General features: G+C 41.3%; 1 protein-coding gene and 1 long non-coding RNA gene across 3 annotated transcripts; one reads left to right on the plus strand and one right to left on the minus strand.

Moving 5' to 3' along the window:
* Window positions 1–815: 815 nt before the first annotated feature.
* Window positions 816–40,069, minus strand: GOPC (golgi associated PDZ and coiled-coil motif containing). 2 transcript variants are annotated; one of them, XM_008175876.4, is made up of 9 exons: window positions 39,585–40,024; window positions 22,471–22,635; window positions 19,559–19,582; window positions 13,022–13,197; window positions 11,356–11,521; window positions 7,384–7,479; window positions 5,552–5,716; window positions 4,631–4,811; window positions 816–4,102 (listed from the first exon to the last, which is right to left on the minus strand). In XM_008175876.4, exons 1-9 carry the CDS (start codon window positions 39,876–39,878, stop codon window positions 3,984–3,986), a joined length of 1,386 nt encoding a protein of 461 aa, XP_008174098.1. In that variant the 5' UTR covers window positions 39,879–40,024; the 3' UTR covers window positions 816–3,983. The 2 variants fall into 2 exon arrangements, with proteins under 2 accessions (XP_008174098.1, XP_008174105.1); XM_008175883.4 differs by lacking the exon at window positions 19,559–19,582 and having other exon boundaries at window positions 39,585–40,069.
* Window positions 40,070–55,874: 15,805 nt separating this feature from the next.
* On the plus strand, window positions 55,875–58,377 carry LOC135982325 (uncharacterized). The gene is made up of 2 exons (XR_010599591.1): window positions 55,875–56,946; window positions 57,788–58,377. It is a non-coding gene; the product is annotated as an uncharacterized LOC135982325 (long non-coding RNA).
* Window positions 58,378–64,692: the final 6,315 nt, after the last annotated feature.

Genomic DNA, 64,692 nt, shown 5'->3' on the forward strand with positions numbered 1-64,692 from the left:
CATTACAGTAATAAAACTTAAAACAGTGTAGAGAACACAGAAAAATGCTGTTTCAGGTTCTTGTGGATATCAGCTCTTACAGGGGAAAAAGAAGAGCTTGAACTCAAGGGTAAGTAAAAGGAAATTTTAAGTATTATTTTTATAATAGAACTGTTTTGTAATAAAGCAAATATTAGTTAGGGGCTCTTCAAATGTGAACTGAAAAGCTTTAATACAAATTAATTTTAAGGGATTACTAGAAATTACCAACGTTCCAAGGGATGGCATCTACTGTATGCCCATAGTATAAAAACCAACACACACACACATCCCACCTGTTATTCTTTTACCATATCAAATAGAAAAGGAGGATATATTCATGTTTCCAATGGTGCCCAAAGATTTAATCCTTTGACCGGTTTTCAATGGTCTGGATCTTTGCAGCTCTCTTTGGCTCATGGCTATGAGATGTTTATAGCATTATAACCAAACACTTTGTGTTTATCAGATTGTTCCCCCATCCCCGTATAGAAAAACTGCAACAAGAAACATCTCCCAAATTTAATTATTTTTTTAGAGGTCTCCTACACCTCCATCTCCCTTTTTCTTTAATTTGCTGTTACACCTCACTGACCAAGATTGGATTAGCTTTAATCTTTATGTTAACGGGTTTGATTTTTGTCAATGTCTTTTGTGCTTGATACTCTGTATTTGGATGTAAAACAATAAATTTAGCAGAAGCAGATCACGTATGCTGTTTGCTGCCTATTCACATTTTATCAATAAAACAGAGAAAACCTCAAATGTTAATTGTAAATTAGGATCAGAAACCATTATAATGCATAAGATCCCATCTTTATTTACAGGCTAATAAAAAAATATGAAACTCAGCTTAACTAGGTATAATACAATTGTTGCAAAATGTTACACCTTCCACAGATATGAGACCAACCCAAGATGGAAGGGTGTTTGGACAGATTATACAATAAATAACATCTGAATATTGCTCACCATATCCATTATCAACACATCTGTGGTAAGTTTGAGATACATACAAACCCTCTCCACTGTAGTAAATACACTTCTACCACGGAAATACAAAACACAATTTATGACCCAAGTTACTTTACTGCCATCAAGCTTGTTTCTTAGTAAGCAGTGGTCCCACATCCCTTCAAACTCCATTCACCTTTAAAAAGCCAAGAGATAGCTATTCCACTGAAAAATTTTAAAAATATGGCCAAGGAATTATCCACACAAAGCTGCACTCTATTCTCTTAAGAGCTTTGTTTTATTATCTGAAGTAAAATATATACAAGTAAACAATGTTCTATACTTTTTTTAAAATAAAAAATGAAAATCTTACTTTCCTTGGAAACTCTTCATGACTAACTCAATCAACCCCTGGGAACCAGCGGGTTTGAGTGTTCCAGTTATTGGCAAAACAGAGTAACGTATTTATAGATTGCATTTAGATACTGCAACTTGTAGTTAAACTAGTGTCGCCTTAAAAAAAACCTTCTAATAGTTTCACTATCCCAACAATAAATCTGCAGTGTTATAGCCGGAAGTATGGAGTACAACCACACTATCCTTTCACAGAAAGTCCTAGCAATATTGTCCAACTCAGGGCTTCCCAAACAAAGGTCAGAAAAACTGACAGGGGGGGAATTTTGGCATTAATTTGTCAATGCTGGTCATCTTCCCAGCCAGTACACCACTTCTATCACTGATCTCACCTATAGGATGATCAAAGCAGCAGGCAAACAATTTCAGCAACCATGTCCAACCTCAAACTGGACGTGGCCGAAAGTATTTGAAATGGAAGATTCTAGGTGCTTCAAGGGGGTGAAGGGACTTCCTCTTTCCCACAGATAAATATCCCTATGCAGCTTCCCTAGACATGACAGAAGGCCATGTCTAACATCTTCAAACAGAGAAGGAATACCAGAAAAGTGAAAACTAAACTGCCTTCTCTGACAGAGAAATACAATGAGCTCCATGCTACACTCAGCTTCAGAGTACACCTTACTGGAATGACAGTAGATGTGACACAATGAATGTCTGGATGCAACATTACAGCAATGACTTCATCTGCTAAAATGCACCTGAACAATTCATGTAATACATGGAGCTTCAGAGGTGTAGAAAGATGCCTTCATAAGCAACTGGTGATATGTTTCTTATGAATTCAGCCCTATTATTTAAATATTTTTTTAAATATTAACATATGCTTAGAGGCAATATTCTAGAGTATTTTAATATGCTTTACCACAAAAAAAATTTTCTGTAAATGAAACCGCTTTTTGAGTGAATGGAACCATGCACAAAAATTCATGAAAAGAGCAACAGTTAAAGGTTTTATAAATAGCAAAATCTTTGAATAAAGTATATACATTTTAAAGATATCTCTATAAACATATATATATAGTGCTCCTAAGATGGATGAGTAACTGTGTTCTACATCAAAAGTTTTGAACATTAAACATTAGATTAACTGATATTCCTCTAAAGGCCTTAGAGATTTTTTTCTATTTATGTACATCAATACAGTAACATTTGCAAAGCTGTTATTTCACATTAGTTTCACTCTCAAAATACAAAATCTCATCTTTTCACATTACAGTTTAACAGTCTGCATAGCAGTAAATAGGAGAGCAGGCATTTCGTGCTTTATCCTGGGTTAATAAAAGCTATTACACTTTTTTATAGTTTGCATATGGAGCATATTGTGTTTCACTAAAATTTCTATAGATACAGCATGAGAAACTAGCCAAGAAAACCACCATTAACTTCACCATTTTCCAAACATGCCTTGGGCCTTTAGATGTACATCAATTATCTATTTTAGGATATAACTGCTCTTGGAAGGCAACAATATTTCATTTAAACAGTAACAATTAAAATGCTATAGGCTAACAGAACTGTCATACCATTTAGGACCAGATACTTCATGGCCCTGAGCACCTGCTGCGAGATATGGCATGTCTTCAACTCCCTTTGATTTAAAGATAATTTCAATGGGAATTGAGCGTGTTCAGTACCCATCCAAAAGTACTCAGCATCTCATAGGATCAAGCCCATGATGAACAACTCAATGTATAAAACTACTTCATATCAGTTCTAACAGTATACATTCAATAACGAATACTGACTGTATGATGCTCAGATACAATGCACAAGGGCAGACATAATTCTGAACAAGCATTAAGCTATTTTTACACTAATTTTGCATTTAAAAAACAAACAGAACAGTGCTCTGTTTAAATATTTTTGGAGAATATTTTAAGTGCAGCATTGATTGGCAATAAATTGTTTAAAGAAATTAAATAATGCTGAAAATCTCCTCAGATGTAAAAGGATTGTATTGGGAGATCAGAATTTACAATACTCAACAGTTGTTCTTTCCATTTTTGTTTTCTTAAACTAAAACATTTGCTTTTTGCTATTATGAAAATCTGAGTCATGACATTTTTTGTTCCCCCTTTTCCTCCCCGCCCCCCTTCTTTAATTGTAGTTCAAAAAACCTAAATGGAAAATTCAGGGATGCAGTGGTAAATATTCACTTCTCCCCTTTTTAACAGTTAAAGGTTAGTTTGGATCAAAGTGCTGTTAATTCTTTGCTTTTACTCAGTGGCAAAGGAACAAAATAAAGCTGGCTACAATTTTATTCTACACCCTTCAAGGACATCAATAGGATCCAAAGCTGAATGCATTAAGATTATCTTTTGGAAACCACATGCTTTGGTGCTCACAGTTCAAGGAAAATCCATTTTACATGCAATGTGTTAACTAATGTGTGTCACAGAACAGAGCTTTACACGTTATGAATTGCTCACAAAGAAGCCCTGAGGTAACCGCCATTTTTTTTAGGCAACAGTAATACAGGTTTCCTCTGATTTTTAATAGTCCTTTTACAACCTACTATGGTATATAAAATTTGGAACAGTCTATATACTGATTATCCATCTTTCCTGAAGAAGCGATCAGGCCAGTCGATTTCTTTAGGGCAAGGACTCAGCAGAATCAGCTAGTTTGGGTGCAGTCTCTTCTAAGGGAGTTTGAACTGAATTTCCTAGGTCTCCATTTTCATGTCCATCAACACTTGGTTTCTTATCAAACACTGCAAATTAAAAATACTTTTTTTAAAATAGGTGCTGAGGTGATCTGAGGAATTACAAACCAATGAGCTTTACTTCAGAAACTGGAAAACTCATTAAAATAACTAAAAAATAGAACTATAAAGACTTCTAGATAAATATAATATGATAGGAAAATCTGCACTGCTTCTGTAAAGGAAAATCATGCTTCTCTAATCTAGAAGAAATATTTGAACACATCTACAAAACATTGGACAAAGAAGAACCAATTGTCAATGTATTAAGACTGGACAAGAGTCAGAAAACAAAAAGTAGGAATAGTCAATTTTCGCATGGGAACATGGTTAAGAGAAAGTGAAAATCTGCAGATAATACAGATTTATCTAGGCTAGGCCAAGACGACTGAATGAGGAACTTCAGAGAGACCTAACAAAGCCAGGTGAGTTGGCTGCATGATGGCATATGAAATTCATTAAAAATTCTTAATTCCAGTCAAACAGGTTTGTATAATGAAGTTTCAGCTTTTAACATTTAGGCAAAAGAAGTTTTACCTTCTGATGGTTTGACAGCTGCACTTGCATTTTTCCTATTAGAACCTGAATTTCCACCTTCCTCCAATTCATCAAGATACAAGCGATAGCGATGTCCACTTTCATCCTCATATTCTACATTTTCGTCATCTGAGTCTACCTCTGGAGCAACATACACCACTTCAAATTCAATCTCCCCTCTCTAGAATACAATAAAGATGATCATGTTACTTATTTCACAAAATGGCTAGGGGGTTAAACTGGACTGCTAACAAGTATATTTTGTTGAATATCTGAAATGCTTTGGGAAAATATATGAATTAACCACTTACTCATCGAAGTGCAATAATAGCTCTATAGTTTAGGATGCACTGAAATTTGCATTAAAGTAGGGATTAAACATTTTTTGCTATGAATGAATAATATAGTGTATGATCCCCAAGTCTGCAAAACTTATGCTTAGTGAAGAACAAGTTTACCAAGAATTTAAGTAAATCTATTAATTATTTGGAGAGGAAAGGCAAGTACATCAAGGGAGGCCATGGTGCATCATGGGAGATGTAGTCCAGCCCACAGAGAATGGGGATATGAGAGAACTAATTTACAATTTTCATGAGAAATCATGGCAACGTTTCCAATAAAAGTAATATTTCAGGTTTTGGACAAAATATGGTTTCAATAGTTTAGTACTGACTGAGAGAATAATAATCAATAATGCTTCTTTACACATTTAGATGAAAGGCTCCAATCTAAGTACTGACCCAGCCTATCTTAAGCGCATCAAAGCAATATCTAAGAGCATAAAAACATAGGTGATACAGCTGCAGGAAACACTATCTAAACACAAGTGCTAGGGTTGAAAGAAAATTTAAAAATGCCAAGCAACTCAATAGGTAAGAAGAAAGAAGACATATCCACATAGTGATGGATAATATAAGTTACCTGCTGGGAAAGAATAGTTACTGCTTCTTTATGTTTGGCATCTCTCAGATTCACTCCATTTACTGCTAGAATGGCATCTCCAACATGCAGACCTCCACATCGGTCAGCAGGCTGACCAGGGTGGATTTCAGAGATTAGTATTGGAACGCCGTGCTCCTTCCCACCCTAACACCACAAAAAAGAAAAAGATGGATTTATTTAAATAGCTGTTAGCAGGAAAGCAATATCTTGATAGCTTTTAAAGTATTTGTTTCAGTTCTCACAATAGAAAATTAGTCAGTATACCTTTGGTGAAAAGAATTCATTTAATGATTCCTTTAATTCCCCCTCTCTGCCCCCAGACAAGTGAACAAATCTGAGTTATATACTCAAAGAGTGAATGGCGGTAATTCTGATTATTAACAGAAAACAAAATATTTAAATCAGATATACAAATTGATGAAACAAGATTGTAAAAATAAAAAAATGTTTTTATACATTAGACACTGCGCCAGTTACTTAGCAGTTACTTCCAGGATGCAATAAAATATAGGCACTATGGCCAGAATTTTCAAGCTCACTTGCTTAAAAGTTAGATATCTAAATCAAAGTGACCCGACTTTCAAAGATACTGGGCACCTGCTGCCAGGACCGGCTCAAGGCACCAGCAAAGCAAGCACGTGCTTGGGGAGGCACATTTCCAGAGGCGGCATTCCGGCCATCCTTTTTTTTCGGGGCAGTTGTGCTCTCGGAGCTGCGCCACTTAGACGGGGCGAGGGCACCGCACCCCCAGCTGCAGCGGGATGGGGAAGCCCCAGCCCCGGAATGCTGAGCTGCCAGGGCCCAGCCGCTACCTGGGGAGGAGAGGGCGAATCCTGCTGGGGAGCTGGGGCTGCTCCACCTCATCTACAGACTGGCTGCTGGGCTGCCTTGTGCCACCCCTTATATCGGGGCTTCTCTGTGCGGCAGGGCGGGGGAGGGGGTAAAGCCCCCGCAGGCACTGAGAGAAGATGACATCACTCCCTCCGCTTCCAGCGCCGCCTGCAAACCCAGCCCCACCTGAGCTTGGGGCTGCAAAAAAAACCTAGAGCCAGCCCTGCCTGCTGCATTCACTAAGTTAGCCTTTGAAAATCAGCCCACTATTATTTGGATGTATGAAGTCGACACCGAAATTTGAAGAAGCTGGCCTATGCCAAGATTCGATGAGGCATTTCGATTATAAAACCTCATTTTTCTCTTTGCTTGCCAAGATTATATTCATTGGTTGTCAGAATTCTCCACTAACTAACCTGCATATAAAGCCTAGGCCCAGAAATGGAATATTATTGAGTTTTTTAAATGCATGTTTCTGAAGTGAGAAGTTTAAAAAAAAATTGAGGTTTCAGATTTTTTTCAGCTATCTTGCACATTCTAGAACCCAAAATGATTTGCATTAGTTTATACATGCAGTCTAACGCACATGACATGATGATGATATTAAAAGCAGTAGACTCACTGTTCCTTATATTTTATAAAAATAATCCTGCTAAATTTAATATCTTCACGTTTCAAGTTAATATTTCTGTACATTTCCAACAGCAAGTCTTACATTGAATAAAACCTGAATGGTGATGGTACAAACTACTTTTGTTGTTCATAGACAACAGTGTATAAAAACAATTCTATTTAAGTGTTTTTTCCAGTAGATTACTTACTATTTAACTTGTAATACTCCAATCTGTCCAAATGTCAAAAATTGGCATCACTGCATGCTACAGTATCACCTAAACTATTCTCCCTCAGCTATAGCAATAACCTAAAAGTTAATTGTAAATGAAGACAGAAGGTGGAAAATAGATATAAGTATTTATTACTGTGATTGAAATGCCTAGTCCTTCATGGTCTTCTTTAACAAGGAGAACTTTTCTGATTGGACCAACGCCTTGACTCTTCTTTAAGGAATCTGGTTCCTAGTTTAACATAAAAAAGAATAAATATAAACATATGAACTAAAAGGTACTTTTATGGTTGTTTTTTCACATGCAGAAGGAGAATGTTCACAGCAGCAGATAAGTTACATTAGTACAAGCCAACCCAAACGCAGAATATTCTTTGCCAGACAAACTGTGAAGAAGAACTGATGATGGAAACAAAAAAGAGACCACTCATCTTACACTCCTGATTGGAGGTAGCATTTCTGTGGTAACAAGAAATGGAGGAAACAAAAGTCAGCCCCAGAAAAAAAGAGGCAGACCACACAAAAGTCACTAGTTTGGAAAGCTAGTTGGGTCTACCACTCAATACTAGAAACTATATTTTGACCACAGGTGAAATTAAAAAACATATGAAACCATCCCTTAATTATTACAGTGATCTAGTCAATACATTCAGTATACAATCCCAAGCATTTCTGATAATTTATTCCAGCAAGATATAAGAAACAACAACAAAAATCAATCTCAAAATCTCACAAAAGCAGAATATATCAAGATACTTCTTTTCCTGTTATATTTTGTTAAATTTGTTGTTGCTATCACACATTATGAGAAAAAAAAAAGTAACTGCACCGAAAATCTACAGGGCCGAATATTTTTATAAGCAATGAGTGATTTTAGGTGACTTAGTTGAGATGCTTTTAAGAGGCTTTATTTCAAAGAACCAGGATTCTTTAAGGTTTATACAGTTGGGGCACCCAAAATCACAAGCCACTTTTGAAAATTTTGACCATGAATTTGAGTTCTAATTAAACTCGAATTAAGTTTGTTATTCAGATTTTTTATAAAGATTAGGGCTGTCGATTAATCGCAGTTAACTCATGTGATTAACTCAAAAAAATTAATCGCAATTAAAAAAATAGATCGCAATTAATAGCAGTTTTAATCGCATTGTTAAACAATAGAATACTAATTGAAATTAAATATTTTGGCTGTTTTTTCTACATTTTCAAATATATTGAGTTCAGTTACAACACAGAATACAAAATGTACACTTTATATTATTTTTTATTACAAATATGTGCACTGTAAAAATGATAAACAAAAGAAACAGTATTTTTCAATTCACCTCATACAAGTACTGTTCTGCAATCTCTTTATCGTGAAAGTGCAACTTACAAATGTAGATTTTTTTTGTTACATAACTACACTCAAAAACAAAACAATGCTAAACTTTAGCGCCTACAAGTCCACTCAGTCCTACCTCTCATTCAGCCAATCGCTAAGACAAACAAGTTTGTTTACATTTACGGGAGATAATACTGCCCACTTCTTATTTCTTATGTCACCAGAAAGTGAGAACAGGCATTCGCATGGCACTTTTGTAGCCAGCATTGCAAGGTATTTACATGCCAGATATGCTAAACATTCATATGCCCCTTCATGCTTCGGCCACCATTCCAGAGGACATGCTTCCATGCTGATGATGCTTGTTAAAAAAATACAGTTAACTCCTCACTTAAAGTCGTCCCGGTTAACGTTGTTCCATTGTTGCGTTGCTGATCAATTGGAGAACATGCTCGTTTAAAGTTGCGCAATGCTCCCTTATAACAGTTGTTTGGCAGCCGCCTGCTTTGTCCACTGCTTGCAGAAAGAGCAGCCCGTTGGAGCTAGCTGGTGGGGGCTTAGAACCAGGGTGGATCAGCAGCCCTCCTATCAGCTCCCCGCTCCCCTAAGATCCCTGTGCAGCAGCTGCCCAGCAGGCTATCAATTGCCGGGTAGTTCAGCTGTCTCTCCCCCCACTGCCGTGTGCTGCTCCTGCCCTCTGCCTTGGAGCTGCTCCCAGGAGCCTCCTCCTTGCTGTGCAGAGGTGGGGGGAAGAGGGGTGCTAATGTCAGGGTGTCTCCCTGCCCCCACTCCTGTCCCCCCACTTCTGTTCCTTATCTCCAGAGTGGGAGGGGGGACACGACAGGGCTCAGCACAGAGGGAGCTTGCTGGCTGCAGCTGCTGTCTCAATTTGCTAATCTACTTAAAAAGGCAATGTACTTAGAGTGGGGTCAGCGTACCGGGCAATGCAAGTCTCTCTCTCTCTCACACACACACACACACACACACACACAGTGTGTGTCACTGTCTCACTCTGCTATGCTATCTCCCCTCCCTCCATTCATGCTGCCTTGTGGAGTGTGAAACTACATTTAACAACAATGTGTTAACCCTTGAGGGCTCAGCCAAGTGCTAGTTCATCATTTAGCAGTAAAGCATTCCCTGGGAAATATTCCACCCTCTTACTTCACCACCTCAACCAAGCTTCACAATCATCATTGCTGTGTACAGTATTAAATTGTTTAAAACTTATACTGTCTGTGTGTGTGTGTGTGTGTATTAGTCTTTTGTCTGGCGAAAAAAATTTCACTGGAACCTAACCCCCATCCCCCCATTTACATTAATTCTTACGGGGAAATTGGATTTGCCTAAAGTAGCATTTTTCAGGAACATAACTACAACGTTAAGCAAAGAGTTACTGTAATTAAATTTGTGACTGAATTCCTTGGGGGGAGTATTGTATGTCTCCAGCTCTAATTTACCTGCATTCTGCCACTTATTTCATGTTATAGTAGCCTCGGATGATGACTCAGCACATGAAGTTCATTTTAAGAACACTTTCGCTGAAGATTTGACAAAACGCAAAGAAGGTACCAATGTGAGATTTCTAAAAGATAGCTACAGCACTTGACCCAAGGTTTAAGAATCTGAAGTGCCTTCCAAAATCTGAGAGGGACGAGGTGTGGCGCATGCTTTCAGAAGTCTTAAAAGAGCAACATTCTGATGCGGAAACTACAGAACCCAAACCACCAAAAAAGAAAATCAACCTTCTGCTGTTGGCATCTGCCTCAGATGATGAAAATGAACATGCGTCGGTCCACATTGCTTTGGATTATTTTTGAGCAGAACTCGTCATCAGCATGGATACATGTCCCCTGGAATGGTGGTTGAAGCATGAATCTTTAGCATAACTGGCATGTAAATATCTTGTGACGCCGGCTACAACACTGCCATGTTCTCACTTTCAGGTGACATTGTAAACAAGCATTATCTCCTGCAAATGTAAACAAACTTGTTTGTCTGAGCAATTGGCTGAAGTAGGACTGAGTGGCCTTGTAGGCTCTAAAGTTTTACATTGTTTTATTTTTGAATGCAGTTATTTTTTGTACATTATTCTACATTTGCAAATTGCACTTTATTGATAAAGAGATTGCACTACAGTACTTGTATGACGTGAATTGAAAAATACTATTTCTTTTATCATTTTTACAGCGCAAATATTTGTAATAAAAAGAATATAAAGTGAGCATTGTACACTTTGTATTGTGTTGTAATTGAAATCAATATATTTGAAAATGTAGAAAACAATCAAAAATATTGAAATAAACGATATTCTATTATTAACAGTGCGATTAATCGCGATTAATTTTTTTTAATCGCTTCACAGCCCTAATAAAGATGTTTTGACAGTGAACACTATTAAGTCACCATTTTGAAACCTATGTGCCTGTAGTTAGGCTCCTAAATCCATAAGTTGACACCTAAACAGAAGTATTCTGATTTTCAGAAGGGCTGAGCACCCATCACTGCCAGGGAAATCAATGGAAGCTTCAGGTGCACAACTCAGGCCATTATAGCAGAGTCACTATTCAAGATAGAACCATACTTTAATCCACTGTAATATATCTAACACCATAATGACTCGGGATTATATCATCACATACAAGGGAATACAAACTACAGCACAACAAGCATGAAGAGGGAGGATTATACATATTAGCTCTCCCTGGAAAGCTGTGAAGGAATGGTGGAGAAAATAGGGGAAGGCAGGCTCACTAAGATAAGAAATATCAGAGTTCATCTTACATGCCCTGGTGGTGCTTGCATTGGTCGTTTCAGGTCATTACGACCCCGACATGCTCTAATAACAGTTTTGTGACGATGCAGGTGTATTTCTGCTTCTAGCTGGTTCCAAAGTTTATCATGAGCAGGACCCTTCATATCTCGACCTAGTAACTGAATCTGCTGGACCCTACAAAATGAGGAAGAAGAAAAAGAGTGTGTACAATACATCACAACTGAAAATTGAGGTATTTCGGTACTCACAATGTATCTGCTTTAGTGAACTGCAGTGTTGTAACTTGCACCCATGTGCTCAAACCAGCATAACTGCAACAGTGCTGAGCATGTACACACACAGCACTCATTGAAAGTTTCAGGACTGTGGATCGCTGTATGTACCTACCTCATGGTACCCAGCACAGTTCCTGGGAGCAGGTACATATGACTTGTAAGGTGAGGATTTTTGCTTAAATCAACTGTAACTGCAAGATTTTCCCTATCTAGTGAAATCCTCTCTTTCCATCAAGCCCTCCAACTCTGGACCCTGCCTCAGAGGCCCAAACCCCCACTGGTGGCAACCATTTGGGGTAGAAACCCCCAACCATTTCCCTGGGTGTTGGGCAAGAAACATCGTCTAGCAACAGATGGAGCTGCAGTAATGGCAGAGAAAGAAACTAACTGGGTTCCCCCTCCAATCCAAGAGGCCCAAATTGTTTCTGAGGGCAGCCTTGGAGGACTGTCTCAGTGGATAGTGGGTGAAATCATAATAGAGGGGTACTTTGGCACAGAGGATAATTTAATATCCTTTTTAAAACAAAGAACTGGGGAAATAAAAAACAGACAAGGGGTAAAAAATAAAATGCAAAAAAGAGGACTAAGAATAGCTTTGTAGAGGGGGTAGTAAGGGATAATTTCTAAACATTTTGAAAGATAAAAGGAACTAACATTGTGTCCCTATCATCACTCTCACTACTGTTTATCTGTTCAATCCCCTTCCCACACCTTTCACTGGATTTTTGTCTTTTTAGATTTTAAGCTGTTTGAACTAGGGACACTGTCTCCCTAAATGCTTGCACAGGAGTAAACAAAATGGGGTCCTGTCCCTGAGTGGAGCCTTTAAGTTTTACTACAATATAAATAAGACGTGATTTTACATTTAAATTCCCTTTTTATTTTGGAATAAATATTGGTTCTTTAAACATACCTTTGGAATTAGGCTATTACTGAGGTAGTCACCTTAGGTCATTCATGGAGTTAAGGAAAACAAACTTTTGTTCTATAGGGAGAGATGGAAGGGTTTCTTTTATCTCTCCCTGAAGAACAGACATTTGCTTTTCTTATATGGGGCAGGAACCTGACCTGAAATATTCTGCTCAAGGCTTAGGCAGAAGTATACATATTCCTAAAAGATGCTTCCAAGCGGCTGGTTACAGTTTGCAATGGACATAGTGAAAGCCTGGTTTATTTTCAATAGCAGGAGGAATAGAGGACCTATAAGGTTAAACATATCCTAATCCTTCCATAATTCTGATACTCATATACAATTATTTGTATTATCGTAGCCCCTATGAGTCCCACTCATAGACAAGGACCCCTTTGTACTAGGCACTCTCTAAACAGAGCAAAAAGATGGTATCTGCCCCAAATAGCAAAATTATCATAGTGTGGACCTGAAATTACTTGTACAAACCTTCCAGCTAGTTCTTTATCTAAATATTTGGCTGCCAGTCTTGCCCCATAAACCTCAGCCTGAAGCACAGCTATGTGTCGACGAAGTGCTTCGTTTTCCTTCCTCAGTAACTTCACCTCTGCTTCAAGTTGAGCTTCTTTCACCTTTTCTTTCTTGTTGGCTTCAAGCTCTCTCTCCTAAAAAAAAAATTAAGAAAAAAATTGGTAGTTTTTATTTCAGTTATTTCAGGAACCGTGCTAAACATTTCTGCAAATAAACATGCAATAACTGCAGCATTACATAATGCATTACTCCCTCTAGAAAGTATTGTGGTATTGAAGCTCTAGTTCTTTTATTATAAAGACTCTTAGAAAAGATCCATAAAATTGTCTGACATTGAGATTAACTTTCCTTACATCATAGGATCCTTTTCCTTTAAATAGGTTTTAAAAGGCACAAAGGGCAATTATGTGCTCAACTCTATAGAAAGTCAGTAGAAGCCGGGCACCTAATTCCTATTTGTGCTTTTGAAAAATCTCTCCCCTAAACACCACCAATACTAAAGACTTCTACACAAAACACTATGTAATACAGTCATCAACTTAAAATAAAAAATTAAAAGTGAAATTAGTTATCACTTCATTAACAAATTATGCCTTAACATCAAATTACCTTTATGTTATCAAATGTGTGGTAAATTTAAGAGACAGTCAAACAAGGCCTTTAAAATATATGCCAAACACACATGGGTGATGATATCTATGTGACGGTATCTCTGAAAGGAACTGGTTGTCATGCCTTGCCAGGGTTAAGACCTGCCTAGCTTTGGAAATTATTTGGAGTTTAATTTCCAATGGCAGTAATATGCTACATATTATTTTTCTACTATTTGTTATTTATATTGTTGTAGTACACAAGAGCCCTAGTCATAGATTGGGACCCCACTGTGCTAGCACTCGACAAACACAGAACTAAAATACAGTCACTGTCCCAAGGAGTTTACAATCTAAGTGGAAGACAAGAGACAACAGATGGATTTAGGCAGAGGGGAGAATACAAGGAAACAATGAGACAATATTGGTCAGGGTGACAGGACTGCTGGTGTACAGACGACTGCCTAACTGTTGTCAAGTTTTTTTGTAGGCATCATGGCAAAGAAACTTTGAGGATGTTTACGGGAGCACTTCCGAAGCTTGCGGGGCAGTATGCAAGAAAGCATATAGTGCTTGTTTGAAAATGTAGTAAGTGGATGATGGAGGCTGGCATCATGGGCCAATCGGAGATGGATGTCGACAACTCAATACCTAATGAAAGATGATAGGTAGGGTGGGGATTGACTGTGAAGGGCTTTGAAAGTGAATACATGCAGCTTATGTTTGATGTAATAGAGAAAGGGAGCCAGTGGAGGGATGCAAAGAGGAAAAAGTAACACAGTCAAAGCAACGGCCTAAGAAAATGATATTTGCAACAGTATTCTGAATGGGTGAGTGGGGCAAGATTGCATTGGTCAAGACCAGAGAAAAGGATTTTGCAGTAATTGAGACAAGAGAGGGCGAGAGCTTTGGCAAGAGTTTTAACTGTGTTGATGGATACAAAAGGTCGGATCTTAGAGATGTTATGTAGAAAGAATTGGCAAGGTTTAGATATAGTCTGGATGTGAGGTCTTAGAGAGAGGTCCAACTCGAAGATGACACCCCGGTTATGGGCCTGAATGACAGGCAGGATGTTGATGTAGTCCACAGTGCTCAAGAGAAGAGGTGGCAAGGAGAGTAAAGATTAGCATCTCTGTTTTAGTCGTGTTGAGCTTGAGCTGACTGGGAAACATCCATGAGGAGATGTCAGAGAGACAGGCCAAGATTTTAGCTTGGTCAGAAGGAGACAGTCTGGGGTAGAGACATAGGTAGCTAAGTAATCAGCATAGAGATGGTAGGTGAATTTGTGTTTGCAGATGAGATTACCCAGAGATAAGGTGTAGAGGGAGAAGAGAAGGGGTTCAAGGACAGAACTTTGTCAAACCCCTACAAAAAGTTAGTGAGTGGATAAGGCGGATTCTCCCACAGACATACTGAAGGAGCAATTAGAGAGATAAGAGGAGAACCAGAAGAGGACAGAGCCACAGAAGCCAAGAGAGGACAAGATTTCAAGAACTTGGTCATCTGTGTCAGAGGCAGCTAACGGGTCAAGAAATATGAGGATGGAGTACTAGTTTTGAGCTGTAGCATTAGAGACTTTGTTGAGTGTGGATACAGTGGTGTGCAAGAGGCAGAGCTGGATTGGACAGGGTCTAGGATGGAATTACAAAGAGAAACCCCAGACAGAGTGTAGACTATAAGCTCAATAAGCTCAGTGATAAGCTTAGCGATAAAGAGAGATAGGAGATGTGGTTGTAGTTGGAAAGGAAAGTGTGGATCAAGGGTGGGAGAGACTACAGCATATTTGTATTGTAAGGGGAAAGAGCCAGAGACAAGCAGAGGTTAAGTTGAAGAGTACGGTAGAGGAGATCATGAGATGGGATGTGACAGGGTCACAGAGGCAAGTAGGAAGGTTAGAGGATTATTTTGAAAGCTTGTCTTTCTCACCCACAGAAGTTGGTCCAATGAAAGATATTACCTCACCCATCCTGTCTCTCTAGTATCCTGGGACTGACTCAGCTATAACACTGCACAGAGCTCTGCATTACCTGACATTTTTGTTTAGTTTCTGAACCCTAACTTTATACTAACAGTATTTTTTTGCATAGCATTTCCTTGGGTATTTTTGGTTTGGTTTTACTTGAGAAAAGATTAAGAGCTTCTGGAATGTGTAATTTTCTTGATCCAGAGATTTTGGTTTGGCCTTTGTCAAAGGCTGGAAAATTACATTCTAGAACCAGTTAGTGAGACGAAGTTATAGGCAATTGAAAAAGGTGAGGTTAAAATGAAAGTTGGAACTGAACCTTAAACATACACAGTGCTATCCACTGTCCATTCTTTAAGTGGCACTAAAAGTTCACACACTGCATAAAACAAACGTTTACCATCACAACAGTGAACGATATTTCTTTACTGCTGTAAAAAAAAAAAAAAAAAAAAATCTAACCACACATTACAGCAAATCATTAGAAAATGGCTAATTCTTAACATAAAATGTACTGAGGTAAGATGGAATGACAGGTTAGTCTCTCCGAATATGTAAGAATACCTCAGCCTTTTCCCAAATCAGTTATATTTTGCCTATATAAGCAGATATTGTTTTCTAGTTTTTATATCATGACTAATATTCCTTAAAGGAGAAAAATTATGCTTAATATAGACAACATTAAAAATATGAAGTTCTACTCAAGAATAATAGATCTCAATTACACTGGTCTACAATTTTTGAGAAGTCATCTGCTTCAGAGATAAAATGTGCTATTTATTATGTATTTTGATGTGCTGAATTCAAATATGACAATTAAAACAACTGATTGGCTACTGTTTCTAAGATATTTAAGTTTTTACATTTTATGTCTATGTATATTGTGTAGATAGTAGAGTTTTAATCATAAATTGTAAACCTAGGTCTTTTCATGTGTTTATGGTTGCTTTACATGATAATATTTCACCTGTCCTGTTTATGTAACACTTTAAAAATCAGCAAAAGGGTTATATAAATAAAATTTATTATGAAACAAAAGGCAAAAAACTATTATGTACATAGTTTAGTCCTATTCAGTGTCTACTCGGCGCTTCTTGGCTTGTCTCTTGTATTCATTAAATGGAGCATCTCTTGTCACTGTCCAGCAACAGTCTGCAAGCATTGACGGGCTCCATTTGCCCTGACAGTGTTTCTCCATTGTTGCAATGTCCTGGTGAAATCGCTCGCCGTGCTCGTTGCTCACTGCTCCGCAGTTCGGTGGAAAAAAATCTAGATGAGAGTGCAAAAAATGTATCTTTAGTGACATGTTGTAACCAAGGCTTTTGTATGCCTTGAGGAGGTTTTCCACCAACAACCTGTAGTTGTCTGCCTTGTTGTTTCCGAGAAAATTTATTGCCACTAACTGGAAGGCTTTCCATGCCGTCTTTTCCTTGCCACGCAGTGCATGGTCAAATGCATCATCTCGAAGAAGTTCACGAATCTGAGGACCAACAAAGACACCTTCCTTTATCTTAGCTTCACTTAACCTTGGAAATTTTCCACGGAGGTACTTGAAAGCTGCTTGTGTTTTGTCAATGGCCTTGACAAAGTTCTTCATCAGACCCAGCTTGATGTGTAAGGGTGGTAACAAAATCTTCCTTGATTCAACAAGTGGTGGATGCTGAACACTTTTCCTCCCAGGCTCCAATGACTGTCGGAGTGGCCAATCTTTCTTGATGTAGTGGGAATCTCTTGCACGACTATCCCATTCGCAGAGAAAACAGCAGTACTTTGTGTATCCAGTCTGCAGACCAAGCAAGAGAGCAACAACCTTCAAATCGCCACAAAGCTGCCGCTGATGTTGGTCATAGTTTATGCACCTCAAAAGTAGTTTCATGTTGTCATAGGTTTCCTTCATATGGACTGCATGACCAACTGGAATTGATGGCAAAACATTGCCATTATGTAGTAAAACAGCTTTAAGACTCGTCTTCGATGAATCAATGAACAGTCTCCACTCATCTGGATCATGAACGATGTTGAGGGCTGCCATCACACCATCGATGTTGTTGCAGGCTACAAGATCACCTTCCATGAAGAAGAATGGGACAAGATCTTTTTGACGGTCACGGAACATGGAAACCCTAACATCACCTGCCAGGAGATTCCACTGCTGTAGTCTGGAGCTCAACAGCTCTGCCTTACTCTTGGGTAGTTCCAAATCCCTGACAAGGTCATTCAGTTCACCTTGTGTTATGAGGTGTGGTTCAGAGGAGGAGGATGGGAGAAAATGTGGGTCCTGTGACATTGATGGTTCAGGACCAGAAGTTTGATCCTCTTCCTCGTCTGACTCAAGTGAGAATGATTCTGGTGCATCAGGAACCGGCAGTCCTTCTCCGTGGGGTACTGGGCATATAGCTGATGGAATGTTTGGATAATGCACAGTCCACTTTTTCTTCTTTGACACACCTTTCCCAACTGGAGGCACCATGCAGAAGTAACAATTGCTGGTATGATCTGTTGGCTCTCTCCAAATCATTGGCACTGCAAAAGGCATAGATTTCCTTTTCCTGTTCAACCACTGGCGAAGATTTGTTGCACAAGTGTTGCAGCATATGTGTGGAGCCCACCTCTTGTCCTGATCTCCAATTTTGCAGCCAAAATAAAGGTGATAGGCTTTCTTAACCATAGTGGTTATACTGCGCTTTTGTGATGCAAAAGTCACTTCACCACAAACATAGCAGAAGTTATCTGCACTGTTCACACAAGTAAGAGGCATCTCTGCTCACTTTGGCTAAACAGAAATGTGTCCCTTTGCAAAAATCAAACACTGACAAATAAGAGAGCACGACACTGTATGATTTCTAGAGCTGATATAGGGCAATTTGTTCAGCAGAGTGATGTAAGCTTCGTTCTGATTGCATCATCCATGACTTCTAGGAAAACATGATGCAATTCATATCATGTATAATGCAATACCAGCTTCAGATTGCATCATTCATTGTTTTGCCTAAAAAGCAAGAACTGTCCAAACCCAGTCATAGATTTATTCATAGATCCAGTCAAAGATGTATTTTAGTCATTTCTGGTTTAAACTGAGATCCCTTCCCTTTATAACTCACTTATCCTCCGCCATTCCCAAGTCAAGGGTCGTATATACTGACTCAATAGCATATCTTGAAAACTAGAGCCAATCAACAATTTTAAGCATCATTTTCGTTCTCAGTGACCCAGAATTAGTAAAGTTTGACTACATTTATTTCAGAAGCCTTTTGGCTGTAGAGCAGTGTTACTTAATGATTTTTCAATAGATAAAAACAAAATTTTAATAGTAGCTATAAGGTCCATAATTCTATGAAAATAGTGACATTATTTAAAAATCTTTAAGTCTATCGCTTACAAAGTTTAAGAGGTGAAAGTCTCAAGTCTGAACCACTACCAAACACGCCTCCTTATAAGTACACTACTAAGCTTACATATTTTAGGCACCATAGGACTGTTAACAAATAGGAAAGTTACATTAAAAACAACACGCTCACAAAAAGGGAATTGAGGAGAGGGGGGAATGTATGAAAACTGACATTTTACAAGAGAAAATTAATATACAAAAATTATTGTTCATAACATGCTGGATATTGTTATTTTTAAATAAATACTTTAAACAGTTTCAGATTTTGTTTCTAGGTAACAAGATCAGACAACCTTCAGAATTTCATAAGTTACCAGACCATATCATCCCCAAATAGTTGCAGCAACCAGAAACATAAACAAATACAGACATGCACAGGCTTGGGAAAAAAGGCACCAAAACTAAAAATTGTCAACAATATCAGATATGTGGCCAACCAGGGGGGAAGAAAGCCAGCCAGATCTGTTTTTCTAGTTTCAGAGGCCAATATGTATACTGCCACACAAAATAAAAGCACTGACTTAAATACAGATGAAGGCAACTAGCATACTTACCAACTCATCCACAGAAAGGATAGACTTAAGAAAGAAGAAAACAGTTCCACAATCAGAAAAACTGGCAAACAGTGGCAAAGTGAACTTCTAGAAAATGCCATAAAATAAATGCTAATATCAGTCTTATTCTGTCAGAACACTATTAAGGAACTGTACTAGGTTTATTGAAGGACACAAAAATAAGTATGGTATTAAACAAAAAAGTTTATTTTGTAGCAATTTCTGCATCAAAGTATGTATTGTAAGGAATAAATCATTAAAATTATTTGTTAGAAAATTACATACATTCATTTCCTTATGAAACATAAGTATTGGGAAGATCTACAAAAGCTTGAACTACAGTAAGATTGATATAAAGCTTTCCACATTTTGTTGGGGAAAAGATAATTGCTTTTCAAAGAACAACAAAATACAGGTTTGCTGCTAAGCCTTTCTGAACCTAAACTAAGGGTTTTACCTGATAGTTAAATTATAATTCAGATTTACATAACATTATAAAATACTTTTCAAGCTATATATTACACATCTGGTATTCAGCCACTTATGGGACGTACGTACGTAAGTAGCAAAAGTATATATATAATGCACTGCAAAACAGGAGGAGGAGATACAATTTTGACCAAAGTCACTTTGGCCAAACTCTTATAAAAACTCTTACAAAAAATACCAAAAGAGCTTTCATGTCCATGCAGCACAGACAGGATGTTAAAAAAGAGATCGTATCTGAAAGATGCTTGTAGAGTAAACTGCATGTAGTCAACTGTTGAGCAACCTTGAATGTTTAAATAGGTTTTCATTCACCAACGTTTTGCATAATTTGGAGTTTGTCAAATATGAATTCATAGTACGCTGCATATCAACTTTCTCCCATGCTCTAGTAAAAGAAGTTGTATACTCGGCACAGAGGGAGGGAGGTTAACATATGCAGCATTATATTTTCCAGTGACACATTTTGTTGACACGGTCTCCCTTCAAAATGCTCCCCTGGGCAGATTGAGACTGATAGAAGGTCACCACTAAAGCTCTTTTTAACCTAAAACTCCGATTTTCAATTTTCGTTGTCATCTAAGTAGCTCCAATTTTGCTTGCTCAAGCTCTTCAGCGTTTGTAGTTTCTATATCTAAAACAGTTTAAAGGACAGTTTCTCTCCACTAAAATTCTATGAAATCCCAGAAGACAGAGTAAAGCAAATTCAAAAGATAAGCCTCATGGTTTATAAGAAAGGGGATGAGGCAAGGCACCATACTGAATTAAGGTCAAAATGTCAGCCTAGATTTTTAATGAGTACATTCAACATAGACAAGCTTCAGGATTTATCTATTTAAAAAAAAACTACCTGAACCAAATGGAAAAATATTATAGTTGTGTGCTAAAGCCACAAAAATGTCTGTGTTCATAGTCAAAACTAAGGAGTAAACTTTCCCCATATTCTTTAGGGATTTATATATGTTGAAACTGTACTCATTAAAAATCTAGGCTTATCTTTTGAGTTTGCTTTACTCTGCCTTTGGGATTTCTGTATTTTAATACACATTAAGGTAACAGGAAAACATTCCATGTATGTTGAGGTTTCACAACTTGAACTTGTTAGAGAAACAATTTACAACATGGTCATAGACAAACATGGCTTAAGTGTTTAAGAGTTATAAAGTGTGTAAACAATGTTCCGAAATCAGGTCAGAGTCCTTCAGCTCATGTAGCCTATATAGAATGATTTTTATTTTGTTTATTAAAATTCTGTTCATGCTGGATCCTGAAACCATGCTATCTGTGATTAGTAATGAGAAAGAATGTTTCTTGTTTAGATCACCAGTTAAAATCTAGAGTAGGCTAACAGTAAAAAAAAAAAAAAAAAAAAAAAAAAAAAAAAAAAAAATTTGGCTGTTTGGTGGCATTTGTCAAATAGTTCCTCAAAATATGTTTCACAAATCACCAGTGGTGTATGGAGTCTTTCCTGATGATCTGTTGAATTAAACAAGAAGACTGAGATGGGAGGTGGCCCAGTTTGTAAATATGAAAAAAGGAGGTCCACTGAAAAAGTTTCAGTCTTATGTATAGTAGTTACCCTCACCACAAAAAAAAAAAAAAAAAACCCACACTCTCCTAGGATGGAGTGGAGAGGGAGGAGAAGGAATGGGTGTCTCCTCTTTTTGGCTTCTTTACAATGCAAAAAGAAGTTCTGGTTATTTTTTGTAAGATATGATTACTTTTCACATTAGAAGTTCAAAGATCTTTTCTACCCCAGGAAAACTGAACCACCAAAGATAATTTTTACTTCCAAGGAACTTAAACTTGATTGAGAAGAAAAGTGATTTTTACACTGACACTCATTCACATGCTGACTTGATTTAAAATTCTGTTTTTGTTAACACCTAATAAAAAGCTGAAAAAAGCTATTTAAAAAACCCCACAAGATTCAAACCCCCTTCACCTCTTCAATTAAGAAAACTACCTATCAACTTCTCTGCATTCTCCAAAGAAAACCTGCAACAAAAAATTTATATTTCCAATATTTCAAAAGTTAAAACACCAACTCTCAGAGCTTGTTTATATTATAAAAACAAAAAAGCACAATCTTAATTTTTCCCCACTGCAGAACTTTAATACAATTTCTTTGAAATTATTACATATATATTTCAAAGCAAACAGCCTGCAACCCTGAATGTTGATAGACATCTGGTTGGGACTTCTCCTTTTCTCTCTACTGTACTTTTCCAACTATAGTTGGTTACTAGCTCATCATTTTAGCAGTCTTCACAAGAAATAGTATAAGAAACCTAGGTAACATATACTTGTTTATTTTAAAGCTGGTGTTCAAATAAGTTTGTGCCAGCAACATTAACATTTCACCACTTACACAGTCAAAAAAAAAGGTATAGTTTAAACTTTTTCCTTTAATCTAGGATACTCACCAATTTTGCTTTAATTGCCCCGGAATCAACACACTGGCCTGTCTTGGCATGCAACTGAAGTTGAATGGCATGGAGTTGCAAAAGCTGATCATGCACCTCTTCTTCCAATACTACTTTCTCAGCCTGAGTTTCTGTCAGTTCAGATTTCAGATCCACCAGCTGCGCCTGGAAGATACCATGAGTCCAACAATGAGTGCAATTATTCAAATTTTGTTTTTCATTATTATAATATGGAGTCACATTCTACACTATAAAGGTTTCAGACATACAGGTAAAATAAAGATGGAATTGGATTCTTTCCATGGGTCTCTCATAGCCCTCTAAGGATTCCTCTATTTACAACACATTTTCTTCTCCAACTCTCAGCACAAACACAAAACCACTCTTCTGAAGACTGGATGGAACTTCCTTCATAATCCATTACAGGTTAACAACAAAGAAAATGAAGCCTCTGCACAAATTCCTGTATAGACTCCCATGAATTAAAAGCATATATCCACAGAGATCTTAGTAAGACTACACAGATTTCTTCTAATACTGAAAATTTCAAATTATAGGACGAATCACAGCCTCCCTGCCTTCAACAGAAAATATTTGTTGATAAGGCAAGCCAGGATTTGCCCTAAATGCCAAGAAAACCCGAGTAATTTTAAATAACTTGTTCTAGGATGAATAGGATTCTACAAAAGAAATCTACTGCTACAATGAAGTGGTTTTTAAAATCCTTTTCTAAATAAAAAGTTTGTGATTTATTTGCAAAACCATATCACCCTGTCTAATAAATAGGCATTCTTGATGTCTCTGTTGTGGATATTCTACTCTCAAACAGAAAAAATAATAGTTGAACAAGATGTTTAAAAGACAGCATCAGTGGGCAGATTATTTCTTTTTTAAGGTCTTAACATCAAAGAGCACAATATAGCTGCCCTCACAATTTTGCCATAGACCTAGAGAAGCAGAGTTGGGCTTTACCTCTGTGACATTTGCCTACATCATGCTCCTAACTACTAATGTAATAAAATTTATTTTTAAAATATTCTTTTGCATTTTAACTCTAAGACTGAAGTCCTATTTATTCAAAAACAGGTAAATCATAGGTAGTGAAAGCTTCATATACTGCTCTACAAATGTCCAGCCACAAATGTTGCACTTGACCTATAAAATACAATTCTAACAGCAGGAGGTTAGTTCATACAATCAATCTATTAAATCCTTGTCTTCTCTGTTCAGATTGCCAATCGGTAAGAATTGTGGCTATTGGTTCCATGATGTGGACCCAAGTCCTTTGGGAACCATACTGAGACCAAACTCATTCACATACGCCAAACACACAAACTATTTTTTAAAGTATAAAAACAAATAAATAAATGGCCAGCACATCCCTCGGCCAGCACCACTTCCCGCAGCCCCCATTGGCCTGGAACGGCGAACCGCGGCAAGTGGGAGCTGCAATCGGCCAAACCTGCGGATGCTGCAGGTAAACAAACCATCCGGCCCGCCAGCGGATTTCACTGACGGGCCACATGCCAAAGGATGCCGATCCCTGCATTATATATTAGTCTTAGTAGCTAGTGCCCTTTATCCATAGCATTGCCAACTCCTACAATATTACGAGACTACTACAGAAAAACCCATGAGGAAATTAATAATTCTGTATTCAGGGCAGAGTTTGGATGAAGGGCAGTAAATAAGGGTGGACAGTAAATAATGAATATGAATAAAAAATATTAAATAGCTATTGATTTAGTGAGCACTGTTCATTCCAATGAGGTTCTGGGAGAAAACAGTATTTGATCATTGTGATAAATAATTCAGTTTCCCACAATATCTTTGAGAAACTTTATAGAAGTCTATTGCATTGAATGCAAAGTTTATGTATTATTGCAGGATTGGAGGTAACTTCTCGGGAGGTTCGGGGCTGTGTGTGAGATGGAGACACGGTCAATACAAACCTTGGGAAGAGTTATCAGCTTCAAAGGACTATTTTAAACAATGTGCCCAACAAGAAGGAACTTCTGGGACAAAGTTAAGTGGGTTTCCTATTCAATACCTAGAGGGAGGTGATTTCAAATTCCTACCTCCAGACCCAACCTTTTGATGCTACGTCCTGAGGAGGGAACCTGTTCCTAGCATCTGAATATCAAAGGCTGAAACTGTATAAAGAAGAAACTGACTTATTCATGTGTGTTCTTGTTATGAACTTGTAATAGAAAAACCTGTGTGGGATCTGAAGGCCTGAATGCCCTTGTTGGAGCGGGGGTGATCTCTGATAAGCTAATCATCATTCGTGTAGGTTCTTTTATTTTTTTTAATATGTTTTCTCTGTAATGCTTTTACTTTAAGAATAAATGTGCTTGCTTAGAAAGAGTTGTGAGTAAACTACGGTGGACAATAACACTGTTTATAGCCCCAGTGCAGACACTGGCTGTTTAGGCAATCTGGCTTGCTGGGAATAACACAGTATAAGCAGGGAACTGTGCAGCCTAGAAAAACCCTGGTGAAGAGGGAGAGAGAGACATGGGTCTCCGCCCGAGAGAGGTGACAGCAGGGGAGCCAGAAACTTTTAAGTGGCTGCCCTGGGTGGACCACAGAGGGGGAATACAAGTGCAGTTACTCTGAAATTGCAACGATCTTGCAATTAAAGGCTGTATCAGAATACATATACTCAAAGGGGCTGAGTTAAGCTTACATGCACAACCTTACCAATCTTTTAATACAGTTTTTTTTTAAATATATATATTACAAATTACATGTCAAAGGAAAAGTGTCATATCATGTTATGAAAGGCACCCATGACTGTCATGGAATTTTCAGAGGAACCAATCAGGAGTAGCAGCAACAAAAACACAACATGTACTGGATGACAAACAGAATGTTTAATTTTAAGATCAAAACAGTTTGGGAGAAGCCATTTGAACAACTGTAATGGTAAAACAGCAGGTTTGGTCCTGAAGTCACAATGAAGGGGTTACTTTATATATTTATTAATCATATCAAATCCTTTATGTAATCTGCTGATTCAGCCATAGAAGGATGCAGGAAAGAGCTCTAAATGATTGGGAATTCCACTGCCAAATCTTTATTTTCCTTAAATTGCAAATGTACTGCAAGTATAGTGTATTTTTGTGCATCGAGAAATCTCATTAACTTCCTTGGTGCACAATGCAGTTAATGATAAGTATCTGTATTTTGATATATTAACAAATATCCTGCTGCGTATTTTCTAACAGGTTTATTCCTGTAAATACTGCAATCTTCTGTTTGTTAAACTTCTTTTAGCTTGTCACAGTAGGAACTGTTGTGGTTTCCTCCCTCTGAAGTAAACTTGTGTACTCTCAACTAAACTGAGGAATGTATAAAGGAAACCAATGAAGTACACTGTGGCACAAAATGGGCATATCACAGCCTTAAAAAAATTCAAGACAATTTACTAGCAATATTTTGCCTGGTATCGGTTTCTCTTTCATAGCAATGGGAGCTCAGGAATATGGCGAGCACACCTCTTAAAGCAAACAAGTATGGCTAAGCAATTTTTCACTTGGTATCATTTTCACCCTTGACAAACATGCTGCCTAAAAATATATAACCTATTGGACAGAAAAATCAAACATTTTTAAAGGATACTAAAACTTTCCACTATTTTAACCTTAATAAAGGCAACATAATATGAGTATCATAGCAAGGTATTATCAAGGTAGTCAGGCAGCCTAGGTTCCAACAACAATTGTTAGTTAAAAAAAACAAATATATTCATATTACAATGAAATAAACCAACTGGAAGAAATATTTAGAGATCTAATATTGCTGATCCAGCTGAGAAACAAATATGTGTAGTGCTGCAATCCATCAATACTAGAGGCAGTCAATAAAAAATAAAATGGCAACAATATTATTAAGGGCTAACATGCCATGCAAGTGATGGGAGGCGCCACTCGGAATACTATTTACACTAAGAAATTGACTCACTTCTTCAGCAGTGGTTCATGCTTGATTGGAGCAATACAAAGTCTGACAGCTATTGTAAACAGGACACAACCCATGTTTAGCACCATTACAGAAAGCACAGAAGGAAGACGGTGGGGTTATTGGATTGGGCACTGGACATCCAGTATTGGGCTAACTTCATTTCCAGTGAAGTCAATGGTAGTTTTACCACTGCCTTCAATGGGAGCAAGTTAGGCCAAATGCTGAGCTCTTTAGAGAAAAACAAAAACAAAACCACTTTTCGGGTCTATTCTCAGCTCTGCTATTGACTCACTGTATAAACTTGGATAGAATACTTTGGCTAAGGCCCTAACTTCACTGAAATAAATCCAAATGTCTCATTTATCCACTGAAGTAATGCATGAGGCCGTTAACCTCTCCGTGCCTCAGTTTCCCCAACTCCAAAATGGAAATGATACTACAAGTATTTTGAGTATCCATGGGTAGAAAGGGCTAAGTATACTGTTATTAGTGTTGACAGAGATTTAATGATGTTTCAGGGCTCAGGGAAGAAATCTGCCATTAGCAGACAATGGAAATTTCTGAACTATAAATATTGTATGTGTTTCAGTTTGATGATCACCTCTAAAAGAAAATATTTTGAAGTTATAACTATCTATGGAATAGACTAAGAAGAAAGGAAGACATACCAACAAAAGGACCTCTTTTTCCAATGTTCGTTTGCTCCATCAAGTGAGGCTCTCCAACTTTTTATCACATATATTCATTTTTCTTCATCTCCTTTTACTCCCAAGTATAATCCTTTACACATTCTCTTTAACTGCTATCCCAAAAAACTTATACCTCTGCAAGGTTACAGCTTTCTAAAGCATCTGTGAGCAACATTCTGTTTCAGAATGAGTTACTGCTTTAATCACTGTCATGACTTTGACCTACATCAAGCTACTTTTTAACTCTGAAATGCAAGTATCCTATTTTAGTTGAACTGCAGGTCCACATCATCAGCATCATCAACAATGGAATGGTCTAAATGACTCTGCAATAAGGCAATGACCCAGAAGAAGAAAAATTTTAGTTAGTTTCTGGTAAGTCTACTTTTTTTGTTTTGTTTTGTTTTCTTCTGGAGCGGGAGGCATACTTTTACTATTTGCCAGAAATTAAGTAGCACTTCTTAAAAAGGCACTTACAGCTACAAGCTATAAATGAAAATTTATCCCATTGAAAATATTCTTAAAGTTTTAAACATGACAATTTTGCCTATTATGCATAGGGAACAAAATCATCTCAGAATTAAAAGTCTAGTGTTTAAATACATTCTGAACTATTTTGCAAAGGATTCAAAAACATTGTTGGAAAATTTCGAAGCCTGCTTCTCTAGACAACACAATTCAGACAGAAATTGTTCTATTTTTTATTAAATGGGTTTCTTTAGTTACTGTTTTCAAACATTTATAAGATAACATCAACAAATCATCTTAGTATAAATGCATTTTCTGAAGTGGAAAAAGAGTCAAACTGCCAATGTTCTAATTAATTATTTTAATTTCTGTGATGATTATATTTCAAATTGTTGTATAGTTCCATAAGCATTTTACCAGGAAAGGAGGTGGGGCTTTATAAAAATGCTAGCATTATTCAGTCAACTCTGCAGTTCTTTTTTGATTTATTATTGGATATCCTGTGTCAACTCCTCATATCTAGACCTCTCCGGAGATCAATTTAGGAGCACCCAGTCCACTTATTCATTTTTTCCTAGCAAGGTAAGTGTCAAAAAATGAAACTTGATTGAAAATTATTACTTATTTGTATTACCATAGCACATAGGAGCCCTAGTTATGGACAAATCCGCATTGTATTTTGTACAGCATTTAGCACAAAGAGAGAACTTACAGTCTAAGGTCTTGTCTACACTGACACTTTACAGTACTGCAACTTTCTCACTCAGGGGGGTGAAAAAACACCCCGCCTTAGCCCAGCAAGTTTCAGCGCTGTAAAGTGCCAGTGTAGTCAGTGCACCAGCGCTGGGAGCTGTACGCCCCTCGTGGAGGTGGTTTTTTTAGAGCCCTGGGAGAGCTGCCATGACTACACAAGCCACATTAAGCGCTGCCATGGCAGTGTTTTAACGTTGCCAGTGTAGACTAGCCCTAAAACTATGTCTACACTTAAATTGCTACAGCAGCAGTTGCGCCACTGTAGCACTTCAGAGTAGACACTCACTACAGCAATAGGAAGAATTCTTCCATCAACCTAGTGCTGTATACACCAGGAGTTATGTTGGCTTAGCTGCGTAGCTCAGGGGTGTAGATTCTTCACACCCCTAAACAATGTAGCTGGGTCACCTAACTTGTCAGTGTAGACCTGGCCTTAAAATTAGATAAGAGACAACAGATGGATGCAGACAAGTACAAGAAAACAATGAAACAATATTGGTCAGCATAATACGCAGTGGTCTCAGTACACAAGCAGCCTAACTGTTGTCAAGTTTTTTGTAGGCATCACAGCAAAGGAATTTTAAGGAGGGATTTGAAGGAGGATAGATAGCTTTAAGGATATTAATGGGGAATGCCTCACAAGTGTGAGGGGAAGGATGGAAGAAAGCACACATTAACAAGTTAGCAATGGAGGTGACATCATGGGTACATTGGAGGTGGGAGTCAACAGCTCAATACCAAATGAGATAATAGATAGGGTGGGGATTAACTGTGATGGGCCTTGAAAGTGTTTATAAACAGCTTATTTTTGATGTGACAGAGAAGAGGAAGCTAGTGGAGAGATGCAAAGGGGTGTCACAATCAAGGCAATGGGCTAGGAAAATGATCTTTGCAGCACCATTCTGAATGGATATGAGCAGGGCAAGATTGCACTGGTCAAGCCCAGAGAGAAGAAAGTTGCAGTAATCGAGACACAAGATGATGAGAGCTTGACAAGAGTGTTAGCAGTATAGATGGATAAGAAAAGTCATATCTTATAGCTGTTATGCAGAAATAATCTGCAAGATTTAGATATAACCTGGATTTGAGGACCTAGAGAGGTCAAATATGACACCCAGGTTATGGGCCTGAGCGATAGGCAGGATGGTGATGTTGTCCATAGTGATCAAGAAAGGAGGAAACAAGGAGGGCTTTGGGGAAGATTAGGAGCTCTCTTTTAAACACACTGAACTTCAGTTGATGGTAAGACATCCATGAGGAGAGTCAAAGACACAGGCCAAGAGGAGACAAGTCTGGAGAAGAGAGGTAGATCTGAGTGTTGTCATCATAGAGATGGTAGTTGAATTCAGGCTTGTGGATGACACTACCCAGAGATAGGATGTAGAGGGAGAAGGGAACAAAAGGACAGAGCTCTATGGAACCCCACAGAAAGTTGGGAGGGGAATGCTGGAAGGCTTCCAAAGACACAGGGAAGTTGGCTTTGTTCTACCTTGACCATTTATGCCATACACTAATTCCTAGTCTCACACCAAACTTCTAAACATAAACACGAACTATATCAAAGTGACTAAGATGCACTACTTAACGCTTTTGTGAAGTTTGTAACCACTGAGCTCTCGAATCATTGTAAGGGTAACTCATGTTAAGATATTTAATTTATTATAGAAGTACTGTGAATTTCACCAAAACAAACATATATTAAAAAAAAGTGAAACTTTTATTGGATAAAGGAGACCATGGTCAGACAAAAGGTTTTTTTTTTTTTTTTTTTACAGTTTATTAAACATCAATAGTGTGCTTGACTGTTAAAAAAAGGCACCGTACATTACTTCAATAATGCTTCATGCAGATGCAGGAGTCCACATATGTGGACTTCTTTGCAGGATCAGGACACAAACCTGTTGGAATGTAGTTAAACACTTAAGATGTGTGTGAGTGGGGGTTACTGTTTTTCATAGTAGCCTCTCCTCATGTAACTTATATCAAGTCTCAATTAACTCCATTAAGTAATATGTAGTTTACAAATCCACACCTGATTTTGGCTATTAGTCTTCTGGCCTGCAGACTACTGACACTACTTGTATCTTACTAAAAAGAAGTGTTTCTATAATATAAGCATGGCTTATCAAATCCTCTATTCCACATCCCAACAGCAAGAACTAAACTTTTCCCAGAAATTGGAGGGTGGGGACTCACCCACCAATTTCTGCAAAAACTAAATTTTCATTTAAGAACATTTCTAGTCTTGCAATTAGAAAATACACCCTCCAAACATGAACCAAGTGTAAACTAATATATAATACTGTCTTCCTGAGTGTGAAAAAAGAAATCTTAAAGCCATGTCTAGAGCTTCTGTTTTTGGGGGGTTATTTATTTCATTTATCACAATCTATTTTTAGCAATTGTTGAGTTCTATGTAACGTCCAGGACTTTCTATAATCTCTTTATAATGTTCCCTAGTGCACTTTAACATAGTTGTGATGGGATGTATAAACCCTGCGCTCAGAGGGAAAGGGTTACGGAGGCTCTGTGTGCTAAGGTAGGTTGGCAGGGAGGAGGACTTTAAAAGGAGGAAGCTGCAGTTGGCAAAGGGGAATCCCCAGGGCAAGCCTGGTAAGGACAGACTGACTTGGCTACCATGCTATGAGTCCAGTAAAGCTGTTACCCAGGTACCCCTCAAGTAAGGTGATGCCACTGACCTTTTTGCTTACCCCAGGGAGGGTCTTGTTCTCTTTTGTCTAAACAGGGCCGGCTCCAGGGTTTTTCCCGCCCCAAGCGGCGAAGAAAAAAAAAAAAAGCCGCGATCATGATCGGCGGCAGCTCCTCCACCGCACCGCTTTCTTCTTTGGCGGTAATTCAGTGGCAGGTCCTTCCCACCAAGAGGGACAGGGACCCTCCGCCCAATTGCCGCCGAAGAGCCCGACGTGCCTCCCCTTCCCCTTGGCCGCCCCAAGCACCTGCTTGCTCAGCTGGTGCCTGGAGCTGGCCCTGCCCACCTGTAAACAAAGGAAATAGACCCACAAGGGTGGGGCTCACTGCAGGGACTAAGAGGCTGGGGCCTGGATTGAGCCAACCCTGTGGTGGTAACTGGGTATCACAAGGAGCCTCAACCCAGCTAGACAGGTGCCACACAGACTCCTTTTACAGTAGTACTGTTTCAAACGCAACTACATTAAAGTGCATTAGGGAACCTTTAGTACACACCAGCAGAGTCTAAACAGACCAATTAAAGTACATGTTAGTGCGCTTTAGAAATCACACCCTTGTAGTCCGCATTACTGCTCTGTATAGACAAGCCCTTAGACACAAGGTGTTTCCAGTGTTTACTGGATAAACCCCTTTTCAAAATTTTTGTACTTGGCTGGGTTTTATCAGTGTTTATAGGTTAAAGCTGAAAAATCAGAAGCCCTAGCCATGTTTTATGTTTCGAAAATCTCATGCTTCAGCTGATCACCTGTAGACACCAGGAAGGGAATTCCCTCCCACCCCCCCACACACGATGTATTCTGGGTTTTTCGTAGTCTTCCTCCTCTGAAGCACTGGCTGAAGAAGAGACACTGGAGGGAGTGGGCTAGTGCTCTGAGGTGGTACTGAGAATTCTCTCTCTGCTTTGCAGGTGGGTCTTGCTCATAGCTCAGGGTTTAATGGATTGCCATATTTAGGTCAGAAAGGAATTTTCCCACAGGTCAGATTGGCAGGATGTAGGGGAATTTTTGTCTTCCTCTGTAGCATGGAGCATTGGTCACTTACTAGGATCATCTGGGTGTATCTCATTAAATCAACTCCTTGCCAGTACAAGAGCCTGAGGCACTGGTGCACCTCAGTCCTTTCGGTTCTCTGCTTGTAGCACACAATTGTTTAGGCTCCTGAGGTCTGTAATACTTCGATCTAATTTTGGTTGTTGGGCATGACATAGGGGTGACTGGGTGCTGTGTAGTGGCCTGTGATGTACAGGAGGTCAGCACAGATGATCTGGTGATATCTTCTGATCTTAAACTCTGAAAAGAGATATGAATTGCATAAGGCCCAAATCCTGACCCCATTATGCAGATCAAGCAGCAATGTAGTAAACTGGGGAGTTCCTCCAGGGAATGAATCCTTCCCTTCCCCATTCCAGTGCACACTACAATAGTGGAACTGTTCTGTACCTTCTATTGCAATGTTATACAGGGCTTGCACAAAACAAGGCAATACAAATTGTATAGCCTCCACATCCCTACATTTTTGTTTTTGTCACACATTTTGTTATGGTTGGGATTTTTTGAAGGGAGGAGTGCTGGTTAACCTATTTTTTTCTTCAAATAAACTACTATACTTCAGAAACAATACGGTTATCAGTATGGGCTCAACTTGGAGACATACATTCAACATATATCAGGACTTGAAAAAAATATACTTTCTATTAGTCTGAGGCCTACACTTACTTACCAAAGGCAGATACAAGAAACGAGTGTGGTCAGGCTCCACTAAACAACACCCTGAGGCAATGTGTTCAGGAGAAGCATACCCCAAAGATACTGGGATTTTTAGTGTACCTAGTCTGTTTGAGGATTTCATCTTTGGATCAGCTTCTGACTAATAGTTACCTGATACATTTCAAAGTGTCACCTTCCTCTACCTGCTGGAAGAGAAAACTCTTTTGTCTCTATATTCTTCCTGCAGAGTCACTTAGGATCTAAGAGGGATCTCCACTACTCTACCCTTCTCTCAAGTCTGCCACAAAAAAAGCAACAATGGAAGCTACTCTATTCCTTTCTTAGCCTCAATTATTTGAGTCCTCTTTCCCAGTGAATACCTCCAATACCTACCTCTGTTTGCTACCTTCTCAGGAAGTACAATATCAAAATGACATGATTTGCTCTAAAAAACTGACCAGAGTCTTGTTAATTGCACTCTGTTCCTAGCAGAGATAGATGCAGCAGAAGCTGTCTGTAGCCTCAGAAAGATAAACACTACACCTTTAAAACAATAACCGTTAAAAAAAATTTTTTTTAAAGAAACCTTAGGCTCCCCAACTTTCCAGAGAATGCTTTCCATTTTGCACAGGTGAATGGATTTTTTTCAAGCCCCGATTTACACAATATTATGACATTTATAAATAACATTTGTGTCCTGATTATCATAACCACATAAAAGAATAGGAAAACTTTATTTTACTATGGTGTTTCAGTGATTTCAAACTGTTAAAACATTCAGTTAAAGTTTAACACAGAAGCTCCACCATTCTTGTAACCCTGAGAAGAAAATAAAGAACATGCTATGCCTATACAAACAGCTGTATTAAATACAAATATTTTAGACCACTGTGGCTAAATATTAAGGACCTAAATTAATGCTATAATCCAAACAAAAACAAAGATAAAGTTGAACTGAATTGTCCCTTAACTTTAATAACATTTAAGTATTTCATACAAATACAACAGATGGTAGTGAACATACCCTTAACTTCTGACTCACTTTGGCCCAATTTAAATATATTTCCATATACAATGAAAAATGGTATGTGACAACTAGTACTGATTTGCTTGTTCCTCAGGTCCAGTAGAAAGTCCTGATGAAACATTGGCTGGAGGACTAAAGGAACAGACAGCATCAGCTTTGTCTGTTTTGCTGAAACCTATTCTAGACACATGACTTTTTGCAAGTTTTCACTCTTTTTCCCTTGTAGAACACTAATAACAAACAAGATAACAATAAATATAAACATCACAAGGATTGTTTTGGTTTGATATAAGTTTAGATATCATTTAATATTCATATTTATAAAAATATTTTCCATCTCTACTGTTAGAATGGAAATACCTGTTCCTGCTGCAAGCTATTATCGTTGTGTTTTTATTTTGTTTTATGTACTGATTGCTGCCATTGTTTTGTACATAATTGTAGTTTTACTCTGGACTTGACTGTATCATATTATTTGTACTTATTTATAAAAATACAGTTCAGAATTCCTTTTTAATCAACTAACTCTTGTTGGAAATTTCAATATTATGTCTGTATCACAGGAGTATTTTTTCAAGTTGCTTATTCTTTTTAATTGTATTCCAAGAATACCCATACCTTCTAAAAATAGTTATGCTCCTTATTATTGATGTCATTATTTTAAGAGAGTGTTATTAACTATACAAATGTTACAATTCAGTGAATAAAATTTAAAAGTAAAACAGTAGCACCCTAGCATTTACTCTTTGGAAGTTCAACTTTTCTTTTCTTGTCTTGTCTTTTACACACACTGATTTCTGAAGCACAAGTCAGGTAATCAAAACTTCTTAGACAAAACTCTAGGATTTCAGAAGCATAATACGGATTAAGTGTAGCCAATTCCTCCCTACAAGCCATGAAGATGGGTGAGAAACTTATAAATTAAACATGAATACTGCTGATGACCCTTATGAACCTGGATTAATATTGATGATATTTAAGAATTCAGACATATCTTCACCTCCACTTCCCACATCACAAAATAAGGTCACATCCCTGGATATAAAGTTAACTGGACCAAATCTGATTCAGGTGATGTTTCAAAAGACTAGATCACATTCAGTACCAACACTTCCATCCCAACATACACAAAGATCTAGGAGTAAAGCTGAGTGCTGATTTATTTAAAATGGTCTCTTTAAATAATGAGAAAACTCAGAACCACATTTCAAAAGAATGTATGCTGGCAACATTTTTAGAGCTCTTTATTAGGCTGCACTGAAAATACAAAGATAAATATTACAGACATGGTTCCTCGATTTACCGTTAGCTGAGTAAGACCCCAAACCTGTAATTTAATCTTAATCTGGACTCCGCATTTGTATAGAAACCAATGGGACTCTGTATGGATACAGGGTTCCACCTGCTTGTTTGTTCTGGGTTTTTTTTCTGGTAAGACAGAAACCTTACTGTTACCTATATATGATTACTTAATACTCCTGGCTGACTGAGTTAACAAGTTATTTGTATATGAGTATTTAAGATGCTGAGCAGTTATCATAATGGGCCTTATTCAGCAAAGTACTTAAAGAAAGCATAGGAGGCTATTCATGTGTTTAAAGTTAAGCACGCACGTGTTTTTGCTGAATTGGGGCCTCTGTTACTTTAAGTACAATTGATTATCAGGGCACCTTAGAGGTTTTGCTATGGCCTTTTTAAATATAGTTTATGGAAGTGCAAGTCACAGTCTCATAGTTAAGGATGAGTTCAGTTTTGTACTGGAAGCGCAGGTATTCAAACACTTTGTTACATACAAAGAATAGTGTAGCCTCCAAAATCGCAACATATACTCTGAGTACAGAATCAATTTTAAGAATTTATAAATAAATCCATTAGCCTAATTAAACAAAGATCCTTTAATAAATGTAACACCCTATCTCAGACCACTTTTCATCCAGAATGATCTTAACAGTGGAACAACACTTGAAACTTCCTATAAGCTAAAATTCACTGAAATTTCAAGCATGGACTACAGTAAAAGATTGGTTTTTGTTTTTTTAATTATTAATGGTCATTTCCCCCCGTTATTTTTCATAATAATTTCTTCTTCAGAAGAAACTGATAAATAATGTACTACAGGGAATTTCTTGAACTATTTCAAAATGGCTGCCATCTCCTATTGTTCTCAATGGGCCGGAGGCCACACACATTCACAGTCAAGATACCCTCTTTCAAAATCACAACCATTGTCCATTTTTCCCAATAAAAGTGAAGCCAAGATGACTTCTGAAAAGATGGTAGCCATAGGAAGTTTACTTAATCTGCTTAACCTGAACTCTACCCTGTACTAACATGAAGAAAAACAATGAAAATAAATCTAATATGCCTTTACAAATCAGATTAAACTAATGTGGGACTACAGACACTATTATGGATTAATCATAATTGTATACCTATTGCATGTTGTCAGTACAGGGCAGAGTTAAGGTTGTCTGGGTGTCTTAAGTGTGCATCTTCATTTGGATTTCTTTTGAATGTAATCATAACCTGAATTTCCTGGGTTTGTAATACCTATTTTACTACAGCATCCCTGGAATGTTTTTTACCCTTAAATTACTGACTACCTTCAAGTTTTATATTGCTGCCGTTCATTGTAGTAATATCTAAGTGTTTTAAGTACCAAACTCCTTAGAGCAGCAGTGTCCAATTCCTGGCCCCCAAGGCACTAAACTGTGGCCCTCAAGGGCAACTTCATTAACAAGAAAAAACAAACCAAGATCTTACACTCAACTCAACAGCACTTCTGTTTGCCTGTCTGCAACACAATAACATGACCTCTAAAGGGGATTTCTGTTTTAAAACAAACAAACAAAAAATGAAACAAAATAACATGACACAGGCATTATTTATTTATTTGCTTATACTCTTCAAAATAGTATGTAAATAGACTACTGACGTGTTTAAGATGCAATACTAAAATACTGACATTTCAAGAGAATTGTAAAAAATAAATAAATTTAGAAATGCTTTGAAATGGAGCAGGAGGAAGAGAAGTAGCACTTTGGCACCACTACTAGCACCTTCCACCTTAACAGAGCAACCCTTTCTATACATACAGTTGGCCCACAGTCCTGAAAATACTTTTGCACATATATACCATTATACAGATACTATGGTGATGGGCACAGACAAAAATATGAATAAACAGTCTCATCACACTCAATAAGACAACTCACATACAAATATCTACAAAATTGAGGGGCCTTAGTTTCAAGGTAATCAGTAGTACTTCAATGTCAAAATATTACTCCTATCCAGATAAAAACAGAATTCATGATTTGTGTTCTGTTACTGCTAACAGAACTTTTACATCTTATGTAAAAATTAAGATGATAGTTGAAACAAGTGATCTGAGTAAATGTCATAGGCAATGTTGCTGTAGCCGTGTTGGTCCCAGGATATTAGAGAGACACAATGGGTGAGATAATATCTTTTACCGGACCAACTTCTGTTGGTGAGAGAGACAAGCCTTCGAACTTTCAAAACAGCTCTGCCTGCAAGCTCGGAAGCTTGTCTCTCTGACCAACTTTGGTCCAATAAAAAAATTATCTCACCCACCTTGTCCCTCTGAATAAATGTTGGTACCCCCACCAAACAGTGTTTCACTACAGTTTAATGACCCCAATGAACGCTTCAAACTAAAATATCCAGGTGCTTTTAAATCTTGATAGCCAGCTACTAGGTAATGGTTATCATTTTAATTACTACATAAAACAGAGTAACATGAATTTTAAACTGTAGTGAGTCTATTGATCATGTTCCAAGTACCAATATTGACCCAGGTGAGTTGTTTCAAAATTTGAAACTGTATCCTTCATGTTGAGCACCAGGTCTTTTGATTAAAGGTCTGTAATAAAGACAAAGACATTTATTCTCATCATAGCTTGTAACTGTATCATCAGTTCCTTCAAATAAGCAGTTTCCATTTCAAATATAGGTCTCAAACTTAAGGTTTCCCAAAACTGATATCATGAAAACTACAGTGCACAAGATAAATCATTTTAATGGCTATTTTTAAAAGATAAAGACCAAAAAAACCCACAACTGTATATATCAAAGATGTATTAAAGGTAATTGCTCAATGGAAAATTATTTCACTAACATGAAGAAGCTTATCCTCACTTTTCAAGCACTCACTCCCAGAGATGAGGTGTGTGTATGTGGAGATGCAGGATCACGGTGCACACCCAGATTTCTGTCAGGGTTTATATGCCCTGCCACGAACCCCACTGTATACCACCAGAACCTTTAAATCAGAGGTTTTCAAACTGAGTGCCGTGGAGGAACATTCGGGGGAAGGGAAAGAGGGAGAGATGAGCAGCATTGTCTGGTAGCTCGGGCGTTTGGGAGGGAGCACTACCTCCACCCCTTGACTCACCTCCTTTGTCTGGATTCAGGGGGGTGCAACCAAAAATTGTAACTTAAGTTGGGGGAGGAGGCTCAGCTCAAAAAGTTTGAAAACCGTTGCTTTAAATTGTGCCCCCACTATCAAGAGCATTGTCTCTACTCACTCCACAACTCCAATATCACCTTCAGTCTTCATTGCTTCTTATACCCTGTCTCAGTACCACCTCATATGCTGCACTGAAGCACCTCTCTTAATGTTCCCTTTTTCTCTTCCCTCATTCAAGATTTAATGATTGTTTTCCCCAGTAATTATACGTGGAACAGCTTTCCAAATCAATATTTGCCATACATCTTCCTTCCTCTTCAAATTGCTCATAAAACACACCTGTTTCACGGGGTATAATAAAACTGAATAGTACTTCCATCACATGCTATCCATGTTGATTTTGTCTATTGTAACTCCTCAGTAGACCACCATATAATGGCTATATACTTTACATTTGTCAAGCAGGAAGCTTGTCATATCTAATGTACAGCAACACACACATAAATAATACCATAAACATCAGTCTGGAAAGCACTCCTGTAAGATACAAGACAACTTCGCTCATTACAAATGAACGCGATCTACTGAATTAATTTGTACTCTACTTTGAAATATTTTCCATCTTGGCTACTGCGTTATTAATACCCAAGGGATATTTTGCACACCAATATCTTGCTGCCAGGAAGAAACGGGATTAAAACCAAGGCCAAGGTGCTGTCTTCCTACAGTCAACTATTTCTGCAACAGACCACACTGTAGCTTAATCGTAAGGGGATAATCACATAAAAGGCAATTTAAGTTACTTATGAATCATACAGAGGAATGAGAGAGCTAGAGTTGGTGGTCAATCTAACTACCCATCCAGGTTCTTACACAGTGTACATCACCATAATATCTGAGTGCCTCGAGTTTTTAAAACATTCTCCTTGGCTTCCTTCTATAGGGAACAGTGCTTTTTTGGTTATAGATTCTTAAACGTGTTCATTTAGCTAGGTGGCTTTTTGTTTTTTGAGTTGTGAAAAAAATATTCTAAGAAAGCTACGCTGAAGTCGTGTGTTTTTGTACTAGTCTATGGATTAATTAGTCTAGCAATCCATAGCTGCCATGGGAAGCCAAGCTACAGCAGAGGAGAGCAAGAGGTGTCCCAGATAGCTAGGGACAAGTGCAGGGAAGACTTTGAACAGCAGAACAGACATCTTGAATCCCAGTCTATTTAATGGGAGGCTGGTGCAGCAATCAGGGCACTGGGGATCAGTCGGTCAAGTCCTTTTCCTTCCCACTTCCCCTGACAACTCAACCCCCGGCCACCCAGCTCCATCTCCTTCATGCCCAGTCCTTTCCCGTCCCTAACCCCTCCCCCTCACCTCCAGCTTGTGGTTGATCTGGGACACGGTCTGCGCCTTGTGGCAGAGCTGGGCGAAGCAGGAGCTGAGGCTGGTCATTTTCTGCCGCCCCTCGTAGGTGATGTCCGCTTGGTCGGGGTCTATCTCCCCCAGCAGCAAGTCCACGTCCACGAAGGCCTTATCGAACTCCTTCTCCAGCACCTCCAGCCAGCGGAACATCGACACCCCCCCGCCCGGGGAGGAGGCGACGGCGGCGACCCCCCCGCCACAGGCCCCGGAGCCCGAGCCGCACGAACCAGTCCCCATACCGGACATGTTGACACCCCTCGCGGCCTGCGAGGCACCCCCTGCGCGCGCGCCCCTTCTCCTCAACGCCCGCGCGGCACCCAGCACGCGCACCCGCCCCCCTCAACGCCCGCAGGTCGCGGCGGCAGTAGCCTCCTCTCAGGTCTGGTGACAGTGGCTGAGAGAGGCGCGACGCGTCCCTACGGCGCATGCGCTCGGATGCCGAAATAGGTTGCGAGGCGGCGCTCTGTGGGTGGACTGAGATCGTCTATTGACTTGTGCTGTCTGCCACAACTGAGACCGCAGCTCAGGGAGCATGGCCGATCCCCACATCAGCGATCTCAGCGTCCTTGCACCACTCGCACTGCGCAGGCGCTACCTGCTAGGCGCACTGCTAAGATTGCGTTGGGGGTCGCTGCAGTTCCTGGCAGCGCTCGTCGCCCCTGCCCCTTCTCCAGCCCTTCACTGCAGGGAGGGAGCCGGCCGGCTCAGAGCTCACCCACTGCGGAGCAGCGGCGTTAGGGGGCTTCCCCGGAGCCTGCAGGCCCTGAGTCGTTGGGGTCGATCAGAGGCCGGGTTGGTGCTTAGACAACGGCCCGGGAGCCGCGGCTGATCCGCACTAACGGCCTCTGCCTGTGGCCAGGCTGCCGCGCGCCTGCGTCTCTCGGAGCCTCGCGCTCGCGGGATGTCAGCGCCTGGGCGGCCGGGCTTGCTGCTGACACACACCCCGGCGCTGTGGCCACCAGCAGCTGTTGTAGCATCTGCTGGGGCCAGTAGCCAAGTGGCCAGTCGCATTGTGCCCCCTGCGGGGCCCGCGCAGGGATAGCAGCCGGGGGGGGAGGGGCAGTACGGGTCCTAAGCTCCCCTCCCTCCAGCCCCACCCCCAGCGAGCGAACCCCTCAAACATTTGAATCCAGTCAGTCCGCACAGCTCGTCTTCCCAGTCCTTACAACCCCAGCCGGCCACGTCTTCCCCCACAACGTCCTTCCTGGCCACCTCCAGTTTTGCGCAGATCGTGACCCCAGCCTTTCCCCTCGAGGCCCGGCAGAAAACTAGCTGGCCCTAGCTTCCCAAAGCTATCCATCTGTCCCCAGAAACCCCCCCAAATCCAACTTCCCTTAGATACTCCTCTCATTGTTCCCACCATCTCCACTCCCACAGTTCGCAGACACCCCCATCTTCTACACAATCCCAGCTTCCTCCCCACACAGCCCCCACCCTTCAGCATGCAACCATCTGTCACCGCTGACAAATTTTGTGCAGCTCCATGTCCTGCCCCACCACTGTCTTTTTTTTTTGGGGGGGGGGGGGGGGGAAGAGTGCATTGACTTTAAGATGAAGCCAAGGCTATGGTCATATACAAATTGTAAATGTATAACTTACTAAATGAGCCATGCCATATATTTGTAAGTTGAATAAAATGTCACACATGGAATACAATTGCCAGTTATGCCTTTTCTGTGCCTCAGTTTCCACATCTGTAAAATGTTCTGATTAATTACCTCATAGGAGGAATTAATTTGTAAAGTGAGCTCCTTTGTAAAATGCTGCTGAAGAAGAGCAAATGCTTAGTATTATAATGTTGTTATTGCTGTCTGATAATTACCAATTGCCAACAACCAGGCAATTCAAAGACCTAATTCTGCAATCCACATTCAGGCAAAACTTGATTTCAATAGGGAGATTTTTTGCTGAATGCAGACTCCACGATCAGGTCCCTGATCTAAAGGGAGAATTTTGTTTGTGGAAGGACTGAAGATCCAGTCCCAGATGAGGACTTTGATATTCAAGTGCTGCCATCTGTTGGTGGCCAGAAGTAAAGGCATGTATTGCAACTATTTTCAGAACTGAGATTTAAGATCTAGACTTGCATCTGAAGAAGTGAGGTTCTTACCCACGAAAGCTTATGCTCCCAATACTTCTGTTAGTCTCAAAGGTGCCACAGGACCCTCTGTTGCTTTTTACAGATTCAGACTAACACGGCTATCCCTCTGACACTTAAGATCTAGTCAGTCTCTGAACTGTAATTAAAGTAAATGGGGGGGGGGCAATTATTCCATGGATTCAAAAATCGATACCTTTTCGATTGATACCCATTGCTAGTGTAATGGTGAGAATTCCCACTGTTGTTCTTTTTGTAAACAATTGGACAACAGAGAATTTTTAAGAAATAATTGACTTCTGGTGCACCCTAGCCAAACACAGATTTCTGCCCAGAAAATTGACTTATCATTACATTTGATTCTTGTGCTACTTCTCATTTTTAGAATTCCTCCAAATCTTATTTTTTTCAGAATGAGATGTGTATTGGTGAGAAATTTGATTTTGAAAAAGTGTAGTATTTACTGTGAATCTTCATCCATAAATAAACCTGAGTACATGATCTGAGGGGAAATGCCTGAGATGCCCAGTTAGATCTGTTTTTTATTAATAGAACATGTTTTAAAGGGGAGGATGCTTCTCTTCTCTCTCCCAGACAGTTTTGATTAAGACCACAGTTCTGTCTTAATCCCAACAATCAAGGATGAAAATAATTATTAGATTCCCCAGTGAGTCAGATTTATGGTGTAGTGAAAATTCCACTCTGAGCCAAAAGCTTTCCTACTGTAAATTGCATTCATAACAGCACTTTGCCACGGTAACCCAAAGACTGTTCTAGTTCCACTAAACTGTTCACTTGAATAATGGTTAGATTAATTAATTTTGACATTTTCTCTTCTAACAGCAGACAGAGGATGACTATATAGAGAATATGCGGTGTAGTTGTAGCCGTGTTGGTCCCAGGATATTAGAGAGACACGGTGGGTGAGGTAAAATCTTTTATTGGATCTTTTATTTGTAAGCGAGAGAGAGAAGCTTTCGAGCTACACCAAGACATGAAGAAGAGCTCTGTGTATCTTGGAAGCTTGTCTCTCTCACCAACAGAAGTTTGTTCAATAAGAGATATTACCTCACCCACCTTGTATCTTCTGTCAAGCCTCACAAAGTTGGCTGACTCATGAAAACAGAGATCTTTTTCTTTTTTTAAGTTTAGATGAAACTGAGCCCCGTGAACTGAGGAATTCCTGCCTAGGAGGAAGGAAGGAAGGGAAAAAAAAATCAGCCTATATACTGCTCATCCATTTGATGAATTGAACAGTTCAGTTGATGAATTGGACAGTATGTGTTCAGTGTAAAACCAGTTGCATCAAATGGACATTCCCAGTTATAGGCTTCCCAAATCCACAGCATATTTTTGTGGCAACCATACAACACACTCTCATAACTTCATATGCATTAATGATATACATATTTAGATAGAACAGTGACTTTCAGCCAATCATAACCTTTTCCCTGATACCTCACATGGCATGCTTTATATACAATATCACAGTTATATACAAATGAGGAACATGGGAGTTACAAGACGCTCCCCCAGGGTATAGTATGTAACAATCTGCTCAATGTGCAATGGCAGTCAGAAAAGCTAACAGAATGTTAGGAACCATTAGGAAAGGGATAGATAATATGACAGAAAATATCATAATGCCACTATATACATTCATGGTACGCACACAACTTGAATACTATGTACAGTTCTGGTTGCCCCATCTCAAAAAAGATCCTGGAATTGGAAAAGTCACTAAGAAGAGCAAAAAACATGATTAAGGGTATGGAACAATTTCCGTATGAGGAGAGATTTAAAAAATCGGAGACTATTCAGCTTGAAAAAGAGATGACTAAGGATGGGATATGATAGAGGTCTATAAAATTATTGATGGTGTGGTGAATAAGGAAATCTTATTTACCCCTTCAGATAACATAAGAACCAGGGGTCACCCAATGAAATTAATAGGCAGCAAAATAGGCATACAGCAATATTTCTTCACACAACACACAAGTCAACCTGTGGAGCTTGTTGCTAGGGGATGCTGTGAAGGACTAAAGCAGGGGTCGGCAACCTTTCAGAAGTGGTGTGCCAAGTCTTCGTTTATTCACTCTAATTTAAGGTTTCGCATGCCAGTAATACATTTTAATGTTTTTAGAAGGTCTCTTTCTATAAGTCTATAATATAAAACTAAACTATTGTTGTATGTAAAGTAAATAAGGTTTTTAAAATGTTTAAGAAGCTTCATTTAAAATTAAATTAAAATGCAGAGCCTCCCGGACTGGTGGCCAGGACCCGTGTAGTGTGAGTGCCACTGAAAATCAGCTCGCGTGCCATAGGTTACTTACCCCTGGACTAAAGTATAAGTGGGTTAAAAAAAGCATTAGACAAGGTGCCGCAGTCCTTCCCCCAGGGCTGACAAATTCCATAATACATTTTTCAATGATTTTCAAGACTTACCTACCCCTAGTAACACTGAACAAACATGCAAATTAAGGACCCAATCACTCTCTATTGCTTTATGCAATGTATGGACAACCCCTTCTGATATCACAAAGTTAGCAAGAGGCCTGCAAGACTGTTACTGCAAACCACTGGAAGGTACACAATTCAGGTAACTTGCTGTTTATTATTCAAATTAACTGCATCTTAATTTAGTGTAGAAGGGCAATCCACAGCAGACCTCCTGCTACTAAGCCCTATCCATACTTGGAGCAAAAACTGAAATCTGCAAGCACTTTCTAAGCAATACTATACTTGACAACTGTTTTTAACTCAGAGCCAACACTGTTTTAGCATGGTTTCAGCTTATAACACTATACAAGGTTCTAAGACAAAGCTCAGCCTTAACACAAATTACTTTTAAAACAAGACCTCCCAGCAGCATTAAAATAATCATTCAGACAGCAACTCTGCCAACCGGACATCAACAAAAAAGTTCATTTTCACGTCTTCATTTTGAGCAGTATGCTCTCAGTCCTCCCCCCCAAAACAATACAACTACTGTGTTCACCAAAACTTTGTTGACTGAGCTGCCTCCACCACTGATGCTGTCAGCAGGGTTCTACCACAGTATTTAAATAGAGTTGCAACACTACTTAGAGTGGCTACAAACTGTTCTACAACTCTATTTGACTGAAGCCAAACTGGTTTGAAATGCTCCTGTATGCCCTTGTGGGAACTGAGCCTAACTGACCTCATGTATGAGCTCCATCCAAATAACTGCATGAGGCATATAATGCTGGCTGCAATTTCTGCAGGGGAAAGTCTGATGGAGAATCAAAACATTTAATTGTGTCCAACTAGTGAAATGTCATTATGTTAACTTTGGTCAGTTACATGATAACATTAGTCTATCCATTTGAATTAGGATTTAAATTTTTTTCTTAGCCTTGATTTAAAATAGATTTCAGTAAGTGTCAGAGTGGAGAAATATATGAGGAATTACATTCCTTTCTGCTGCCTCAGTTTAAAGAAAAAAGGCTAAAATAATTCCTCCTACCTAGGCATTAGAACTTCATGCTAACATATCTTCATCTTGCATTTAAAGATATCAGCTTATCTTGACAACTGGTAAGGAGGTTTCTCAAACTTACTATGTAAAATACCTATAGTAAACATTGCCTTTAAACTCACACAACTTGGTATAACTACTGGCCTACCTGTCCCTTTATAGAGTATCACCTGTTCTCGAATTTGGATGATCTTTTTCCCTTTGCTGGGGGTTTGGCTTGGCTTTATCTTACTACTGCATTATCTGCAATGGTGTCAGAATTTACCAGTCATTAATTTTACTTCTTTCATCCCTTGTCAGTGCTACATTTATTTCTCATGTCATCAGACTTCACAGGTCAAACAAGGTTTCCCTTTTGCTCCTCCCGCTCCCAAAGCACTCTCACATATTAGTTCTTCACGTAGGAAGTTAAATGTGTTTGTATTAGTATCAGACTGTGGTATTAAACCATAGGTATGTGCTTTGCTGAATTGAAAATAATTGGGATAGGGTGGGATCTACAAAGGTACTTAGGTACCTAAACCCTGGCTTTAGGCACCTAAGTCTTGGGTTCTGGCTCATAAATCCCAGTTTTGGCTCCACTGCAACCCACAAAACTCCCACTGAACCATGTAGGTGCCTAAACTCACTCAGTGCCCAAGTTTTCAGGGTAAATGTTCCCCTGGCACCTACGTTTCTGCCTCTGAGCATGCACACTGCTGCCTCCTTCTAGACATCTGGACACCTATCTCCCACCTACACTCCAGAGAGAATCATGAAACAGAAGATAGGTGTTCGGCTGCTTATCTTGTGTGTGGGGTCCAATCCCTTTGAGCACACCCACTGGATTGGGTCCCATTCAAAATCTGGCCAGAGGTGGTGGCCCACCTTATAACTTGTAGCTCAGTGGTTAGAGCATTTGCCTGGAATGTGCAGACTCAGGTTTAATTCTCTCTGGTAGAGAGAGAGAAAAGATTTGAGCAGGGGTCTCCCACATCTCAGGAGAGTGCTTTAATCACTGAGCTCTAGGATAGTCTCATGTGAATCACATCACCCTCAGTCTCTCTGTTGAAGCTGTTCCACTGTGGATAAATAATGAAAGAGTGATTGGAGCAGGGGGATTGGACCCAGGGTCTCCCATCTGCCATGTGGGTGCCCTAACAACTGAACTATAGAATCATTGTCTCTCTCTCTCTCTTTCCTTTTTGTACTTTGTGTTAGATGGAATCCTGTGCGTAAGAGAGAATGGGTTATCAAATGGAGATGAAGAACTTGTACCTTTCATTAACGGTGGGATTGGCAGCGTAAGGGTGTGAGTGTTAACATGATAAATTGGGGCATTGCTGAAAGAGGGCAGAATTAAGGTTGCATGGCATGGGCAGTGTGCGAGTCGCTCATTCGAGGAGGCTAGCCCCACTCCGCCCTTCTGCCTGAGGCCCTGCCACCCTTCCGCCCCTCCTCCCCTGCTGGAGCCCCAAACCCGCCATACCCTCCCGCGGCTGCTGGCCTCACCACCCCAGCCCCCCCAAGCACAGGGCACTGTGGCCCCAGCCCCGGAGTGCTGGGCAGCCCCAATGCTGGATGACCTAAGCACTGGGCAGGCGGCCCCAGAGCTCCCAGCCCTGAAGCACCGGGTGGCACATTCCCAGTGCCTGGGGGGCCCCCAGTGCTGGGCAGCCCCCAGTGCTGGGCAGCCCCAAGTCCTGGCCGCAGGCTGGCCTGCCCTAGCCCCAGCCCACTTCCGGGAAGAGGATCAGCCTGCCTGGGTTGAGGCCAAGAGGGAAGCAGCAAGCAGGAAGGGGCCTTGGAGTGGAGCGTGGGCGGGGCCATGTGGGTCTGTTTGGGGAGGCTTAGGGCCTGCAATACCTGCCTCCAATGTTGCATGGACAAACAACTGCATTTCTTGGTTTTCAGGCGTTTGAGTTTTACTCAACTCAGCATTCTGCAAGAGGGCGACATACCTAGGGTTACCATATTTTGTGCCTCCAAATGGAGGACACTCCACGGGCCCCGGCCCCGCCCCCAGCCCCGCCCATGCCCACGCCCCAACTCCGCCCCTTCCCCAAAGTCTCCGCCCCCTCCCCTGCTTCCCGCGAATATTTAATTCGCGGGAAGCCTGTAGCAGGTAAGGGGGAGTGTGGGGGGAGGAGGCACGGCCCAGTCTGGCCCCCCGGCGGCTCCAGCCTGGGTCGGCTCGGGCCCTGGGGTGCCGGCCCCGGCCCCCGGCCGACCACCCCCGGCCCGCCCAGAACTGCCGGCCCCCCGGCTCCCGGCCCCGCGGACCCCCCGGCTCCCGGCCCCGCGGACCTCCCGGCCCCGACCCCGCGGGCCCAGCGGACCCTCCCGGCCCCGCGGACCCCCCGGCCCAGCGGACCCCCCGGCTCCCGCCCCGCGGGCCCGGCCCGGCTCCCGCCCCGCGGACCCCCCGGCCCAGCGGACCCCCCGGCTCCCGGCCCCGCGGCCCAGCGGACCCCCCCGGCCCAGCGGACCCCCCCGACTCCCGGCCCCGCGGGCCCGGCCCGGCTTCCGGCCCCGGCCCCGCGGACCCCCCCGGCTCCCGGCCCCGCGGGCCCGGACCGGCTCCCGGCCCAGCGGACCCCCCGGCCCGGCTCCCGGCCCAGTGGACCCCCCGGCCCCGCGGACCCCCCGGCTCCCGGCCCCGCGGACCCCCCCGGCCCCGCGGACCAGCGGACCCCCCCGGCTCCCGGCCCCGCGGGCCCGGCCCGGCTCCCGGCCCCGCGGACCCCCCCGGCTCCCGGCCCCGCGGGCCCGGCCCGGCTCCCGGCCCAGCGGACCCCCCGGCTCCGCGGGCCCGGCCCGGCTCCCGGCCCCGCGGGCCCGGCCCGCCTCCCGGCCCAGCGGACCCCCCGGCCCAGCGGACCCCCTGGCTCCCGGCCCCGCACCGGCCCCGGCCAAAGAGGCCCCGGCCGAGCCCTCCCGATTTTCCCGGACATGCCCGGCTTTTGGGGATTTCCCAAACCCTAGACATACCACCAAGCAACCTTAACTCTGTGTTAGTTTAGATTTTTTTTGTACATACCATGTCCCACAATTTGCATTCTGAGCCATCTCACACACCAGCCATACACCAGCTTTGCCTTACCAGCCCTGATTCTGCACTCGTCCCCAGCCGTGCCCCTGACCCATTCACTGAGTTCCCCCTCCACCTGGCCCCCCTCTTTACTACTTTATCCAGCCTCCACCATCCCCAGCAAGCAGGGAATATATCTCCCTGAACGCTTCACTCCTTGGTATACAAACATTCTATTGCTGTTACTTCCCCTTCCACCTGACCGTCCCTCCCCATAACCTGACTGACATGCAGTACCTGGAGCAAAGCCCAATTATGTTACAGTGGAATGGTGTTCCTGGTCATGTTTTAGAATGGTTGGGAGGGTGGAGTGTGTAGCAGAAATCACAGATAGGGTTTCTGTTCAAAAATATTGAGTGTTTTATGTTCGACAGAAAGATCCTCTGCCCCCTGTCCAATAGATATACCCTATCTCCAAGAAACAGTGAGGCGTCAGAGTTTATAATGTTTCTATGGCATACAGTACACACTTTCTGGTCAGCCATGAACCTCCAGTTTCTCAATAAATGTTCTTCCAACACATATGAATAACTTTTATATTGTTGCTGTAGTAATTATTCAGATGCTCAGCCAAATCAGAGAAAACTAAAATAGCTCCTGGAGAGAAATCTCTGATGCTGTTCAACTCTGACCTCATAGATTATATGAGATATGCATCAGGAATTAGGCCCAGATCACTTCTGCCTGAGTGAATCACCACAGTGTCTAACATCACAAACCTCTTAAGTCACCAGTTAGATGCTGCAGAGTGGGCAAAACATGATGCCAATGCAGGCCACCTGTCTTCACTCAAATCAACCCGTAATCAGCAGCCTCCATATCATAGAATCATAGAATATCAGGGTTGGAAGGGACCTCAGGAGGTCATCTAGTCCAACCCCCTGCTCAAAGCAGGACCAATTCCCAACTAAATCATCCCAGCCAGGGCTTTGTCAAGCCTGACCTTAAAAACCTCTAAGGAAGGAGATTCCACCACCTCCCTAGGTAACCCATTCCAGTGCTTCACCACCCTCCTAGTGAAAAAGCTTTTCCTAATATCCAACCTAAACCTCCCCAACTGCAACTTGAGACCATTACTCCTTGTTCTGTCATCTGGTACCACTGAGAGCAGTCTAGATCCATCCTCTTTGGAACCCCCTTTCAGGTAGTTGAAAGCAGCTATCAAATCCCCCCTCATTCTTCTCTTCTGCAGACTAAACAATCCCAGTTTCTTCATAAGTCATGTGCTCCAGCCCCCTAATAATTTTTGTTGCCCTCTTCTGTACTCTTTCCAATTTTTCCACATCCTTCATGTAGGTGTGGGGCCCAAAACTGGACACAGTACTCCAGATGAGGCCTCACCAATGTCGAATAGAGGGGAACGATCACGTCCCTCGATCTGCTGGCAAAGCCCCTGCTTATACAGCCCAGAATGCCGTTATCCTTCTTGGCAACAAGGGCACACTGTTGACTCATATCCAGCTTCTCATCCACTGTAACCCCTAGGTCCTTTTCTGCAGAACTGCTTCCTAGCCATTCGGTCCCTAGTCTGTAACAGTGCTGGGATTCTTCCGTCCTAAGTGCAGGACTCTGCACTTGTCCTTGTTGAACCTCATCAGGTTTCTTTTGGCCCAATCCTCTAATTTGTCTAGGTCCCTCTGTATCCTGTCCCTACCCTCCAGCATATCTACCACTCCTCCCAGTTTAGTGTCATCTGCAAACTTGCTGAGAGAGCAGTCCACGCCATCCTCCAGATCATTAATGAAGATATTGAACAAAACTGGCCCCAGGACCGACCCCTGGGGCACTCCACTTGAAACCGGCTGCCAACTAGACATGGAGCCGTTGATCACTGCCCATTGAGCCCGACGATCTAGCCAGCTTTCTATCCACCTTATAGTCCATTCATCCAGCCCATACTTCTTTAACTTGCTGGCAAGAATACTGTGGGAGACTGTATCAAGAGCTTTTCCAAAATCAAGGAATAACACATCCACTGCTTTCCCCTCATCCACAGACTCAGTTATCTCCTCATAGAAGGCAATTAGGTTAGTCAGGCATGACTTGCCCTTGGTGAATCCATGCTGACTGTTCCTGATCACTTTCCTCTCCTCTAAGTGCTTCAGAATTGATTCCTTGAGGACCTGCTCCATGATTTTTCCAGGGACTGAGGTGAGGCTGACTGGCCTGTAGTTCCCCGGATCCTTCTTCTTCCCTTTTTTAAAGATGGGCACTACATTAGCCTTTTTCCAGTCATCCGGGACCTCCCCTGATCGCCATGAGTTTTCAAAGAGAATGGCCAATGGCTCTGCAATCACATCCGCCAACTCCTTTAGCACCCTCGGATGCAACCGCATCTGGCCCCATGGACTTGTGCTCGTCCAGTTTTTCTAAATAGTCCCGAACCACTTTCTCCACAGAGGGCTGGTCACCTTCTCCCCATACTGTGCTGCCCAGTGCAGCAGTCTGGGAGCTGACCTTGTTCGTGAAGACAGAGGCAAAAAAATCATTGAGTACATTAGCTTTTTCCACATCCTCTGTTACTAGGTTGTCTCCCTCATTCAGTAAGGGACCCATACTTTCCTTGACTTTCTTCTTGTTGCTAACATACCTGAAGAAACCCTTCTTGTTACTCTTAATATCTCTTGCTAGTTGCAACTCCAAGTATGATTTGGCCTTCCTGATTTCACTCCTGCATTCCTGAGCAATATTTTTATACTCCTCCCTGGTCATTTGTCCAATCTTCCACTTCTTGTAAGCTTCTTTTTTGCGTTTAAGGTCAGCAAGGATTTCACTGTTAAGCCAAGCTGGTTGCCTGCAATATTTACTGTTCTTTCTACACATTGGGATGTTTTTTTCCAGCAACCTCAATAAGGATTCTTTAAAATACAGCCAGCTCTCCTGGACTCCTTTCCCTCTCATGTTATTCTCCCAGGGGATCCTGCCCATCACTTCCCTGAGGGAGTCAAAGTCTGCTTTTCTGAAGTCCAGGGTCCGTATTCTGCTGCTCTCCTTTCTAACTTGTGTCAGGATCCTGAACTCGACCATCTCATGGTCACTGCCTCCCAGGTTCCCATCCACTTTTGCTTCCCCTACTAATTCTTCCCAGTTTGTGAGCCGCAGGTCTAGAAGAGCTCTGTCCCTAGTTGGTTCCTCCAGCACTTGCACCAGGAAATTGTCCCCTACACTGGCATTATCAACATGGGAGAAACCTTGAGAAGATAAAACAAGAATCTCATACCATAAAAATGTAATTAGGCTGAGTGACGAAAATGTGCTTTTGTGAAGCACTTTATGGGAAAAAATGCCTCCATCCACACTGACATTTATGAGGACATATATTTTAAGGTGTAGCTATCGAAAACTTCTGTTGCAAAAGTGAGACTTAGTGGATTTTCACATTTTAAATGTTTGTCAATCTATGGACTCAATGAGAATTCTTTATTTGAGTCCCTTTTATTGACTTGCTAAACTTGGATGGTTCCTTGGATGTAACAATACACTTATTTCTTCTATGAAGAAATGTTTAATACTTTTGAGTCTCTTTTTACACAGAAATAATTCCATAATTTCATAGTCATAGGATAGGACCACCTTTTTTCTCTTAAAAATGTTTCCTACGGTACATTTCTAGACTCAAGGCCAGCCCACAACATTTTGGCACTTGAGGTGGGGAGCTCAAATGACGCCCCCATGTCCCCTCGCTTGGGCCAAAAGTTTGAAAGGTCTCAATTCTGCCTTCTTCCTGTTCTACTCTTCTCATGGTACTGCTCTGCTACCTACCCCAATAAAGGAGAACTAACAACTTAAAATGCCTTGTTCAAAAATTTTAAGTAACACTTAACTTTCAAATGCCTGAACAGCAAATGTAACTTTTCTTGTCTGCATAGTATACACTGGCATTTTTATCTGTTTGAATAATCAAAGTGGTGCTTTCCGTGCCTTCTTGGTTGCAAAGATTTGAACTGCTTCCTGAAGGTCCACAGTCTGGGCCAGCTCATGCTCTATTGCGATGGTTGCAAGGCCGACTAGCCTCTCCAGTGTCATTGTGGAGCGTAGATGTGTTTTCACTGGCAACTGTTACAGGAAGTGTTAGAAGTATGCACAGACCAATAAAAGCATTTGGAAAGAGGGTGGTCATCTTATTTGTGCACATATATTCTAGAACAGCCTTTGGTGTTGATCCTCCTGAAATGTATCTTGAAAGGGCTTTCAGTTCATCACCTAAATCACTCGCATCAATATCGTGCATGCCATCATGTGTCAACACTGTCTCTAGTGCCCTGCATTGCTGGTGTAGGTCTTCTTCAGGTATACTGAGGAGTTCTGGAATATCATACAACATCCCAAATATACTGCTGGGTTCCTTGAGCTGCATGAAATGTTCTTCAACTGACTGTATTGCACATTCTAGCACCTGGTTAAAGAATTCAACTTTGAATTGTTGTTTGGGGTCTCTTATGGGATTATCCCATGCCTCGTAATCAAAATGTCTTCTTCTTCTTCGGTGACTCTTGTATTCATGAATGGGTGGGAAAATAGCTTCAGTGTGAAGTTCCTCTGCCAACTTCTGCACACTCTTCAGAATGTTTTGAAATCCCTCATCTGCCGGTAAGACTGTAGGTATGACTTTGCTTTGTCCAGTTGTTCCATTGCTCCAGCTATATCAAGGTCAACACCTTGGAGTCTCTTGCTTACAACATTTATTTCAAACAGTATGTCATGCCACAACACTAAGCCACACAGAAATTTGAAGTTATGTATGTTTCTGGGATTCCATTTCCCTCTGCCATCGATGAGTTGATGCAGAGAAAAATACATAGATGCTTTGAATTACATTAAAAAAATTCAGCAGCCTCACTAGAAGCTGATGCTGCATCACTGACCACCAAGTTCAACGAATAAAAACTGCATGGGACAAGAAAAGCTCAAGGGTTTAACTCTCAGATCCGTGTCTGCACTTCTCTGTTCTTTCCTCTCGTGTTGGCACCTTTATCACAATTCCCGTATCTTCCAGCTTTTTAAGAAGCACATTTGTCATACCAGCTCCTGTAGTATCATCAATGTCAATAAATTCTAGAAAATGCTCTCTGACAGTCACCATTGCAGGACATTTTCACTAGGTTCTGTTGTTACGAAATGCACCATTAATGTCATTTGTTTCATATGGCTGATGTCAGGTGTGCAGTCCAGAACAGCAGAGTAATATCTTGCTGAGTTCAGATCTGCCACAATCTTCTGTTTTACTTTTGTTGCCAGTAACTGTATGATCTCATTTTGAATTGTTTTTTCCAAGGTAGTGGTGTGTGTATATTTCTTGGGTGGTGACTCTTCTTAGATGTTCCTGGAATACAGCATCAAACTCAGACATCAGCTCCACAATTTTAAGGACGTTTCCATTGGTTGGCACATACAGCTGATCTGAAGTGCCACGCAGTGCTAGGTTTTGGGTAGCAAGCATTCTCACAATGGCAATGAGCCTTTTCAGAACATTTTGCCAGTAAAGAGACCCTGATGCAATCTTCTCTTGATGCTGATCATCTATGGTGGCCTTTAACCTTAGTTTCATCTCAAGCTCTTTCCACCTATGGAATGCTCTCTGGTGATTTGCTGCCTTCTCATGGCATGCCAGATTTCTAGCCAGATTTTTCCAGTCCTTTGTTCCTGTAGAACTCAATGTGGCTGGAACATTAGACTGGAAGAGCTTGCAACAAAAACAGTATGCAGCATTGTGGGTTTTTGAGTACACAAACCATGGCCTCTCCACTTTGTCACCATTGGGGATTTCACGCCAGTAATGTGTTGGATGGAAACTTCTATTTTCATTGTCTTTTGGTAACATGAAGTTTTTCACTTGCTGTGGCCCATGCAGTACAAGCAGTACAAGGCAATCCCTCAGGCTACTGCTCAAGTGGATCCACCGTCCTGGATCATCTAGACTTAAGGAACTAAACTCAGCAGCAGCTGTTTCTTGCGCCTCCATCACACTCTTCTCTGATCTACACTTTTCTTCAGGAATGTGCATGGTTACATCCATTTGAGATGGAGATATGGATGCTGCAGTAGTTGCCAGGTCACCTGCACTCTGACTAACTGGAAGATCAGGCATCTCCTCACCACTCACATCCTCACTGGGGGCGGAAGGCTCACCGTGAACTTTTGTGTCTATGTATCTCAGGAGAGCTCCTTCCTGCTTAGATAGAAAAGCTTCCTTTGCTTTCTTTCTTTATCTGAATGTTGCCCCAGAGGGGCATTTTCATCTTTCGCTCATGACTGCTATTCTGTGCCAGCTATAGTGGCTCTCAACACTCAATTGAAGGGGACAAATAAGCAGGCTTGGTAGCAGGACCTGAGTGAGGGAAGATATCAGCGTTTTAAGGGCCTAACTGGCTCCTACTACTTCATTTGACTGCCTGTTCTCCTCAGGTGGGTTCAGGGAAGCAGCAGGAAACAGGAATCTCCCTGAGAAGCTGGTGTTAATCAGTCCAGGCTCCTGGGGGTGCTAGAGAGGTACATAAGAAGCTCCTCCTCCTCCTCTCTCTCCCTGCAGCTCCTGCTGCTTTCTGTTATTCCCTCTCACTTTCTCTCCTGCCTGCCAGTGCTTCTATATCCTGGGAAATTTCCCAAAATCTGGGAATTTTTGAGTAAAATGTTTCAACTTGGGAAATTGGGAATTTTCATTCAAAACCTAAATAATCCTGGGAAAATTTCATAAAAAGTAAAATATTTGCACATCTTTTAAATTTCCCTCAAAATTCGTTCTTCGATTGGTGAATATTTGTCACGTGATTTTCATAATTGGGCTGTGCTGCTCTCTTATTGGTGGTGCTTCAACATACTATATCATGATGGCACAAGTGAAGTGACAAGTGCGCACATGCACTCACAACAAACCAACCTCAGCAACAGCTGGCTGGCGGGTCATGAGGAGATGGTTATCAAATTTATCTTCTAGGTAAGGTTTCTTCCAATAATTAAATATATTGCAATACTTACTGATTATGATTAGTTTCTTGATCTGTCATTAAATTTCTAAAATTTTGTATTTTGTGCTTGCAGTTGCACAGAGAATGTGGACCAGAGCGTTCGGCTGTTCATAAATTTGTAACAGCACCTTCCTCCAGGCAAATATTAAATATCTTCGCCTACTGTGTTAGGTAATATATAATATGTTCCCTTCTTCGATTTAAATATAAATTGAAATATACATTATACTAATTATCGCATTCCATTATTTCAGAGATCTCTTTTCATTTTTTATCTAACATAAAAAATGAATAAAGAGACCGGTTAGGCTGGTGAGAAGAGGAAGGGGACTGCACGGGTAGACAAAGATCCGTCCACGTCGAAACAAAAACAATGGGATAGCACCCCCGACAGAGTATTGAAGACTCGGGGTGAACTTCCACCAAAAGAGAAGCCATCTACTTTCAAAAAAACCTTTCAAGACTTATGGCTTCAAGAAGGTAAATACAAAGACTGGCTGCAGAAAGTAGAAAACAATCGCTTTTTAGCTTATTGCAAATGTTGTGATGTAAAAATCCAGGCAGGTACTAGTGAGTTAGATAAGCACGCTAATGGTAAAAAAACATAAGCAAAAGGTTGAGACAGTATCTAATACAAAGAAAATTGATTACATGTTTAATAAACAAGTTTGTGAAATTAAAAAAGCACAAAAATTTGAAGAGCATGTTAAAAAGGCAGAGATTAGAATGGCCTGTTACTTTGCCGAACACAATGTCAGTATTCAATCTGTAGAACATTTGACTGAAGTAGTTAAAAAATGTTTCCCTGATTCCAAAATTGCTGAGGCTGTAACATTAAAGAAAGATAATCTACTGCTATAATTAGCAATGTTTTGGCGCAAACTGAGACTGAGGAACTTGTAGAAAAATTGGAAGTTAATGAATTTAGATTATTCAGGTCAATTCATGTTTGCAAATATATCTGAACTGGCTAAAAAGGTTTTCACATTTCTGCATTCAAATGCAGCATGTGAAATAATTTTTTCCTTGGTAACTGACATAAAAAACAAAAAAAGAAACTGTATGACAACCAAAACACTCAATTCTAGTGTAGTTATAAGGTCAGCTTTGAATGCAAAGCAAGAGAAATGTTCTAATTTTGTAATTACTATTGTGAAAGTTACTAGTGACCCCCCCTTAACAGAGCAGCCTTTATGTCAACCAGTGGCCATTAGGGGGAAGCAGACACTTCAAGTACACAGTAGCCTGAACTTTTCAACTGTCTTCCCTTCAAGGCCTTAAGGTAGTTGGAGCTGGTCCCAAGCCAGTTTTCACTGACCAGATAGCAAAAGCATGGGTCTGACAACCACCAATCAAGTGTTAACACTGCAAGGACCTTTGTCTGAATGTGTATAAAGGATCTGTAAAATGTGTGTAAGACAGAGTTTTTTGTACTAAGGTGCAAAGCTCTCCTTTCTTCTGCAGAATAAAGCAACTCCTCCTTATCCCTGTCTGGCTGTTATATTGGCTCTCAGCTAGGTGGACCCAATATTTCGGGCACAGTTTCTGGCAACTCCGCCGGGACTCTCCTAGCTCGGACATTGGACTCCGGACGGCTGCGGCGAATTGGGAACAGCGCCAACGGGGTGTTTCGCCCCTTTTCTCTGCTTCACTGCAGCCCCTGGGGTTTGTGCTCCGATAAGGTGAGTCCTAATAGGATAAGGAGACACTATCTGGTTCTGGTCTGGTTAACCGGTTAATGAATTTCTGTCTTATACATTTGGGCGTTAGGTGTGTGGATGGAACTGAGCCTCTCATTCGTAATTCCTCAGAGTGGAAGCCATCGCGTGCGATGAAGCTCTGAGGTTGAATTGGGATCCTTCTGTCCCGTCCCCTGTAGCCGTCAGTATTAGTAGAAATTCCTGTAATAGGATCCTATTAGGCCATAATTCCCTCTGTTCTCTGTGTAATTCTCTGTTAGAGTGTCAGCAGGCAGATGGGTGGGTCTCTGGTCTCTGGTAAAACCCTCTGAGGATAGCCCTTTAGATTATATGTTAAGTAAATGGTCTTTACCCGGTGTTTAAAAAGAAATAGTTACACCTTGTGTAGAAATTGATGTGGCTAGTGTTGTGGAAATTGAATTGTGGAGAGGATGTGCATTTTCCCCAGAACATGTGCAGTGTATATTGTAGCAGAGGTAAAAGAAATGCAAACCTACCAATATAGGTTGTGTTGTCTTTTTCAGATCACTGGGTGTTTGAAAGCAGGAGTTAGAAGTAAAAGGCAATCAAAAGTCTGGGAAAGTTAATTGTGTCCCTTTTTTTTTAAGTAAGAATCTTTAAGCTGTGGATAGCTTTGGATCTGGAAGCAAGCCAGAAAGCATCCGTATTAATGCAATTTTCTAACTAATAAGGTAGAAGCCACTGAAACCTGGGCTGCCTATGAAATAAATACAAGGAAATATGGGGTAATTCTGTTTTGCCTAAAATCTACAAGAGTATGTGTATATAAAGGAAATATTTTAAGCAATGACTGACTACCCAGAAGGGGTAGACCTCTGTTCTTTTGTCTTTCAGATCATCAGGGAAAACGGATGCCAGCTGAATAGCATTCAACGTACCATGCATTTACTGGCACAATAGGAATTATTTTTGTGTTCTATGGCCAAAATTGTTGTTAAAATTTGCATACCAACAGTCTTTGGAAGCAAGGACATGGAAGGTTAACCCATTCCCCATATTGCCCATGGGATCCTTCTGGCTACCTCAGATTTCTAGCCAGAGGGCTGGGGAGGGAGGAAAGCTATTGGACACAAGAGGTTGTACCGAGTGGACTCCTCAAAGGTGGGTGTGCTTGTCCTGGTTTGTTGCTCCAAAGCTCTGTAATAAAGTTATTTTACTGGAAGGGTGTATATGGCATACATTGAGTAATAAGACTAATGTACTGTATAATGGCAATGTGTATGTGTTCATTGTTGGGAAAAGGTGTATGAGTGAAGAGTGGAAGTTTCCTTTGTAGGTTAAAAGAAGCCAAGAAGGGAAGAAGGAAAAAGAACAGAACGAGTTAACTGGAAAAAAAAATAGCTAGCAAGCTCAGTCCAAAGATAAGATGCTGGCCCAATCCAAGGACACTGCCCACAGCTAAGACTGGCTGATAGCCAAGAAAAGGGGGGGCTGAATGTGCCCAAGCAACTATGAGATCTGCAAAACACTGCCAGGCATTAATGAAATGTGTTAGGTTTCTTTTCTCACAGATAAAAGAAGTGCTACCCAAAGACCCTAGCAGCCCTGCCATTCATTGAAACAAGGAGACTGAGTCTATGTAAAGTCTATCAATGAAAGACTGCTTTGGCTCCCCACTGGAAAGGCCCTTTCCAAGTGCTGTTAACAACCAACACCGCTGTGAAGTGCCAAGGACTACCTGCCTGGACCCATGCTTCTCACTGTAAAAAGACCCCTCAACCTCGGGAGGACTCTCTGACTGATAAGCCTATTTCTCCTTCTAGCTCTGCTGTGCCTTCTGGACAGCAGGAAAAAGGAAAAAAGACAAGGTGAAATGCTAGTAACCTCTCCCTTGTCCACTGACAGACCTACTGTGCCTTTGGATTTTTCTAGAAGAAGCAAAACCATTACAGGGTGATGTGCTAGTAACCTCTCCCCTGTATGATGCTAAACCACACTGTTTCAGGAAAAGAGAAGAAGGAACACTTGCTTCATTGAAACCACAAAGTCCAGGGATTCCTGACTACAAGAGACATTAAGAACTGACCCTGGTGAAGAAACAAAGAATTAATACACTGGCAGGAAGAAACTTGTGGGACCCATGCTTGGGAATGTGGTATAGTACTACACCAAAAAGAAATGTATTAGGATATCAATGAACTGTGATTAACACTACACTAGGTACTGTTAAATTTTCATTACCCTTATTCGGTTTCCAGATCACCTCTACATACCCAAATTGCTCACAGGGGGCTGCCATTAGATTAGCACAACAGAGGACTTGGGTTATTTCCTCTAGAAAGAAAAGTGACTTGACCGGATCCCTATGGGATGGGGCCAGTAGTGCAGCAGCAGTTTGGAATATTTTTAAGAACCAAAACATGATGAGAAATTGGGGCACCGCTAACCCAGGTACAGGCTGGAATTGGTGAGTTACATGTTATCTCCGCCCTTAGTTCTATGACCCAGAAGTTGCTGACAGAGATGGTATTGAATATCACTGATGCTGGGAAGGCATTGCAGTGGGATCTAGCATGTTCAGAAATTGGGGTTCAGAAATTCAGGATTTCCTGAATGACCAGCTAATGGCCATTCGGAATGATCTAGAGCATCAGGCTTGGCCCACTGCCCTTACAGACACATCAGGAGTACCATCTGATCTGTGGCCATGGTAGGGTGACCAGATCACCCAAGACAAATATCGGGACGCGGGGGGAGGGAGGGGGTGACACGGGGGGGGCGTGGCAGGGGGGGGCCAAAAAAAAAAAAAAAAAACCTTCCTCCGCAAGCGCTGGAGGGAGGCCCGGGAGACTCAGGGGAAGCGCGGGGCCGGGGTGAGTAACAGTCCGGCCTGGTCCCTTGCAGGCAGGACTCAGTTGGGTGGTAGGGCGAGGAGTGGGGCGGCCCGCGGGGCCAGGCGGCGGCTGTTCTCACCCCCGGCCAGCGGGACTCGGGAGCAGCCGCTGTTGCAGCTCCCACTGCCGCGGGGGCAGGAAGCGGCCATGGCGCTCCGCGGCTGCAGCTCTGGCGCCCCCGAGCCCCCCGAGCCGGGGCCTGCTGCGGGGACCCAGCAGCGCGCACGCTGGGCCCAGCCCCTGGCCAGTCGCGTCTGGGCTGCTGCCCAGCTGGTGCTATCCCGCGGCGGCCCCGGAGTGGGGGCAGCAGGCCCCAGCCCCCCCGTCCCGCAGGGGAACGAATGGGGCTGGGCTGCCGATGCCTCCGCCCCGGGGCCGCCACGGGATAGCACCAGCTGGGCAACAGCCCAGACGCGACTGGCCAGGGGCTGGGCCCAGCGTACGCGCTGCTGGGTCCCTGCAGCAGGCCCCGGCTCGGGGGGGTTCGGAGGCGCCGCAGCCACGGAGCGCCATGGCCGCTTCCTCCCCCCGCGGCAGTGGGGAGCTGCAGCAGCGGCTGCTCCCGAGTCCCGCTGCCCGGGGGGGACAACAACAGTCGCCGCCTGGCCCTGCGGGCCGCCCCCCTCCTCTCCCAACCACCCAACTGAGTCCTGCCTGCTCGGGGCCAGGCCGGACTCTTACTCACCCCGGCCCCGCGCTCCCCCTGCGTCTCCCGGGCCTCCCTCCAGCGCTTGCGGAGGGAGGAGGAATGGTGAGCCCGGGAAGAGGCGGGGATTCGGGGAGGGAGCCAATCGGGGGAGGAGGGGGTGGAGTTGGGGCGGGGGGGGGGGGTGCGAGCACTTCCGGGCTCCAGGCTCCGGGGCATTTCCTTGTTTGTCCAGTGTCCCGACCGCATGTCGGTCGGGACGCGGGACAAACAAGGAAATATCGGGACAGTCCCGATAAAATCGGGACGTCTGGTCACCCTAGGCCATGGAGACATACTTGGAAACTTTCTGGGTAGAAGTACAAACATTCTCAATGCTCCTTCCAAGCATATGAACCAATTAGGGGGGGACTTGTGCTCGCATCGGGGAAAATGTTTCTATGTTAATCATTCTGGCTTAATTGAGCAGGATTTACAAGCCATTAAGAATGCTGCTGTTGTTTCCGTGCTTTATCTCTTGATCACACCTTTAGTTTTGAGGACCTCCTTCCAGACCTTGGGTCATGGTTTACGTGGCTCTTTCAAACAATTGTTAAATGGATTCTTTTCTTTCTATGTGTTATGTGGACAATGATACAATGTGCCAAATGCCTGCGTAATGCTATGACCAAAAGCTCTGCTGTCCATAAGAAAACCCAGTATCTGTCCCTCCAGCTTGATTGCAAATTGCATAACGGGCCTGACAATTTTTGAATTTGTCAGGCCCGAAGGGGGGACTGTGAAAGTTACTAGTGCCCCCCCCTTAACAGAGCAGCCTTTATGTCAACCAGTGGCCATTAGGGGGAAGCAGACACTTCAAGTACACAGTAGCCTGAACTTTTCAACTGTCTTCCCTTCAAGGCCTTAAGGTAGTTGGAGCTGGTCGCAAGCCGGTTTTCACTGACCAGATAGCAAAAGCAAGGGTCTGACAACCACCAATCAAGTGTTAACACTGCAAGGACCTTTGTCTGAATGTGTATAAAGGATCTGTAAAATGTGTGTAAGACAGAGTTTTTGTACTAAGGTGCAAAGCTCTCCTTTCTTCTGCAGAATAAAGCAACTCCTCCTTATCCCTGTCTGGCTGTTATTGGCTCTCAGCTAGGTGGACCCGATATAAGCACTTGTATTTACATTGTAAAAATATGTACAGTAAAAATGACAGTGATAAAACTAATAAAAATATTAATGATGGTAATGATGTTCCTGGTGACGACTCAGACCATGAGTCAGAAAATGGATAAAACTCAGAGATTATAATAAGGAAAATTATATAAAAGAGTGTCATTTGTTCTATTTGTTTTTTTATCTTATTTTATAATCATATGTTTACTTTTTATTTTTTCAAAGTAATTTTGATGCACAGTACACTGCAGGGCACATGCTGTACTTATTAATACTTTTGTTTTTAAAATAGTGAAATTTGTGTAAAATACATTGTTTTCTATAATTTCAATCCTACTCCTCAAGTGTTAAATATTTTATTTACTGTATAAGTAACATGTTTAAAATTGAAAAACATGTCTATATGTATAAAAATTATAATAAATGTGAAATATCTCAAACGAATAAGAATAATTTGGATATAATTTATATTATATAGTTATTAAAAGCACACATATTACATTCCTTTGAGATTCTGAAATAAAAATTTTTATCTGGGAATTTTTCAAGTTGGCATCACGATATGGAAGCACTGCTGCCTGCCTATTATGTCTCTTGTGCCCTCCTTCCTCTACCACAGCACTCCATCATCTCTGTGCATCTAGAGCAGAGAGAATACATATACACCAGCTGCAGACACAATTTTCTATACTCTGGGTCCTAGTGATGCCTCCCCACAGTCTGGCACCTGAGGCGGCCGCCTCAGTTCACCTCATGGTAAGGACAGCCCTATCTAGACTTCTTTACACAGGTACCTTTACTTTCATTCACTTACTTCTTTTTCTACCTTTGACTCTCATTTTGATTTCAACTTTTAAATTAATTTAGCAGTGGGAAAAGGTATTGGTTTTCACAGCCTAGGAGAAAGAAGACTTCTCTTTACATACAGAACAGGTACAGCTTGGCCAGTGGCTGCATAGCTTCCCCAGGCCAACATGCCAATGTGCCTCAGCCTTGGGCTGCTGGAGAACAAGAATTTTGTTTCATGAAAAATTTTGAGGTTTTGACATTTTTTCCAGTCAGATGAGGAATTAAACCAAGACCTTTTGAATTTTTTTAAATAAAAAACAAAAATAAACAAACCAAAACAGATGGAGGAAGAGTGATATGGAAAGCCACATTCAACTCCCTGATCTGCCTGATTTGGCACAGGGACTATGAACCTTCACATCCCAGCTGAGTGCACTAACCACCCGGCTATCTAGGATGGGGCGAAGTGGAATGGGAAAAATGCACATGCGTACACGCGCACACACATACCACTCCCCATAGTTAATATATGCCCCACATTTCCCATAAAAAGACCCTGGTTTCAGTGGCTTACAACTTTGTCAAACTGCAATTATTCAGGATTAAAAAACATGCAGAGAAAACATTAAAAAAACAACAACAATTGCAGGTCCTACACACTTACTAATAACTATACCAGAAATCACCCATCTGACTTCTAGCCCTTTTGGCTAAGTCATTCCATGCCCTTAGCAGGATTGGTGGTCTCCACTTCTTGGACAAAATGCCTTATCCGTTTGCTCACTTCAAATGAGGGCCCTGAGTCTGTTTAAAGTCAATTTTTTTTTTCATATCCCAAGTTCTTTCTTTGTCTCTTAGTCTCTGGAAAACCCAGTCTGAACCAGTATATGCAAACCATGGTACCTCGAGTTGTTTACAGTCTTAGTGTCACCACAATTACCTTCCCCTGTTTTTAGTTCCTGGAGGAGCTGTGATAACCTTTTCCCATGGAGCAAAACACAATCATGCATAAACCACACATAAATTTTAACACACTAGTCCCCAAAGATACTGCATGAGGTTGCAATGTTTGCCACAAATACCATCTCACCTCACAGCACAGTTGTGAGGATAAATTCTTTAATATTTGTGAAGAACTTAGATAGTGTGACGACAGCATAGCAAAACCCATGAGGAAAATGAATAATTTTGTATTCAGTGCAGAGTTTGGATGATGAGGAGTAAATAATGCACGGGGCCACAGTTTGAATGATAAGGATAAAAGATAGATAATGAATAGTTTCCCATTCAGCGATCACTGTCTTTCTTGTGACTGAATGAGGCAAGGGTCCCACGGAAAAAACAGTATTTGAGCATATAATTAAAGCCTGCATCATAAGTATATACCCAAAGGGGCTGGATTAAGGTTGCACGAACAACCTTAATTCTGGCATTTTGAGTATTTGATTTTGCAACCTCAATGTTCTCTTGACATAGCCAAGATTATATGCAAAAACCTATCTTAAAATATGCAATAATTATATAAAAATATATATGCTTTTGTCAAAATTCTGACTTCAGTAGAAGCAGGATTGGCTTCATAATGTAAGAGGGCATACTGGCTAGTCACCAGGGCTATTCCATATTTTAATTTTTAAAAAGTGCTAATGAGGTCTTTAACATCCACCTAGACCTCCACCATAGATGAGTAGAAAGGACTTCCACACTGTTCCATCCAAACTGTTATTTTTTTATACACCTCTACCTCAATATAACACTACCTGATATAACACGAATTCGGCTATAACGCAGTAAAGCAGTGCACCGGGGGGAGAGGGAGCTGTGCACTCCGGTGGATCAAAGCAACTTCAATATAATGCGGTTTCACCTGTAAGACGGTAAGATATTTTTAGCTCCCGAGGACAGCGTTATATCGAGGTAGAGGTGTACTTTGCAATTATATTTTATAAACACAGTTATTTTTGGTATTCAACAACATGAAGAGCCAGAACTGGATTTTGTGTCCAGCAGGTTTTGATTTGAAAATTTTAGTTTTTGATTAAATCACATACTGTGTACTATTTCCCTGTGACTGCACATAATGACAGGTTACAGGTGCTGTCATTCTTCTTAACAGAGAAATCACTGAGGGGAATATCATGCCTTCAGTTTTACTCCCGACTGAAAGCAATCTCGAGTTCTGCATAAAAATTGTTTGCATTAAATGGCCCCTACTGATTTACTTTCTTAATGTGATATTACAAAATTGCACAATTCACTGAGCCAGTGGTGTTACTT

Source organism: Chrysemys picta, chromosome 3 (assembly GCF_011386835.1).
Source record: "Chrysemys picta bellii isolate R12L10 chromosome 3, ASM1138683v2, whole genome shotgun sequence".
NCBI classification, from domain to species: Eukaryota; Metazoa; Chordata; order Testudines; family Emydidae; genus Chrysemys; species Chrysemys picta.

Excerpts from the sequence above, each read along its gene's own strand:
- GOPC (XM_008175876.4), bottom strand. The coding sequence starts at position 39,878 with ATGTCCGGTATGGGGACTGGTTCGTGCGGCTCGGGCTCCGGGGCCTGT. Across the intron at positions 13,198-19,558 it reads TCCTTTCTGTGGATGAGTTG|GAGAGAGAGCTTGAAGCCAA; the intron begins GTAAGTATGCTA and ends TTTTTTTTTTAG. Across the intron at positions 11,522-13,021 it reads GATAAAGAACTAGCTGGAAG|GGTCCAGCAGATTCAGTTAC; the intron begins GTTTGTACAAGT and ends CTCATTTTGTAG.